The 72,089-nt window shown below is 42.0% G+C and overlaps 2 protein-coding genes across 7 annotated transcripts in view; both read right to left on the reverse strand.

Moving 5' to 3' along the window:
• Positions 1-10,170: 10,170 nt before the first annotated feature.
• On the reverse strand, positions 10,171-54,956 carry LOC120058237 (growth factor receptor-bound protein 14-like). Of its 6 annotated transcripts, none has more exons than XM_039006751.1 (15): positions 54,731-54,956; positions 54,076-54,290; positions 52,584-52,716; positions 34,000-34,156; positions 22,907-23,028; positions 22,683-22,757; positions 22,327-22,464; positions 20,792-20,902; positions 20,533-20,628; positions 20,167-20,229; positions 15,296-15,412; positions 14,996-15,065; positions 13,674-13,761; positions 12,375-12,468; positions 10,171-12,292 (listed from the first exon to the last, which is right to left on the reverse strand). In XM_039006751.1, exons 2-15 carry the CDS (start codon positions 54,261-54,263, stop codon positions 12,146-12,148), a joined length of 1,599 nt encoding a protein of 532 aa, XP_038862679.1. In that variant the 5' UTR covers positions 54,264-54,290; positions 54,731-54,956; the 3' UTR covers positions 10,171-12,145. The 6 variants fall into 6 exon arrangements, 5 of the variants coding, with proteins under 5 accessions (XP_038862679.1, XP_038862682.1, XP_038862683.1 ...); XR_005477992.1 differs by having other exon boundaries at positions 12,175-12,292; positions 13,687-13,761; XM_039006754.1 differs by lacking the exon at positions 54,731-54,956 and having other exon boundaries at positions 52,584-52,712; positions 54,076-54,174.
• A 7,904-nt stretch (positions 54,957-62,860) lies between these two features.
• The window catches only part of LOC120058238 (cordon-bleu protein-like 1), a 23,503-nt gene continuing 14,274 nt past the window's right edge, over positions 62,861-72,089 (reverse strand). The window contains exons 6-13 of the mRNA XM_039006756.1: positions 71,904-71,998; positions 71,447-71,689; positions 71,182-71,296; positions 67,030-67,303; positions 66,611-66,693; positions 64,524-65,959; positions 63,552-63,733; positions 62,861-63,404 (exon numbers count right to left, since the gene is read on the reverse strand). Of these exons, the coding sequence (XP_038862684.1) occupies positions 63,581-63,733; positions 64,524-65,959; positions 66,611-66,693; positions 67,030-67,303; positions 71,182-71,296; positions 71,447-71,689; positions 71,904-71,998 (2,399 nt within the window). The 3' untranslated portion in view covers positions 62,861-63,404; positions 63,552-63,580. The remainder of the gene's footprint in view (positions 63,405-63,551; positions 63,734-64,523; positions 65,960-66,610; positions 66,694-67,029; positions 67,304-71,181; positions 71,297-71,446; positions 71,690-71,903; positions 71,999-72,089) is intronic.

Below are 72,089 nucleotides of genomic sequence, written 5' to 3' on the forward strand. Positions count from 1 at the left end.
GGGACAAACGTTCCTAAATGATTTCACAAAATAATAGATTGGCTCTTATCCAAAGGTGAAGACAGGCAGAAAAGAGCAGAAAAGTTCATAGTTAAGCATGTTGTGTCTGCAACCTAATGTCAGATATGAAAACTTCACTAACAAACCTTTAGATACTCCCCAAAGACATAATAATCATTTATCATTATGTGTCAATAAAACATATATATTTTTATATAGTCTTAAATGTAAGTACAATACTGTATGTAACAACTGTAATTGAGATATTAATATTAAACTCAATATTAAAACACAATAAACCTGGATTCCGGAGTCAGTTCAAATCATTTAGAAAATGATGATAAGATGTCTTGCGAAAGTCATGAATACATGTTTTGTTCTTGACAAAATTCTAGCTAACTGAAACACCAGAAAGAGTATGTGAATATGATTAGGAGAGAATCAGTGTAAATGGTGCTATGATTTCCTCTGCCTCAGAAGCAGGGGAGATGGGGAGAGTGAGCAAGCGGCAAATGCCCAGTGAAAGGTCAGCTCTGTATCGATTTTTTTTAAATATCTCTTAAAATACCTCCTGGCGTTGCAAATATTTTTGACTACCACCTGGTACTTTGTGGAAGGATGACCCCCCCCCCATTTCCCCTCCCCCACCAATGCAGAGCACTGTTCTAACTAATCCGTCCAGAAAAACACTGCTTTGGGTTATTCATCGATTGACTATTCAAATCCCAACATATGCTGCTCTGCTTCCACTCCTCAGCGCTCTGAGAAATGGTTCATTTCCTAGCTCTTCCACCAAGCTTCCTGTCTAGCTCAGGAGTCACTCGCACATCATGTAAATGAGAGAAAAAAGTAGGTAGAATTGTAAATAGATTCAACGTGGTGTGTTGGCCGTGTTGCTGTCTATAAACCCCAAGATTGTGGGTGCATGGGTGTGTGTGTGTGTGTGTGTGTGTGTGTGTGTGTGTGTGTGTGTGTGTGTGTGTGTGTGTGTGTGTGTGTGTGTGTGTGTGTGTGTGTGTGTGTGTGTGTGTGTGTGTGTGTGTGTGTGTGTGTGTGCACGCGCACTACGTACAATATGCCCTGTTTTCAGTGATACTACAACGATGCTTTGGTTAGAGTGCATGCTGCTTCTTGAAGTATTTCAAAGTAATTCTTTTGAAAGTACATGTTGCATAATGTCATATGTGAACTCTTTTTGTTCTTCACACTGAAACATTCCAAATTTGAGTTAGCGGAATATTTAAAGTGTATTATGGATCAAATGTGATTGCTGTACCTGTATAATGTCATGATGCATTATTTTCAGGGCATGTCTCATTTATGATTTTGAATACCAACCAACTGAAAATGTGCAGTTGAATACGAACTATGTGATGTCAATCAGTAGGCCTATGCTGCTGAACAAAATCTCAACTTTGCTTTCAAGTTTTACGCTCTTTTACGATTGTAAAAATCCAAATGTTTTCTCTGCAAGACCCCTTCCTGTTTTTCCCCCTGTCATTTTCCATTTCTTATCCATCCTTTTGATCACCTAAAACATCAGTCCATCTCCTCTATAAGCTGTCAGTTAAATCTCCCTGCTGTCTGTCCACAGCTCTCTCTCTGCCCACCTCCCTGCTTGCCAAACTCACGTGTTACTGTGAGGAGTGAGCAGGTTTTACATGCAGTACTGCCTTAATGTTGCTCAGTCGGTGGTCAGCCAGTCAGCCAGCCAGCCACTGAGCCACACAGCGAGCTCCTGCACTTCTGAAACACTGTTGGTCAACACAGGCCCAAGCTGCTGGAGATGCTGAAGCCTCGCTCAATTTTTTTTTCTCTCTCTCTCTCTTTCTGTCTCTATCTCTCTCCATCTCTGTCTCTCTGTCTCTCTCCATCTCTGTCTCTCTCCATCTCCATCTCTGTCTCTCTCTCTCCCTGTCTCTCTCCATCTCTGTCTCTCTCTCTGTCTCTCTCCATCTCTGTTTCTGTCTCTCTCTCTCTCTCTCTCTCTCTCTGTCTAACCATCTCTGTCTCTGTCTCTCTCTGTCTCTCAGTGCACCTATCCAGCTCAGAAAACAGGCAGGGGTTCGAGGATAGCCAATAACTCTCGAAAATATCCGTTCTGATATTATCGATTCATTGTGGGATCTTACTAAGAACCAAAAGAACAATATTCCCTTCTTTACTGTATACACACAGGCATTATTTACACATGTCAGTTTTTATCACACAAACACTTGGCTTGCTGTGATTTCTCTATCTCCTTTGAGCAATATAAAGGTATGCCTTTCAACCGGGGATTAGGGGGGGGGGGGGGGGGGGAGCTGCCTCTTGCCAGGCTCCCTCATAGCAGAGCACTCTTTCTAAGGTCAGAAATCCCACTGTAATGTTGTTGCTTTGAAGGTGTTTCTGAGAAGACAATAACAACTGTCCTGCTGGTGGGGAAAACAACACCATGGATTGTTATGAGAACGATCCTGCCACTGGTCTGGGAAAGCTATACTGAGCTTAACATCTAATGACATCAGCCTGGACCTAAAGCTCATTTTATTATGAATATTATTTCTAATTTATTGCCTATAACAATACATTTGATGTACAATAATATTAACCAAGAGTGTTTAACTTCTTACTTTATATTAGTCTTTAGCAATTGCTACCTACATGGAGACAGTATTTAACCAGGGGATGTGTCACTGCCTTGTACTGTCGTGTTCAATTTGAACAGTCCAGGTCTAATTGAGCTACTTTACATTGTAATAAGGGAAGGAAATGCATAGAATTGAAGTAGACGAGAACCTGTTCCCTTATGTATTTAAAAATAGGGCTTTAGAAAAAGCTACATTACCTATGTCTTCCCTTTTGAGATTTAATGACTCACTTGTGACTCCACAGAGAATTACTCCCAGTAATTGATTATTAAAACTTGAAATTGCAAACCATATCCATTATTTGACGAGAGAATGTGTTATCCTTGTAATTAACAAAGCTGGATACTTAGCGTTCTCCAGCACCAAGACCTCTGGAAAATATATGTGGGGTTAGCAGGCAGACTAGGAAGCCAACATTGAAAATGTGTAATTAGCTGCGACATGATATATCAGAAAATGACGAGGTGAAAACCAACTTTAGAAAAAGTCTAGGGAAATTAGATAATTTAAACATAAAACACATGCAAATATAGCTGTCCATTATTAATGTTAGAATTACCACCAAACTAGCCTTTCAAATACATGAAGAAATTGATCTTAATTCAGTTGTTCTTCTTACTTTGGAAGTGCAATCAATTATCTAAAAAAGGTAGACATAAACACAAAATCCAACCTTTGCCTCAGTACTGTGTTTGCTCTGGTTGACTCAAGCTGTTTCAAAAATACCACATATTCCCATCATCAATGTGTTTTAACGTTGCATCCTACAAGCCACTGCCTTTTTAGATATTTCTTTGTTGAGCTAATGCTATTTGTGTGCTACACCTGTTGTTCAACTCAATGTATAATAGCGATAAAATCTCTAAATAAATTGACAGATATGATTGGCCTTCGACAGAAGAAATCAGATGCTCAATCAGGATGCTCATTAATAATGTATCTCTCATTATCCATGTCACTCTGTATCCATGTGTATATCACAGGGTGGATGGAAACACTCTGCCAAAAGGTGTTGCACTGAGGAAATGGGCGTGTTTAGTGGGTAGAGGCATTTGAGAAAGAGTAACAGAATTATAAGTACATGTTTTGAGGTATGATTAATAATGAATTAAATTACCCAAACAATATATAGGCATACACCTTACCTCTATCTAGTTTATTTTGAATTAAATATTCTTTCTTACACACGTATATATTATAAAAACACATATGTTTTGATGTTTAGAAAGTAAAAAGACAAAAGGCAAAGCAGAGTGAAAAAAAAGAGGACAGTGATCTTTAGATGTTTGGGGCGGCAGGTAGCCTAGTGGTTAGAGTGTTGCACTTGTAACCGAAAGGTTGCAAGATCGAATCCCCAAGGTAAAAATGTGTTGTTCTGCCCCTGAACAAGGCAGTTAACACACTGTTCCTAGGCTGTCATTGAAAATAAGAATTTGTTCTTAACTGACTTGCCTAGTTAAATAAAGGTTCATCATTTTTTGTTGTTGCCTTTTTCCCTTAGTGACAGTGCTGTTCCTTTGGAGATACAGTTGCATTGGCAGTAGAGCTGCCCTGGCCTCTAGGAACAGCCTGGTGTCATAGACTAAACATAGTAAATGTAAATCCACGACACTCAAATTAGTATAACATTTAAAATTTGGTATGGTTACATAAGACAGATGGTTACTTAAGGCAAAAACAATAGTAGGGTGGGTGGTCTGGGTGGGTGTATAATGCGAACGTCTAGCAACCTAAATGCGGAAGACACATTTCAGTTGAAGGCATTCAGTTGTACAACTGACTAGGTATCCCACTTTCCCTCTCCAAAGGTTGTGAGTTTGAATCTCATCACGGACAACTTTAGAATTTTAGTTAATTAGCAACTTTTCAACTACTTACTACTTCTTAGCTAACCCTAGCCCTAACCTTAACCCTTTTAGCTAACCCTTCCCCTAACCCTAACATTAACCCTTTAACATATCTCCTAAACGTAACCCTAACCCCTAGCCTAGCTAACGTTAGCCACCTAGCTAGAATTCTTAACATGTCATACATTTTGACAATTTGTAACATATAGTACGGATTGTAGTTCATAACATATCATAAGAAATGGGTGATGGACATGCACAAATTAATACATACAAAACGTAACATATTATACTAAATGGAGTATCACAGATTTACGTACAGAATAAAACTAAATGCTCTGAGACCAGGCTGCTGGGAGTGGCCTGACTTGCTTGGGGAGCCAGCCTCCTGCTGACACACTCTCGGGTCATGTACAGTACATCTAACGCACAGAACATCTACTCTGTCCCTGTCTATACCTACCCTCACAGACCATCAGTACCTTCTGCTCCTTCTGGTCGGGTAAAGTAGAGAAGAGAAGTTGTTCTTGTTCTCATGTGGGCCCAGATAGCGAGCCCCAGTCTGCCTGGGAGGAGAAGTTATCCATAGGCTGTTTGGGCTGTTGTCTAGCTGGATGAATTCATTAAGGGAAGCAGAGTCTCTCCCAGCTGCCATCTCTCCCTTATCCCTGGCCCTGCAGCCAGACATGGATCAATGGCAGGAATGAATCCAAGAGGAGCATTTAGCTGCAGACCTCAGAAGCAGGGCTGCGTTTAAGACTTCAGTGTGCACATCTCCCCTGGATTTGAGCACAGTTTCAAAGTGAGACATTGAAATAGCCGTGGCCATGAAGTGATGGGGTGATTCGTTTATCTCACTACAGAGACTGTGTTGTTTTACTCGTGTTATGTGCAAGAAACGCCTCAAGTCAAAACGCTCAGCCGTCTGACTGCAATGTACAGAATACTAATCCATTTATCAAGGTTATTCATAATCTATTCACACATACAACAGTCTGATAAAGGTTCAGGTAACACTGAAAGAGCGGATGTTAAATGAAAACAAGTTTGTCTGGGGCATATTCATTCATTGCTTTCTGTAAAATTGATTTTCAATTCAATAGAGAAATATGGATTGTATTTCTCACTGTTGACAAACATGTACTAACTCCAATGTGAACTGCAAGCATATGGTAAAAGAGACCGCTATGACTCTTTACAAACCAAATCAAATTAGGGTATAATTTTTTAAAATCAAATAAAATCTTACTAGATAAATAGTATTAAGATTGATCTATTAGGGATATACTGTACTGTATGCTCGTCATCACCTCATCTCCCCATTCTAAAGTTACTATCTATGTTTAGTAATGACAGACCAGTGGATTATTAGCAGGTCTAATAGGTCCAGTAAAATGTTGTGAAAGTAAATGACTGATTGCTCTATTCAAACCATTGCAATTATTGGTCTACGCAACAGATGCTGAGATCCATTGACTTATATGGAGATTTCATCACTCCCTCCAGAATAGTACAAGAAGCCATCTATTGCCATCTAGTGGCTACTATATGTACAACCGTAGTGGCTCCAGTGTCTATGCCAGGAAGGGCATCTTAAATTTGACCAAGGATGACAATGAGCGAATGGTGGACACAAACAAAGCTTTACAGAATACGAAGTATATGTACAGTTGTAGGATCTTAATTTGAACACCCTGTTGCAGGATAACCTTTTGCAGGAAATTTAAAACTTGTAGTGTATTCGAGTTTCAAAAAGTCTTCTGAAGTTTGTCATTTCCACTTTGAAATATCAGACTTGATTTTCCCTTACGAAAAATGTATCAACCCCCAAACATTTTTGATTCATTATAATCCACATAATAATTCAAATGTTCCTGTTGCTGCAGGATTATTTTACCTGCTCTTGCAAACTGGCTCAAATTAAGATCCTACATCTGTTGTACATGGTCATTTCAGATACACTAAGGCTATTTAGGTCAGTATGAAATGGAAGCAGAGCTTGTTATGACCTGGTAAACTAAATGCATGCACTAACAACTTCTCATTAATAACATACCTTAAAGGGATACTTCGGGATTGTGGCAATGAAGTCCTTTATCTACTTCCCCAGAGTCAGATGAACTCATGGATACCCTTTTTATGTCTGCATCCAGTATGAAGGAAGTTATAGGTAGTTTCGCGAGCCAATGCTAACTAGCGTTAGCGCAATGACTGGAAGTCTATGGTACCTACTAGCATGTTAGCAGTAACCATAGACTTCGAGCATGGGCGTCTGGCCATCTGGCAATATATTTCTATGTACATATTCTTATTCCATCCCTTTAGATTTGTGTGTATTAGGTAATTGTTGTGGAATTGTTAGATTACTTGTTAGATGTTACTGCACTGCTGGAACTAGAAGCACAAGCATTTCGCTACACTCGCAATAACATCTGCTAACCATGTGTATGTGACCAATAACATTTGATTTGATTTGAGGGTGGGCTGGTTGAAATTGACAACAAAAACAACAACAACAACAACAACAAATATATATAAAATAATGGACACGGCCGGTGGCCCATGAGCCAGATGTTTTTTTAATAACGTTTGCGCGCTTTGTGTCTGTTGTCATAATCGTCTACATTGATCATTTGGCTGACCAGTGGGCAACAGTATTCTGATTGGCTGAGCTGAGGAGCGCATATTCACATTCAAGTCAAACGTGCATCATCATAGTGAGACCCGCTCTGGCTACAGTACCAGTCAAAAGTTTGGACACACCTACTCATTCAAGGATTTTTCCTTACTTTTACTATTTTCAACATTGTAGAATAATACTGAAGGCATCAAAACTATGAAATAACACATATGGAATCATGTATGAGATTCTTAAAAGTAGCCACCCTTTGCCTTGATGACAGCTTTGCAACATCTTGGCATTCTCTCAACCAGCTTCATGAGGAATGCTTAGTCTTAAAGGAGTTCCCACATATGCTGAGCACTTGTTGGCTGCTTTTTCTTTACTCTGTGGTCCAACTCATCCCAAACCATCTCAATTGGGTTGAGGTCGGGTGATTGAGGAGGCCAGGTCATCTGATGCAGCACTCCATCACTCTCCTTCTTGGTCAAATAGACCTTACACAGCCTGGAGGCGTGTTTTGGATCATTGTCCTGTTGAAAAACAAATGAAAGCGCAAACCAGATGAGATGGCGTATCGCTGCAGAATGCTGTGGTAGCCATGCTGGTTAAGTGTGCCTTGAATACTAAATGAATCACTGACAGTGTCACCAGCAAAGTATCCCCACACCATCACACCTCCTCCTCCGTGCTTCATGGTGGGAACCACACACGCGGAGATCATCCGTTCACCTACTCTGCGTCTCACAAAGACACGGTGGTTGGAACCAAAAATCTCAAATTTGGACTCATCAGACCAAGGACAGATTTCCACCATTTTAATGTCCATTGCTCGTGTTTCTTTGCCCAAGCAAGTCTCTCTTCTTATTGGTTTCCTTTAGTAGTGGTTTCTTTGCCGCAATTTGACCATGCAGGCCTGATTTATGTAGTCTCCTCTGAACAGTTGCCGTTGAGAAGTATGTTACTTGAACTCTGTGAAGCATTTATTTGCGCTGCAATTTCTGAGGTGCAGTTACCTCGAATTAACTTATCCTCTGTAGCAGAGGTAACTCTGGATCTTCCTTTCCTGTGGTGGTCCTCATGAGAGCCATTTTCATCATAGCGCTTGATGGTTTTTGCGACTGCACTTGAAGAAACTTTCAAAGTACTTGACATTTTTGAGATTGACTGACTTTCGTGTCTTAAAGTAATGATGGACTGTCGTTTCTCTTTGCTTATTTTAGCTGTTCTTGCCATAAAATGGACTTGGTCTTTTACCAAATAGGGCTATCTTCTGTATACCACCCCTACCTTGTCACAACACAACTGACGCAAACGAATTAAGGAAAGAATTTCCACAAATTAACTTTTAACAAGGTACACCTGTTAAATGAAATGGATTCCAGGTGACTACGTCATGAAGCTGGTTGAGATATGTTATGTGTTTTGATTTCTTCACTATTATTCTACAATGTAGAAAATAGTAAAAATATAGAAAAACCCTGAAATGAGTAGGTGTGTCCAAACTTTTGACTGGTACTGTATGTCAGTCACTCAGTCAAAACAGAAAAAAACGGAAGGGTGGTGACGAAGAAGTTAGAGACCAAAAAGGGCTCTTGAGGTCGACGCTGCTAAATGTTTGAAATTAACCGATTTCTTTGCTAAAACGTCTGGTTCTGCTGGTCTGAGTGCTCTGTCTGTGTCTGTAAGAAATGACAGATCATCAACTGCATTGGTGCAGTCTAGGTAGGAATAAAACAGAGAAAAACACTCACACACACTGACACAGATCATGTAGCCAGTTAGGCCTAATATGTTCCTGTCTATTTCATACCCTACTATAGTAGGCTAATTAGGGGAGGGGGATTCGGGGGACCATTTAAACACTAGGCTACTAGCAATATAGCCTAACAAGTCAGATTGGCTTTTATAACACATAGGTAAGGCAATAGTCATCTACTAAACCTTTACACAATGCTTTTTACTAAACACAAGTCACCATGTATATCAATAAAGGTCCATTTGGGGACTGTCTGGGTATTTTCATTGTTTTAACAATGTTTATTAACTTCTGAATCGCAGTCTCTTCAGTTCAGCAAGTGAGTTTATAAGGTGCTGTTAAGTCCTGTCTATCTCTCGCTTATTTCATTCGATGGATGGCTATCACTTGTTGGCAGAAAGATACGCATACACGCGCGGAACTGTCAAACGAAGCACAACGCTGGAAATCTATCCGCACCTTTGACAAACACAGAAGCTTGTATATTGAATTCAACAGAAGAAAACAAAGGGAGAGAGAGAATATGCCAGTTCCTTAATGTAGCCATGGGCTACAGCCAAAACATTAAGGAACTTGCAGTCTTTCTCTCTCTGTTTTCTTCTGATGAATTATACACCCATATGCTCTTTTGCCTCCAGAACAGACTGAATTATTCGGGGCGTGGAAACATTGCTCAATTGGTATCACGGGACCTAACGTGTACCAGGAAAGCATTCCCCACACCATTACACCACCAGCCTGTACTGTTGACAGCAGGCAGGATTGGGCCATTAACTCATGTTGCTTACGACAAATCCTGACTCTGCCATCAGCGTGACGGACCAGGAATCGGGATTCGTCGGACCAGGTAATGTTTTTCCACTCCTCAATTGTCCAGTGATGGTGATCACGTGCCCACTGGACGAGATGCCGTTCTGCACACCACTGTTGTACTGCACCGTTATTTGCCTGTTTGAGGCCCGCCTGTTCGCTGGAACGATCTCTCATCAACAAGCGGATTTCGCCCACAGGACTGCCGCTGACTGGATGTTTTTTGTTTGTTGCACCATTCTCGGTAAATGAGTGAAAAGCCCAGGAGGCCGGCCATTTCTGAGACACTGGAACTGGCGCGCTTGGCACCGACGATAATACCACGCTCAAAGTCTCTTTAGGTCACTATTATCAGAAATTAGTGTTACCAGTGTTTCAACTACAGTGCAACTAGCATGTCATCTACAACAATATAAATGCAATATTTTCATGAATGTATATACATTTGTGTTTATCTTGTGGCTAATTCTCAATACGTAACAATTATACAACTGAAATCAGACATTTGTTTGCTTCCTTTATTTAGCTTCCTTTATAAAACATGACAGTTCATGACATGCATTACTATTTAAATGCACTGTTCTCCCTCTATGTTAAAAGAAACATTGTATGAAATGCATTGTTAACATGTCTTGGTTATTTAACTTGTTTCAAAGCACAGTACATCTTGTTTCATTATATCGTACTGGTGAAACCGGTCTGTACAAATTGCTGCATGATTACAGTACCATTTCCAAAACGAAGCAACAAACAGTACATGATGTATGTCATAGTTTTGTTGTTTACATCAATATTCAACCATTCCAGGTGCTGCACATGGTTTACCTGAATCTTAAAAAAGACTATAAAACATTAAATGTCAATGTACAACAATTCAGATTTTGATCAATAAAATCACAATATTATACTGTATTTCTATCTTACACTTTGTGGTCTAAATCTAAAATTAGGTCTGGATTCAATCCGTAGTGCCGAAGTTCAGCGCTGCAGTGTGCTTGAAATGTAAAGGTAATTTCCGATTGAGCCGGCATATGCAGCGTTTGCCGTGAATGAAGTCTCCACTAAAACGGGAACATTCCCTTTAAATGTCAATCGGGCAACAAAGTGGAACTTCGGCAATAAGCATTGAATCCGGCCCTTAGTCAAATATTTCTTCTGTGGCTCTTGCTACAACAACAGAGAGCAGTTTTACATGTATTGATTCAAATGCAATCAATACAATTCAAAGTAATGTACAGTGCAGGCTAGTGAAGCACGTTGTTGTGCATGCTCTCTCCTTACAGCGGTCACAGTCCAGCTTAAACAACATGCAACCACTTTGCATTCTCCTCTGCTACTCATACCTCTAAAATATATATTTTTTAATCATAATTTGTTTTAGAAAAATACCTGAATTCCTTGAGATGTGAAAAAAACAACGAGCAACAGCTTAGTTTACCCAGGAGATGACCAAGGCCAGAGGACCACTGTAGCCTACATACTACATTTCCCATCATGCCTTGCCTACAACCTGATAGTAGTGATCCCCTCCTACTGACAAATGACCAGGTTCAGCTTAACTGTGCCAATAATGCACAAATATTATGGCTATACCACACTGGTCATTCTATTCACATGGTGTGAACTGAGTCAAATAGCCACTCTTGCTCTACGGATCCAACAGTTGGCTACGGTAGATGTTCATTCCCATAGAAAGTTGTAATGAGCAAGTAAGCCGATACACATTGCAAACATGATCAGCTCCACATTATATACAGTACATTAACTGAAGTTTGGACTCCACACGAGTCACTGCGGTGTTTGTGATTCGTACCCACACCCGGGCTAACATACAGGGTGAACCAATGGGCTCGCAGTAGAGCCCTCCGGTCACATCAAGTCTACAGTAGATGCACTTTATCCAACACCAGATTTCTCAACACCTGTGGTCACTTCCCACTGAAGTCATTTTAACATCTTGATTTACATTTGGTTGAATTGTCAACTAATGTGAATTCAACAAAAAAACTCACATCAATGGATTAAGGTAAAAAGTTGGGTGACAAAAAAAACGATGAAATTCCTTTACGTTGATGACTTTTTGCAAATCCAATTAGTATTTCACAATGATTCAACGTCATCTCACAGATTTTTGTTGTTGTTGAAATGACATGGAAACCATGTTGATTCAAACTAGTCTGCCCAGTGGGTTGTGACATAGAATCTTCATCTATTTCACATCCTAACACCTCTAATTCATATTTTATTGAAAAACAAAGTCATTACAAAGACCGATTACCACGTTTGTCTCCAAGAGGATGGGTTCTAGTGGGTGATTATAACAGTGGTTTCAGCTGGCTTATGTCTGGCGGTGTTCTCTGTGTCTCCTGTCCAAGGCACGGTAGGGAGGGAGGGATGCATGGGTGGTTGGTTCTCCGGAGGCCCTGGCTGTGATTAAGGTGCCTCTGTATGTATTGGGCCCTGGGAGACCCCTGGCCCCTCAAAGGGTGATCCTGGCACAGTGGTGTTTGAGTTTGCAGGGCAGCACGCCCCGGTTGAGCTGGTAGAACTCCACTAGCTGGATCAGATCAGTGAAGCGTGTGTGACCGTCGTCCAGACTGTAGAACAGATCGCCCTCGTCATCCACCTAACACACACACACACAAGCTTGAGCATGTCATCTAAAAGATAAGAGAAGTGCACATACCAAAACAAGGGGTTATACTCACCGGTAAGATCTGAAAGTGTTTGATTCTCTGTGTGTGGCACAGTGACAGTACAAATGTCTTGGGGTTGCTTTGGCTGTCCCTTAGAAGAAATACTCTGAAAACAAAAGAAAAAATCTCAGTTTCTTCAGGAACACCTTGGGACAATTTTGTAAATGGTATTTCTGTCCGTTTGAAGAAAAAAAAGTGTAGGGAGGAAAATACAAAAGCTACACTGAACAAAAATATAAAACGAAACATGTAAAGTGTTGGTCCCCTGTCTCATGAGCTGAAATATAAAGATCTCCGAAATGTTCCATATGCACAAAAATGTTACGCACACATTTTTGACATTCCAGTTAGTGAGCATTTCTCCTTTGCCAAGACAAGCCATCCGCCTGACAGGTGTGGCATATCGAGAAGCTGATTAAACAGCATGCTCATTACACAGGTGCACCTTGTGCTGGGAACAACAAAAGACCACTCTAAAATGCGCAGTTTTGTCACACAACACAATGCCACAGATGTATCATGTTTTGAGGGAGCGTGCAATTGGCATGCTGACTTCAGGAATGTCCACCAGAGCGCTTGCCAGAAAATGTAATGTACATTTCTCTACCATAAGCAATCCTCAACGTCATTTTAGAGAATTTGGCAGTACGTCCAACTGGTCTCATAACCGCAGACCACATGTATAGTGTTGCGTGGGCAAATGGTTTGCTGATGTCAACGTTGTGACCAGAGATGCGGTGGTGGTTGGGTTAAGGTATGGGCAAGCATAAGCTACGGACAACGAACACAATTACATTTTATCGATGGCAATTTGAATGCACAGAGATACCGTGACGAGATCATGAGGCCCATTGTCGTACACAATTCCTGGAAGCTGAAAATGTCCCAATTCATCCATGACCTGCATACTCACCAGACATGTCACCCATTGAGCATGTTTGGAATGCTCTGGATCGACGCGTACGACAGCGTGTTCCAGTTACAGCCAATACCCAGCAACTTCGCACAGCCACTGAAGAGGACTGGGACAACATTCCACAGGCCACAATCAACAGCCTGATCAATACTATGCGAAGGAGATGAGGCAAATGGTGGTCACATCAGATTCAGATTGTTTTTCTGATCAACGCTGCTCCATTTTTTTTTTTTAAGGTGTCTGTGGCCAACATGTGAAATCCATAGATTAGGGCCTAATTCATTTAAATTTACTGATTTCCTTTGAAATCGTTGCATGTTGCGTTGATATTTTTGTTCAGTATATTTAGAGTTCTTTGCGACAAAACACACAGAAAAGTGTCTGATGCTGCTCACCCATCAATCAGACCTTGTTGAGTGATCAAGCGGTGTGCCTCATCTCTGGACAGTTTGCTGTGGAACCAGGGCTGGGCCATATGGAGGGCTGCAAAACACACAGGGCGACCATGGTGAATTTCATTAGGCACCAAATGGAGGAAAACATACACACTCTTAGAAAAAAAAGGTGCTATCTAAAACCTAAAAGGGTTCTTCAGCTGTCCCCATAAGAGAAACCTTTGAAGACCCCTTTTTAGTTCCAGGTAGAACCCTTTACACAAACGATTCTACATGGAATCAAAAACGGTTCTCCAATGGGGACAGCCGAAGAAACCCTTTTGGAACCTTTTTTTCTAAGTGTGCAGAAACTGGGAGGGGCTGTCCTGAAATTGTCCAATAAGAAATTATTGTTTTTGTTTTCAGTTGTAAAATGGATGAATACCACCCATGAATATGACCCCACCCCATTCTGCACGGTTGGTTAATGACTTGTAAGTAAGCATTTCACGGTATGTTGTATTTGGCGCATGTGACAGATAAAATTTGATTTGACGCCGGAAGGGAGTAGACACTGGTGGCGGAGTCATTAAATTAGCTACTTGTATAATCTTTGCATTGTAATTTCAGAAAATGTCCATAATATATCTGCAGTTATAGTGGAATGATAGTGATTCACAATATTTTTTCACCCCAAAATTATTGTGGGCCAATTCAAAATCGTATTCTAAAATACAGACTTTCTATTTGACAACAAAAGCCAGACCGGCTTCTGGGAAAACTGCACCCTCCCTCTCATTGGCGTCACTAAGAGGCATGGTCATCTCCTCCTCGATCACATTGAACAAAAGCAGACTGGGGAAAGCGGACAATGTAGAAGTCGCGCTATTATTTCGTGGTTGCTAAAATTCTACACTCGTCGCTGAAGTTCAGTTTATGTGAGAAAACAATCCCTGAATGGTGTAGGGAATCATTGTACCATCTAAATGGCTGTGAAATATCTTTTCAATAACAAAAAAATATTGTTTTTACGGCTGTTTGGTCCATGCTATACGTTACCCCATTGAAATTGAAATTTTAAATCATTAGGGTTAAGGTTAGGGTTTAGGATAGGTCCAAGGATTCTGGACTGCACTAACCTCTTCACCATGTTAACAGGAAAATGGGATACGGGGGAGGGGGGTTGTTTGGAATACAGCATAGGTGTTGTTACAATTCACCTAGATTCCACATGGTTGATACATTCTACATGTAGCACCTTTAAGTGTATTTGGTCAGGAGGGATGTGACTGCATTCCTGGGAGTTGCTGCCTGCATGGTAAAAAAAATGGCCTTCTACTAACCTATGTTTGACATGGGACTCTGGGAGGTGGATGGGCTTCCATGGGAGCTCAGACGGTGGCAGCTTTTCCTCTGAAGGGAAGGAGAGGAGGAGTCCAAGTATCACACGCTTGGACTATTTTCACATGGGTGCATCATCATTTCACACCTTATACACATTTTGGGCATTGACAAAGCATCTGTTGTCAGGTATTCAGTCATGGTAAAATAATCCTTTAAGCACTATTGCAGGACCAGTGTGTCACTAGTGTGTCATGCTGAGTAGAGAGACATGATGTCAGAGAGAGAACCAAATGGCCTACCCTCCATGAGAGCCCCTCCTCCACGGCTACGGACAGCGCCTCCGATGGGTTCTCGATCACCCGGCTCTTGTGTCCTGAGAAGTCCATGGCCACCAAGGAGTTCTCGGAGATACTTCTCTGGAAATGTACATCATGTTTGAGGTAGTATATATTATTACGAGTATACAGGGTAACAGTGTTTGAAATTTAGAAAATATGTGTACAGATGGTGAGTGAAAGGTTATAGGAGAAGCACATTCATGCTTTCTGTGTGTGGTATTGTGCTGCCATCTAGTGTCTGAGAAGTGTGACTTGAGTATAATTTCTAGATGATTCCGAGCAGAATGTGCTCAAGTGACTGGAGATTAGAGCGGTTTGGAATAGAATGACACAGAGCATTGACGGTAGTCCCTTAAACTCTCATAGCCACTGGTTCTAAATAATCACACACAAAATAAAATATTTCTTATCAGGATTAGGATTGTTATATTGTTGCTGCCTTGCTATGTTGTTGTCTTAGGTCTCGCTTTATGTAGTGTTGTCTCTCTTGTTGTGATGTGTGTTTTGTCCTATATTTATTTATTTATTTTTAATCCCAGGCCCCCGTCCCCGCAGGAGGCCTTTTGCCTTTTGGTAGGCCGTCATTGTAAATAAGAATTTGTTCTTAACTGACTTACCTAGTTAAATAAAAAAATGAAAACCTAACCTCAGGAAAGGGAGATACCTAGTCAGTTGTACAACTGAATGCATTCAACTGAAATGTGTCTGAATCAGAGAGGTGCGGGGGAGGGGGGGGCTGCCATAATCGACATCCACATTTTCGGCACCCGGAGAACAGTGGGTTAGTTGTAACAAAGTGACTAGTGTTGACTTTAAGGTAGAAACATGTGAATCCTTCTTAGACTTTTCTCCGGTCCATTCAGATGATGTAAATATAATGCTGGCGTTCCCGGACATCAGTGTGCAAACAAACTGATTGCTCCTTTCCTTGACATGTCTCAATTTTCAGTTTGGTTTCGTTAAGATCTAATTCTCTGTCCGGCGGTCTAGTCTAGCGGCGTGCTGTGCTCTAGGCCAGGGGCCAACTACTATAATATACAGTCATTATTGCTCATCAATCATTTTGGACCAGTCTATATGTCAGTGCTGGGGGTTGGTCTAGCGCAGGGGTACTCAACTACTATAATATACAGTCATTATTGCTCATCAATCATTTTGGACCAGTCTATATGTCAGTGCTGGGGGTTGGTCTAGCGCAGGGGTACTCAACTACTATAATATACAGTCATTATTGCTCATCAATCATTTTGGACCAGTCTATATGTCAGTGCTGGGGGTTGGTCTAGCGCAGGGGTACTCAACTACTATAATATACAGTCATTATTGCTCATCAATCATTTTGGACCAGTCTATATGTCAGTGCTGGGGGTTGGTCTAGCGCAGGGGTACTCAACTACTATAATATACAGTCATTATTGCTCATCAATCATTTTGGACCAGTCTATATGTCAGTGCTGGGGGTTGGTCTAGCGCAGGGGTACTCAACTACTATAATATACAGTCATTATTGCTCATCGATCATCTTGGACCAGTCTATATGTCAGTGCTGGGGGTTGGTCTAGCGCAGGGGTACTCAACTACTATAATATACAGTCATTATTGCTCATCAATCATTTTGGACCAGTCTATATGTCAGTGCTGGGGGTTGGTCTAGCGCAGGGGTACTCAACTACTATTTGAGAAGGTTCCTAGGTGGCAAAGGTCAGGATGGATATCGTCCTTTATCGGCGTTGTGGTACAGCCGCAGTAACAAACATAGTCGTCCACGACTTAGGAAACATGTTGTTATATAAAATGTACATTAAATACAGAAAATGAGCTACAACTTATTTTGAATGCAAACATGTGCAACATTGCAGAAGAACACAAGTGGTTGCATTACTGTCTGTGCATAAAGTGCACTGTGAGCTTGAATTATAATAAAATAAAGTACATGTTTTCTGGAGAACAAAGGAGAGTTGAACAAAAACAATAATCTGAATGCACAGAATGTCTCTGTGGGCCGTGCAATATTCATGTAGAAGTCACTCTGGGCCTTGCATCAATGAGAGAAATGACACTTTCTATCTCCTGACAATGTTTTGAACTTTGGCACAAAATGGTGTGAGAGCAACTCTGAGACACTGGTGCCGTTGTTCATTGCTGAACATAGAGCGGTATTTGTTTTAATAAAGTTAATTGTGGAGAAAGCTGATTCACAGCTGTATGCGGAGCCAAACATGGTCAGGATGTATAGTGCCAGTTTCTTGAGAACAGGGACATCAGCTGCAGGCACCATCTTTCCCCAGAAAGTAACAGGGTCACAGTCACCAGTCTGCTCCTTCAAAGACACATTTTCTTGCAGCTCAATCAACTCCATTTGCAGTGAGGCAACATCTACCCATCTGAAGATCTGTTTTGCTTCTTCTGACAACTTTGTCACATTTGTGACCAAGAAGGGGTTCTGGATGAGCAGCAGCAGTTCTCTTCCAACCGTGAAGTCATCAAAGCGAGCCTTTAAGTTTTCCATCAGCTTCTGGATGAAATCAACATGGTTTGGGAACATCTTTGTCTCCCTGCATTTGCACCAGAAGATTGGGGAAGTGGACAAGTTCTCCCTGGAGATCATTCTTGAAAAGCTCCAATTTCTTCTGGAAAGCCCGGACTGCTGTTATCACATCACACACTGTGTTGTGCCATCCCTGCAGCTTAACATTCAGTTGATTAAGGTGTGATGTAATGTCTGTCAAAAATGCAACTGTTCCCATCTTCTCCTCATCTTCCAAAAACTCCAAAAACTGAGTTGCCTTGTCACTCTTTTGCTCTGATAAGAAAGCTTTGATTTCTTCCTGAATGGCCCAAAAGCGTTCCCAAACTCGGCCTTTGCTGAGTCACCCGACATTGTTGTGCAGTAGTAAGTGAGCAGAATTGGCATTGGCCTCTGTCAGAATGCTTCGTAGAAGACGGTATTGTAAGGATGATGTGGCTCTCAAAAAATGGATAAGTTTCATCATCGTTGTCATGACCTCAGAATACTCTTTTCCCAGACTGGCACACAGAACAGATTGATGGATTATGCAGTGGTATGATGTCAGGTCACGGTGGTCCTCTTTTAAACGTGCAACCAGTCCCCTCCCTCTTCCTAACATGGCTGGAGCGCCATCTGTGATGGAGACCACAGACTTCAGATCTAGCCTGCTTTTTGTCAGCATCGCTTTGATGGCCTCATGGGATATCCTCTCCCTGTGTGTGTGCTTCTTGATTTGTTAAGCCCAACAGCTCCCCACAGAATTATAAAATCTGACAAACACCAGAAGCTGGGCACTATCAGTGTCATCTGTTGATTCATCCACAGCTAATGGAATGCGTGGTGCATTCTGAATGGCCTCATCAAGTTGTGAAGTCAAATCTTCAGCTAATATTTCAGTTCTCCTCATTGCTGTGGAATCTGACAGTGGGATCGGTTTGATCTTTTCTCTGAGCTCATCTTTTTGTTGACCTTAAAGCAAGGTGTCAGCAACTTCACACATGCATTATTTTACCATCTCAGCGTCTGAAAAGGTTTTGGTTGTGTTTTCCCAAAACCCAGGCTATCCTCAGTGAACACTCCATTGTACGTTGTTGGGCTGTCAGGGAATCGACAAGGACTTCTGGTGGACCTCTCATATTGGAATTTTAGTTGGTTCATCTGGTTTGTTCTCACCTCCGTGTTCAGAGGATACGTTTGATCTAAATTACTATGCCTGGTGTCATAATGGCGCTTAACATGGGCACTTTTCACGAGGGCTACGGACTCACTGCATATCAACCACATTGGTTTTGTGCAAGTTGCGGGTAGAATAAATACATACTGTTCCGTCCACTTGTCTTTGATTATTTGGTTTTCAGGGCCAGCTTTTCATTTTGTTTTAACAAGCCATATTAACAAAGATACTGGTAACTAAGCTCCCACCTGTGATATTAACAGTTGAACCGCGGTCAAATCTTTCTGCCTGCTTGTCCCAAGGTTCCGCAGAGGATATTTGGATTGATGTTATTGGGTAAGACGCGGCCTCTTGTATTTGCATATAACCACGCGATTGGATTAGACAGGGCACTAGTTGAGGTGGGCGTTGTTTTTGAGAGAAAGAGAGGTTGCTGAGTTAGAGGCCGATGCGCCCGGTAGATTTTTTAAAAAGCTGTCAAAAATAATTGATTAACTTTATATAACAAAATGTGACGTTGTCCGGTCCGTATTGACCCTTCTCTGGGTCCGAACCCGGACTGCGATCCGCCAGTTGAGTTTGGCTGCTCTAGGCTGTAGCGGCTGTACGGCAGGGTAAAGGAGATTAAGCAGCGCCATGACCCCTCTACAGTATATCCTGTACCCTAACCTAATATACTCCCCAAGCATGTTCCCGGAAGCTGGGTTAGTCTAGGTGTGCATCCCAAATGGCACCCTTTCCCCAGTTATAGTACACTACTTTTGACCACAAGTGCACTACTGTACATAGAGAATCGGGTGCCATTTGAGATGCATCCTAGCCCTTCCCTTTGCAGCGCTGAGCTCAGGGTCCCAGACCCATGCCTGGACACTCTGTGCATTCCTCTGACAGCAAAGTAGAAGTGACGAGGTGTTAAGTCTGAGAGCAGCTGATCTCGGGTTATTTTTAGAGGAGCCAGGCTCCTCGAACATGTTCCAGTGCCCAAAATAGAACATGTGTTTACTCATAAAGAATACTGGAATTTGAGGGGGAAACGCTTTCATTTTAGACTATTCTAGAAGATCACTCCGGTATGACTACTAGACTGTGTGTTCTGGGTCATGTGCTTTAAACAGTGTACCGGCACATTGATATTTACACACCACTTACCATAGGTGAAGCTTTCTGTTTCTGGTGTGGTTGAATGAAGTTTTGGTACAGCTGCAACCCATACTGCAACACAAAACAGTAGGTGATAACGTTGTTCAGTAAGCACCGATCAGACATGATGAGGCATGGATGGATGGCATACAGTAGTCAGTTGGGGGTCAGGAAAGACCACACTACTAGAGTTGTGCTGACTTTGGAGATCTGGAGACACTTGACAGAGGTCGCATCCCCAATGGCACCCTGTTCCCTACATAGTGCACCACTATGACCCCTGGTCAAAGGTGGTGCACTATATAGGGAATAGGGTGTACATTTGGGACGCACACAGACAGAGGATGTGATAAGGGGGCAGCATGGTGACTGTACCTTAAAGAGGCGCATGGCAGTGACCCAGCAGGTTCTGGTTTGCTCATCATCTGCACACAACAGCTTGAGGTCTCGGGGAGAGCCACGCTTAGTAGACTGGAGGATCATCATGAAGAGAAAGCATGAGTTTATCAAACAGAACTCGGAAATGACTTTCCTTTCCTTAATTGCGCCTGATGGGATAAATACAGTTCCATTGAATAACTTAACATTGTAAAACACCAAAGTATAGGTTTATGGATAGAAAATGCAAAAGTACCTTGACACAGAAGCCATAGTCCGTCGGCGCTCCGTGTATCTTCTTCGCCGATAGTAACGTGTAGACGTCGCCGTCACTGAACTCGGCAATAAACTGGAGATGCCTTGGTTCCTGTGAATAGAGAACAAGAAACGTCTCAAATCTCCACATGCCTTTCAGTGTTCATTATTGTGTTTATGTCACATCACCCCCCAACACACGATGCTCCATTGCAACCAGGGGTAGCCTCAAGCCTCAAGTTCCATTACAAATCCAACTATGTGAGGGATCGGGGTAGAAATGTGAACAATGCAGGGTTGCCCAGTGTGAGGACAGATGCTAAGCAAGTGCCCTGGTCGATTGTGATCACAGACTAAAAGTGATCGTTGTTTTAGCTGCAGACTCCTTCGAGCTGAGAGGTGGGACAAGGTTGGCACACTTCAACATAGTCAAGCAAATAGTATTGCCCTATCCATTACACTGTAGGTGTGGCTAGTATGTATATTTAGTGTTAAAGATAGGACCAAATATGTGACAAAGTGATAGGAGCTTTATTAATACTATAAGCATACTGTCAGGGAGCCAAAGCAAAGGAGCACAAAGCAAACCATTGTTGAAACTATGTGACTGCGACACAACATTCTCACTTCCCTGTTGCACAGTGTCAAGCACAGGTACAGTCAAGTCCATAATTATTGGCACCCTTGATAAAGATTAGCAAAAAATACTATATCAAATAAATACAAATCTATTTCTCTGAGCAATTGTATTATTATAAAAAAATATAATTTCAACCCCAAATGTTTTTGCATACAATTTAGCTCAGTATTTGAATTATTTATTTTATAGAGTATTTTTTGCCCATCTTTATCAAGGTTAGAATAATTATGGACTTGACTGTAGGTATAGTTGTCTGGGTATGTGTTGACTGACTGGCAATGTGTATGACACCAACCAAAATTGTAGCCAAAACCAATGTACACATGAGCATAAATCACATCATATCAAACAAAAATAATTAAATCAAATCTAACTTCTGTTACTAATTGGATTGCCTATATTGGAGATTGCAAACCCGGGTCATTTTGTGCTCTAGTCTAAAGAACAGCTCTTCTGTAGTTGGGAGAGGGGGAAGTGGTTGGTTTGGCACAGTGCTGTGCAGGTCTAAGATTCACCTGTCATCCATGGGTGTTGAGGGCTCAGTCCTTGGCAGTGGCATGCCATCTGACCTGAGGGAAAGCTAGCTCAACCAGTTCCACAGAGCAGCCAGGGAACAATAGAGCTAGCTACTCCCCTACTGTACACCACACCACTCTGGCAAATTGACACAGGCTTCTCACATGAACCCATAAAGCAGCAGGTAAAACAAGTTCAGTTCTCTCCTTAAACCTACTTGCTTTTTTGCAAAAACGTTTTTTGAAGGAAATCTTTGTAATTCATATTGTAATCCATTAAAGGCCATGTTTCATTGAAATCTGGAAAAACGTGACAACAGTTACTTTAATATTGAAACATTTATAGACTACACACTTATATAACAAATGCTATTGACTGACCTTTGATGTCCCCTTGTTTGAGAAGTAGAGACCTGACCTCCTCAACACAAAGTAGAACTTCTTCCAAGACTTCCTGCCTTGTTCTTTGGCATGGAGGTGCCCATGGATCTCTGGACAAGTGCTTGAGTTGAGAAATGTCTGTCGGACAGAAAAATAGTCCTTAAATACTGTAGCAGCAACACTGAGGGGCGGTTTCCCGGACACAGATTAAGCCTGGTCTTGGAGAACAGAGAATCTGGATCGAGTCTCTTCGAAAGTGCTTTTTTTTACCCTTTGCTTAATCTGTGTCCAGGAAACTGGCCCTAACTCTGTAACTTTAAAGTGAAGCAACATGTAGAATGTTGCTTAATAGATACCTGTATTAGCTGAGAATGGTCCATAATCCCATTGGTTTCACTTGATAAGGACACCATGTCATCTGGGAAAAAATCCTATCAATATGAAAAACAACATCAGTCATAACACACAGGCTCTTTACATCAGCTATCCATTACTGGTCCAGCTCAGTGCATTTAGAAAACAGGCCGTATAATGTACTAATTAGTTCACAATTGTTTTGCTAATCACACCCTGGTCTTACCAGCGGTTTATTGAAGAATTCATATTTGGCATAGTTCTTCCGGAAATATAGGCGACTCTCTGTGTCCATGCCCCACCCGGACAGCACCTCCATCACAGATTCATGGTCTTCTATGGTTCTTTCTGGTCAAAACAAGAGAAAGAAATGTCAACGTAGAGACCACAAAAGACAAAAGAAAGAGAGGGAGAGGAAAGTGAGATGAATAAAGTTAGTAAAATCTACAGTATCCAACCATGTTCCTCATCACAATACCATATAGTCAAACATTAAAGGTTTAGAATAAAGTTCTCAGAAGTTCAAACATATAATCAGGATCATACAGTACACATTACAGTGGTTATAGCTGTTCAGAATCATAATAGTAATATAAACTGGTTTAGTGCCCACGGCCCACATACAGTACAATAAGGCCTGTGTCAGAGCAGGGCATGTGCTTTGCTACCTCTAAAACCGTGCAGATTGATTATTAACCCTTTAATTAGAGATAGATGAATACATAGCTTAAGGTGGGAGTTACAGTACGAGTCCTGGCTCTGTGGGTATTATTATTTAGATGTATTATCTAACATTACTCAAATGAAAGTGAACTGTTACAATGGAAAGCAGTCATTTGGAGGCAGTCGTCTGGACACTGGAACACTGCACAGCCGTTTGAGGCCAAGTCATTCCCATAGTATGACCAAAGTCGAGGCAAGGTGGTGGGGTGCTGGTTATGCTGGTCTGGATGGTTTGTGCTGTTTGTACTGTTTCCAAACTTTGCATCTGCACTGTTCAAGTAAATGTGATTTTGTCAAATAAATGGAGGAAATGGTTAAAAGTCGTCCTTGTGCATAGAGTTGTATGGTTTAACTTTGCAATCATTGTTTTTTGTTTGGCATAATATACGTCTCAGCAGCATTCTGTTACCGTGGAATTGCCCGGCAATGTCTCTCTAGTATCTTTAGTGGCCTATTTTTACAAATGTATTCATTAGGAATCCCATTTCATGTCTGAAAAGCAGCTTTTCATCTCAACACGAGCACCGCATTAAGTGCTGAGAGGCTTTACGCAAAATATTACATCTACAGTACCAGTCAAAAGTTTGGACACACCTTTATTTTTATTTTTTTTACAATTTTCTACATTATAGAATAATAGTGAAGACATCAAAACTATGAAATAACACATATGGAATTATGTAGTAATCAAAAAAAAGTGTTAAATCAAAATATATTTTATATTTGTGATTCATCAAAGTAGGTGTGTCCAAACGTTTGACTGATGTTGTAATTTGAGCAGCACTTCATTACAAACTCAGTGAAAGCAGATGCACTTCAACTAATTGTACAAGAGGAGCACACGCTTTATTTGGCTTGACCAAGATTATGAGTGAATCAGGCCACATATCGTTATAGGAGGTTCTAAGGGCTCTAAAAGGTTAAGAGGAACTGATGTGTGGGTGTCCCATTTCATCAAGGACCTCTCCGTTAATCTTTCCCTCGATCCTGACTAGTCTCCCAGTCCCTGCTGCTGAAAAACATCCACACAGCATGATGCTGCCACCACCATGCTTCACCATAGGGATGGTGCCAGGTTTCATCAGACCAGATAATCTTGTTTATCATGGTCTGAGAGTCCTTTAGGTGACTTTTTGGCAAACTCCAAGCGGGCTGTCATGTGCCTTTTAGTGAGGAGTGACAACCATCTGGCAACTCTACCATTAAGGCCTGATTGGTGGAGTGCTGCAGAGATGGTTGTCCTTCTGGAAGGTTCTCCCATCTCGACAGAGGAACTCTGGAGCTCGGTCAGAGTGACCATTGAATTCTTGGTCACCTCCCTGACCAAGGCCTTTCTCCCCTGATTGCTCAGTTTGGCTGGGCGGCCAGCTCTAGGAAAAGACTTAGTGGTTCCAAACTTCTTCCATTTAAGAATGATGGAGGCCACTGTATTCTTGGGGACCTTCAAATGCTGCAGAATTTTTTTGGTGCCCTTCCCCAGATCTGTGCCTCAACAGAATCCTGTCTCGGAGTTCTATGGACAATTCCTTTGATCTCATGGCTTGGTTGTTGCGCTGACATGCAGTGTCTGTGGGACCTTATATATACAGGTGTGTGCCTTTTCAATTGAATTTACGACAGGTGGACTCCAGTTGTAGAAACATCTCAAGAATGATCCATGGAAACAGGGTGCACCTGAGCTCAGTTGAGTCTCATAGCAAAGGGTCTGAGTACTTATGTAAATACGTTTATTTTTATACATTTGCAAAAAAATTCTAAAACCTGTTTTCGCTTTGTCATTATGGGGTATTGTGTGTAGATTGATGAGGATTTAAATGTAATCCATTTTAGAATAAGGCTGTAATGTAACAAAATGTAGAAAAAGGGAAGGAGTCTGAATACTTTCTGAATGCAATGATTCATCATCAGGAAACAATAGACTCTACAAGAATAGAAGAGAAGCCACGTTTAGCTGACATTTTGACACATTTAATTTCCAAAGTACTACAATAAACTTTGACTGGTTAATTTCGGTTTTCATTCATCTAAAATTACCAAATGTTCCCGTAACAACATATACTGGGGGGTGGAATTATTAATTTCTCAATTAACATTAATCTCAAAAAAAAAAATGTGTATTGAAAATTAGCAGGAGACTCAGAGGAACACAGGAAACTTTGAGACACACTTTACTAAACTGGTTGAATGAGAACAGCACATTTCCAGCTAAATCAATGCTTAAAGACTCCGTTAAATAATGAACAGAACAGATGGGTAAGTTATGCAATCTAAGTGTGAAGAATGCTGCTGAGAAATGGTTAGAAGATAGAAGACAAGAGTCACTTTTGCTGCACAATTCAGTGTTTGCTGACCAACTTGTGGTACCAAAGAGCAGAATCACACTGGTGTGCCACAGAAAGAGTAACTGTTATTTTTTTTGTCAACAATCTACACATGTGTTTCTGCAATATCGAAGTGTTTAAAAAATAAAATAAATATTAGAAATTAAATAACTTAAAAATAGTTGTGGCATAAGTACTCAGCTCCATGAGTCAACAAATGTTAGAAACACATTGGACATCAATTACAGCTGTACGTCTTCTTGGTTAAATCTATAAAGATCTTTGCACACCTGGACTGTGCAATATTTGCCCATTATTATTTTCTGAATTCTTCAAGCTCTGTCAAGATGTTGGGGATTATGGCTAGACAGCCATAGATTTTCCATCAAATTTAAGTCAAAACTGGGTATCACATTATTTTAAGGTATACATATTAGTCACTAATTAGTAGTTTATAAGTGTGTATATAAGCAGCTAAGAAGGTATTTATTCCGTGTTATTAGTCATGTATTAGGCCTTAAGTATTTTCTTATTCAAACATAAGTCATATTACTGGTCAATCATTGATAACTTCATTGTTAGCCATAATAAATACACATTAGTCGTTAATTAAGAGCAAGTTACACAACATTTAAGTCATTTAGCAGACGCTCTTATCCAGAGCGACTTACAAATTGGTGCATTCACCTTATGATATCCAGTGGAACAGCCACTTTACAATAGTGCATCTAAATCTTTTAAGGGGGGGGGGGGGGGGGGGTTAGAAGGATTACTTTATCCTATCCTAGGTATTCCTTAAAGAGGTGGGGTTTCAGGTGTTTCCGGAAGGTGGTGATTGACTCCGCTGTCCTGGCGTCGTGAGGGAGTTTGTTCCACCATTGGGGTGCCAGAGCAGCGAAGAAACAGGCTTTTAGTAAGCGGTCTCAATATGGGACTAATAAAGTCATAGTACTGTACCTTAAAATGTGTTCCCTGCTCTGAATTGTGGCCACATTTTTACTTGAAAAATAATCTTTACAGAAATGACCTCATTGGACAGAAAGGGTCACACAGAAAACATGCCATACAGAAAACATCCCAGTCAACATTTGATGTAAACACCACAAAACATCCATATATTTGAATGTTGGCTGTATGGCGTATATTATGTATTATGAAATGCAAAGGAGCACACCTCCTGTCACGCCCTGGCCTTAGTATTCTTTGTTTTCTTTATTATTTTAGTTAGGTCAGGGTGTGACATGGGGAATGTTTGTGTTTTGTCATTTTTGGGTGGTTATATGGTAAAGGGGGTGTTGGGTGTAGTGTATGAGTTTGTGTTGAGTGAATGTTTCTAGGTATGTCTATGGTTGAGTGAATGTGTCTAGGTATGTCTATGGTTGCCTGAGTGGTTCTCAATCAGAGACAGATGTCTTTCATTTGTCTCTGATTGGGAGCCATATTTAAGGCAGCCATGGGCATCATGCATTTGTGGGTAATTGTCTATGTCAGTGTGTAGTGGTCAGTGTCAGCACCATTTTGTTTATATAGCTTCACGGTCGTCTGTTTTGTTGTTTTGTTTAGTTGTATAGTGTTCGTGTCGTTTTCGTCTTCTTTCTTTAATAAAGAAGATGTACTTTCCACACGCTGCATTTTGGTCCTCACTCTCTTCGCAAGACGATCGTGACAGAATTACCCACCAATGCGGGATCAAGCAGCGTGATAAGCGGCAACAGGAGCAGCGCAAGGAGGAATGGCAATGGGAGCGTAATCTGGACTACACTACGTGGGAGGAGATCGACAGGTGGGCGATCGACCCAGGGCGAGTGCCGGAGCCCGCCTGGGATTCTCTGGCGCAGTGCGAGGAGGGATACCGGCGAATGGAGGCAGCACGACGACGCGGTAGGAAGCCTGTGAGTCAACCCAAAACATTTCTTGGGGGGGGGCTTAGAGGTAGTGGGCCGAGGGCAGGTAGGAGACCTGCGCCCACTTCTCAGGCTAACCGTGGAGAGCGGGAGTACGGGCGAACACCGTGTTACGCAGTAGAGCGCACGGTGTCTCCTGTACGTGTTCATAGCCCGGTGCGGGTTATTCCACCTCCCCGCACTGGTAGGGCTAGATTGGGCATTGAGCCAGGTGCCATGAAGCCGGCTCAACGCGTCTGGTCTCCAGTGCGTCTCCTCGGGCCGGCATACATGGCACCAGCCTTACGCATGGTGTCCCCGGTTCGCCTACATAGCCCGGTGCGGGTTATTCCACCTCCCCGCACTGGTCGGGCGACGGGGAGCATTCAACCAGGTAAGGTTGGGCAGGCTCGGTGCTCAAGGGAACCAGTACGCCTGCACGGTCCGGTATTTCCGGCGCCACCTCCCCGCCCCAGTCCAGTTCCACCAGTGCCTACACCACGCACCAGGCTTCCAGTGTGTCTCCAGAGCCCTGTTCCTCCTCCACGCACTCGTCCTATGGTGCGTGTCTCCAGCCCGGTACCACCAATTCCGGCACCACGCACCAAGCCTCCTGTGCGTCTCCAGAGTCCTGTGCATCCTGTTGCTGCTCCCCGCACTAGCCCTGAGATGCGTGTCCCCAGCCCGGTACCACCAGTTCCGGCACCACGCACTAGGCCTAATGTGCGTCCCCAGGGTCCAGTATGCCCTGTTCCTTCTCCCCGCACTAGCCTGAAGGTGCGTGTCCTTAGCCCGGTGCCTCCAGTTCCGGCACCACGCACCAGGCCTACAGTGCGCCTCATCCGGCCAGAGCCATCCGTCTGCCCAGTGCCATCTGAGCCATCCGTCTGCCCAGCGCCATCTGAGCCATCCGTCTCCCCAGCGCCATCTGAGCCATCCGTCTCCCCAGCGCCATCTGAGCCATCCGTCTCCCCAGCGCCATTAGAGCCATCCGTCTGTCCCGAGCCATTAGAGCCGCCCGTCTGTCCCGAGCCGTCAGAGCCGTTAGTCAGTCAGGAGCCGCTAGAGCCATTCGTCAGTCAGGATCTGCCAGAGCCGCCAACCAGACAGGATCTGCCAGAGCCGCCAACCAGACAGGATCTGCCAGAGCCGCCAACCAGACAGGATCTGCCAGAGCCGCCAACCAGACAGGATCTGCCAGAGCCGCCAACCAGACAGGATCTGCCAGAGCCGTCAGCCAGCCATGAGCGTCCAGAGCCGTCAGCCAGCATGAGCAGCCAGATCCGTCAGCCAGCCATGAGCAGCCAGATCCGTCAGCCAGCCATGAGCAGCCAGATCCGTCAGCCAGCCATGAGCAGCCAGATCCGTCAGCCAGCCATGAGCAGCCAGATCCGTCAGCCAGCCATGAGCAGCCAGATCCGTCAGCCAGCCATGAGCCGTCCAGCCAGGATCCGCCAGAGCCGTCCAGCCAGGATCCGCCAGAGCCGTCATCCAGCCAGGATCCGTCCCTCAGTCCGGAGCTGCCGTCCCTCAGTCCGGAGCTGCCCCTTATCCTGGTGCTGCCCCTTATCCTGGTGCTGCCCCTTATCCTGGTGCTGCCCCTTAGTCCGGTGCTGCCCCTTAGTCCGGTGCTGCCCCTTAGTCCGGTGCTGCCCCTTAGTCCGGTGCTGCCCCTTAGTCCGGTGCTGCCCCTTAATCCAGTGGGGTTAATGTGGAGGGTGGCCATTTGGAGGAGGCTACGAAAGCGGGTAGTGACTATGGTGGGGTGGGGACCACGACCAGTGCCAGAGCCGCCACCGTGGACAGACGCCCACCCAGACCCTCCCCTAGACTTTATGCTGGTGCGCCCGGAGTTCGCACCTTAAGGGGGGGGTTATGTCACGCCCTGGCCTTAGTATTCTTTGTTTTCTTTATTATTTTAGTTAGGTCAGGGTGTGACATGGGGAATGTTTGTGTTTTGACATTTTTGGGTGGTTATATGGTAAAGGGGGTGTTGGGTGTAGTGTATGAGGTTGTGTTGAGTGAATGTTTCTAGGTATGTCTATGGTTGAGTGAATGTGTCTAGGTATGTCTATGGTTGCCTGAGTGGTTCTCAATCAGAGACAGATGTCTTTCATTTGTCTCTGATTGGGAGCCATATTTAAGGCAGCCATGGGCATCATGCATTTGTGGGTAATTGTCTATGTCAGTGTGTAGTGGTCAGTGTCAGCACCATTTTGTTTATATAGCTTCACGGTCATCTGTTTTGTTGTTTTGTTTAGTTGTATAGTGTTCGTGTCGTTTTCGTCTTCTTTCTTTAATAAAGAAGATGTACTTTCCACACGCTGCATTTTGGTCCTCACTCTCTTCGCAAGACGATCGTGACACCTCCCCACACCCATGAGCAACACCATATATTGTTTGCCTGAAACTGAGAATTTGTGTAGTTTCATTAGATAAGACATTGATTCATATTAATGCCACACATTCAAGGTCGGGATTCAATCTGATCGCACAATGTTGACAATGCACCTTTTAAAGGGATAGTTAGAGATTTTGGCAATGAAGCCCTTTATCTACTCCCCCAGAGTCAGATGAACACAGGGGTTGGAACCAAAATAGTTTTCCAATCATTTCGTTCTGAACAGAACCATTTTTTTTGTTCCGTTCCACTGTTTCGACCAGCAAAACAAAGTTCTGAACCGGTTCGAACTCCAAAAAAGTTAAGGTTTATATTGTTTCTTTTTTAACCTGTGAAATCAACTTTAAAACTGTTTTTACATTGAGCTCATTAAATGACTTCACCAATCAGTGCAGATGGAGCAGGCAAGCTAGTTGTTTAAACGCATAATGGGCAGACAAGTGTAGCCTATGGCACAAGATGCGACTGACATTTTGCTGGTGGGGAGAGAGCGAGAGAGGGTTGAGGAGAAGGCTTGAAGCGCTGGGCATCTTGCAATGACATGCATTATTTGAATTAGGTCCACATAATTATACCTAGGAGGAGTGGCTTTTACGGAGGAACTTTGAATGTCCTTTAAGCTAGCTAGATAACAAGCTTGTGTGCAGAGCGGCACCAGAATTGAAAACACCTCTTACCTTTTTGTAGTTAATAAATCCAACGTGAAACTTGATAACTAGGACTATATTATCCTTAACTAGCATTGAAAAAGTGAATCCATTCTTCTCTAGCCAATAGACCCAGTGTGCCTTGCGACGGGTGTACAGAGATGACCAGTTTAAGGGGAGGATAGAGTGCAGTGATGTGTCTATAAGGAACAGTGGTGGCAAATCTGATGGCTGAATGGTAAAGACCATCTAGCCGCTCGAGAGCACCCTTACCTGCCAATCTATAAATTACATCTCCGTAGTCTTTATGTAGGCCGTAATTGTAAATAAGAATTTGTTCTTAACTGACTTGCCTAGTTAAATAAAGGTTAAATCAAATAAATAAAAGTCTAGCATGGGTAGGATGGTCATCTGAATCAGGGTTAGTTTGGCAGCCGGGGATGAAAAAGGAGCGATTATGATAGAGGAAACCAAGTCCAGATTTTACTTTAGCCTGCAGCTTTGGTAAGTGCTGAGAGAAGGACAGTGTACCATCTAGCCATACTCCCAAGTACTTGTAAGCTCTAAACCCTCAGATGTAGTAATCACACTGGTGGGGAGAGGGGCATTCTTCTTACCAAACCACATGACCTTTGTTATGGAGGTGTTCAGAACAAGGTTAAGGGCAGAGAAAGTTTGTTGGACACTAAGAAAGCTTTGTTGTAGAGCGTTTAACACAAAATCCGGGGAGGGGCCAGCTGAGTATAAGACTATCATCTGCATATAAATGGATGAGAGAGCTTCCTACTGCGTGAGCTATGTTGTTGATGTAAATTGAGAAGAGCGTGGGGCCTAGGATCAAGCCTTGGGGTACTCCCTCGGTGACAGGCAATGGCTGAGACAGCAGATGTTCTGACTTTATACACTGCACTCTTTGAGAGAGGTAGTTAGCAAACCAGGCCAAAGACCCCTCAGAGACACCAATACACCTTAGCTGGCCCACAAGAAAGGAATGGTCTACCGTATCAAAGGCTTTGGCCAAGTCAATAAAAATAGCAGCACAACATTGCTTAGAATCAAGGGCAATGGTGACATAATTTAGGACTTTTAAGGTTGCAGTGACACATCCATAACCTGAGCCAAAACCAGATTGCGTACCCAAGAGAATACTATAGACGTCAAGAAAGCCAGTCAGTTGATTATTGACAAGTTATTCCAACACATTTGATAAACAGGGCAAAATAGAAATTGGCCTATTAACAGTTAGGATCAGCTTGATCTCCCCCTTTAAATAAAGGACATACCGTGGCTGCCTTCCAAGCAATGGGAACCTCCCCAGAGAGGAGAGAAAGGTTAAAAAGGTCAGAGATAGGTCAGATGATAGGGGCAGCAACCTTAAAGAAGGGTCTAAACCATCTGACCCCTCAGCAGCCTCCACTGCCCTGTCCAGTATGAAGGAAGTTAGCTTTAGTAACTAGCATTAGCACAATGACTGGAAGTCTACAGGAACAGCTAGCATTAAATTACCTGTAAAAGTCAAGCATGCTGTAACACACGATCAGATTGAATCCCAGCACAAGTCAACATTTTACGTAAATAATTAGCCACCATTTTACGTAAATACTTGCCACGAGTGCTAATATTATGGTAATTCTGATTTAAAAGACACACTATGGAAGTTTAGATGCCAATTGTTTATGTGAAATGTTTTACTTGATTTGTTGGCTATATGACATCATTTATGTGGGGAGGTGTGCCTCTTCTGTCCAATGAGGTAATTTCTGTAAAAACAAAATATGCAACTAAAAATGTGGCCTCACTTCAGAATAGGGAACACATTGTAAGGTACTATGTCCTTATTAGTCTCATATTGAGACAGCTTACTAAGAGTATGTTTCTGGTGTAACGTGCAATTAACAACTAATATGTTTTTATTATGGCTAACAATTAAGTTATTAATGATTGACCAGTAATATGACTTGCTTGAATAAGAAAATACTTAATTAAGGTATAATACATGAGTAATAACAATACCTTATTAGTTGCTTATATACACAATTATAAACTACTAGTGTCACATATGTGTAACTTAAAATAAAGTGTTACCCAAAATGGTAACTTGGCCTCTTAGGAACAGTCACTGTCTTCTTGGTAAGCAACTTCAGTGTTGATTTGGCCTTGTGTTGTAGATTATTGTCCTGCTGAAAGGGGAACTCCTCTTCCAGTCTCTGGTGTAAAGCAGACAAGCAGGTTTTCCTCTAAGATTTTGCATGTGCTTAGCTCCATCCTGTTTCTTTTTATCCTGAAAAACTCCCCAGTATTTGCTGATGTCAAGCATACCCATACCATGATGCAGCCACCACCATGCTTGAAAATCAGGAGGCAGTTACTCAGTGATGTGTTGTGTTGGATTTGCCCCAAACATTCAGCTCTGCATTTAGGCAAAAAGTGTATTCCTTTGCTGTACTTTTCTTCTTCTTCAGTATTACTTAAGTGCCTTTTTGAATACAAAATGCATGTTCTGTATATTTGTATTCTTCTTTTCACTCTGTCATTTAGGTCACTACAATGTTGTTAATCCATCCTCAGTTTTCTACCAGCACAGACATTGAACTCTGTAGCTGTTTTAAAATCACCAATGGCCTCATGGTAACATCCCTGAGCAGTTTCATTCCTGTCCTGCAGCTCAGTTCAGAAGGACGACTGTATCTGTGATGTGCCTGGGTGGTTTAATTTATAAAAATCGACAGCATAATTGTTAACTTGACCATGCTTAAAGAGATATTCAATGTCTGATTTGTTTTTGTTAGCCATGTACCTATCACTGCCCTCCTTTATAAGGATTTCAAAAAGCTCCCTGGTCTTTGTAGTTGAATCTGTGCTTGCAATTCAATACTTGACGGAGGGATCTTACAGATGTTGTATAAATGGGGGACAGAGGAAGGGATGGTCATTAAAAGAAATCACGTCAACCCCTATTATTTCACACAGAGTGAGTCCATGTAATTTATGTGATTTTTTAAGGCCACATTTTCCTCCTGAACTAATGTAGGTTTGCCTAAATACTTATGCAATGACAATATTTTAGTCGTTGCACAAACAAACTTCCACCTTGACATTACAGAGTATTTTGTGTAGATTGTTGACAAAACATGACCATTACATCCATTTTAATCCCACTTTGTAACACAATAAAATGTCAAGAAATCCAAGGGGTCTGAATACTTTTGCAAGGCACTGCAATCACTGTAATCAGCTATTCTGTATTTTTATATGTGAAGGATTTTGTGTCGATTAGATAGTTGGAAAACCGACTTGACTTTCTTAATTGCTTCTGATGGGATAAATAAAATATTTTTTTTTACCTATGCCTAGATGAGAGAGATGCTCAAACAGAGTCCAGCTGTGGTCGTCAATGCAATGATTCTTCATGACAAACAACTGGCAGATGTCCCGGGCTGTGATGTCAGTGGGAACCTCTACTGCTCGACTGGTATTGTCCTCATTATACACTTTGATTACCTGCAGTGGGAAAAAAACACATTGACATGAACTACATCTGTATGATATAAAATATATACATTAAATATATACATACATAACATTTACATATATCAAATGCACATCAAAACATTACAAATAACCAACAAGGCAAGAAATAGGGGTAGGGAGGGAGGCATAATTTCAAATGCATAGGATTTTCTAAATGTTCTCCAAGCCTTATAAGATATGAGGTAGGTCAAATCCCATCATTAACAAAGCCCATGATAATTCTACCCCATAATCATTCAACCCACACACAACAGCACCAAATTCTCCCAAAAGTTGGGGAATGTGTCCATAACAAAGTACTGTACTATTGCTCCAATTATGTTTTTTTTCTCCCATTCACAACAGTTATGTTACAGTTCTGCATTACAAATAGCACAAAGAAACTCAACAAAACAGCAAATAAGTTACTAACAAATCCATCTAGCATCACAACTTACCCCTCTTTTGGGAGACAAGCAAACGTGTGAATTTGAGCCAACTCTGCAGCCTATGTAGGGCTGAGTGCACAGCATTGTAAACCAGGCTTTTAGTGAGGAACATGGAAACATGCACCAGACAGGCAGACAGCGCAGAGCTGAGCAGAACAAAAAAAGCAGAGCAGCGAGTCAGTGTCAGCTGGGAAGCGAAAAGCAGAGCCCCCTCTCTCTCTCTCTCTCTCTCTCTCTCTCTTTACTGCAGTGGAGCTGAACTGAGCTAATTACAAAGAGCTGCCTCTGATCACAGCGTTTTCCTGACTCCACAGATATGTCACCGAGGCTCTGGCCCAATCACCTGCCACCTTTTCCTCAAGTAAAAAGAGACCAGGATCAGCCTGCTCTGCTCCACACACCCCAGGAGGAGGAGGAGGAAGAGGAGGAGAAAAGAGTCACAAGGCTCGCTCCCCCCTCCCTATTCACACAACCATGGCAAGTCGAGTTCTTAGCATAAAGCCCTGCATGAGCTCAAAAGCAATTACAAAAGGTGCTAGTTAAATGTAATGCTAGTTGGGTCAACTCTGTCTAAAGTTGACAGGGGTGGGCGGGGAGAGGGGGAGGGAGAGAGGCACAGTAAAGATCAGCTGGCTGCCTCTGTGTGCTTGGGTCTTGGTTTAAGGCGGATCGGTTGGGCAGGACGCTCCAGCCCTCTTTTGTGGAGAGAAAGGAGGTCACAGTGCTCCAGCAGGGCTGGGGTTAGTGCCCTTAAGGAGCCCGCAGCGAATCACAACCTCCAGCTATGACATCACCCCACAATGAAGTAGACGATCTAGTGATTAAATCAGTCAGTGCCAAGATTTACAAGACAAAAAAAAACAAAAAAAAGGATTTCCCTTTGTAGGTACCTAACAAAAGCAAAAGGGACTGCATTACTGGGATTACTTTAACAGCCAATGTCCCCTTGGTGGGTTGCCTGTACAGTACAGACAGACAAGCTAATGATAATGAGACACTGTAATCATCTTGTACATTGCAGCAACTCTTAGGTCACTCGCATTAGAAAGCGGAGGACAGTAATAATCTAAAAGCCCAGTGCATTTACTGTACTGTATACACCATTACAATGCGTGTAATGCATTTCCAGTGCTAGAAATGACAACAGGAAAAATAGATGAAAAGAGTGTGAAGGAGCCTCTAAAAATCAGGCTGTGGAAATAGCATCTAGGCAGGATTCCAGTTGTGTCCCTCTGTGAAAGTCACTTCCTGAGAATTTGCCAAATCAAATCTCTAAAAAGATCATGTTTCATGACTAACAGGGCAGGGTTTGTCAGGGGGTGATGAAGCTTTAAGTGCATTACTCCTGAAGGTGACAGGTTGACGTTAGTTCGTCAACTAGGGCTGTGACGGTCATGCAATTTTGGATGACGGTTATTGGTCAGCCAAATGCCCGCAGTCACCGATATAAACATTAAAATATAAAAAAATAATAATAACAACATAAATATCCTCTCCTCCACTCCTGACTGCATATGCTGCCATAGAAATAGCCTAGGCAACCAACGGCTCGTTTTCTACACCTTGCTCATTTCAGCGAAGAGCGACAAAGTTTCATCGCGTTGTTAAGAGTCCAGGTTACCGCAGAAACTGACTTAACCGCACAAATGCCGTTATGGAGGTTATTTTACTTTCATGACAGTCTTCATCCATAACTGTCGGTTACACGGTAATTGTGCCAGCCCTATCCTCAACACAAATACACTGGAATGAATGCTCTTACACACTAGGTTTAACATTTTGGTGCCAAGAGGATATTTTAATACATTGAAGCCCTTTATAGATTAACTGTGCTGACAGAACATTTTGTGTTCATCAATATCAATGTCTACCATCCTTTAGAGAGCGTTCGACAAATATTTGATGAGGTACTTAAAAATTCAACACTCCGCAACAAAATCTTCTGGTTCTGTCCTCATTTTGGTGAACTACTCTCTTAATTGGAGATACAAGGTCACAGACAGCAAAAGTTCACAACTCGCTAACAGCAAAAAGAAAGTGCTTAGTTCAATCTAATGAATCCGTCAACAGTCTGAACCCACACTAGTCTAAGACTGCTCCTATCTGGGTTTGATCATCGCATGTTGGATGTTTCAACTAGGGTTGAAGTGACTGGCTACAGTATCCATGATAAATCACTTGTTCCAGGGAGTAAAATGAACGCCGAGGCCAGATAAAATGCTGCTGTGAACGGCTGCTTTCTGTGTCAACGAGCACAAAGAGGTGCATTCATCAGGTAGCCATGCTGCTCCATGTGCAGACCTACACTTGTTTTTATGTCGACAGACCACAACTCCAACTCCCAAACTCACTTCTCTAAAGTGTCATACTACTAATATACAGGTAGTTATTGCGGTTGCTTTACCTTCCCTAGAAAGATTGATAAAGTCCGCTATTTTCTACACCGACTTTATGACGACTTAAGTCCTTCATATGCTCTTCCTTATATCCAAAAGATAACACCTAAATGTTACAACAAAGAGGATTCGACTATATAAGGACTGCTTAATGCCTCAGTTTAAGTGGAAAATAGTGCCGAGTGCAATCACAGTGATTCTGGAACTGTGCAACTAAATACCAAAGTGCATTTCGGTCCAAAGTAAATGTGAAGTGTGCCCATGATTAACTTCAGATAATTACAGTCGTTCTGGAACCGAGGAAACTTAAAACAATGACATACCCTGTGCAGGGGCTGACAGGGAAAGGGCTGAGGGAAATAAGATAGGAGTTGGGCAACAGTGATAACGATAATGGTGATGACAGAGCTAAGCAGTGCTACGAGCTATGAAGCAGTACTATATGCAACCCAAATTCTACTCCCGTCCTTCCACCGTCGACAGCCGCGTTGTTGGACATCCAAAATGTACAGAACTCCGGGAAGAAAGGAACATGATGTGCTGAGTCTCAATGGTCTTCTATTGAGAGAGGAAAGACAGTTGCGCTGGCCTAAATATAGTGTCGTTAAGCAAAGCATAGACAGTTCTATAAGTCCTCTTTATCTCAAGGACAAGATTGCAGACACCGGTTTACCAATTAGTGTGTACTGGTTTTACCTTGAACTCCACTCCCACAGCTCGATTCAGTGTGTATCCACTGCACAGCCACAGTGCCCTTCACTATGGCAAAGCACTGGATAAGCTCAGTTAACCAGGCTACTCCTCCACAAGCTTCAACTCCCTGTCTGTCTGGACACAGCAGGTCAAGCTGCTACTCAATGACCTCTTTGCCCTACTGCTCTTATTTTGAGGCATTTTAGTTCAACATTGTGCAGCTGTATATTCCGTTTCTGCCACGTAATGTCAACCCTTTCATTTCATGGGTCTGATTAATGCTTAACTTATTTGAACAATAAATCCTCCGGTACTCGGGACACCAAACCAAGAATATTTTGAAAGACCATAAATAATGCTAGGGCAAACCTTTTACACATTTAACAGTGGTGCTTCTCAAGAGTGGTTCAACAGGCAACAGGCTCACATAGAACCTTGAAATGGCTCACTCTAGTGTCATTTTTGTCACACAGGTTTATAGACAATTATAGACACATATCTCAAGCTGTCAGATGTTTTGCATTCCAAATCACTTCTTGGTTCATTCATCGTTAGAGTGATATCATCACAATTTGTTAGTCTGAGTTCATTGTGTCTTTTGAAATACGTGGACACACTTGTGTTTTAATGTCAACCATTGTTTTGGAACAAGTGCTCTGACTGCAACATTTCGTCACATTATTTTGCTGCTACTATAAACCCGCTAGATCTATGGAAGCTTCTGGTGCAAAATGTAGGCCAGCTAGTAACACACAAAACCCACAACAGAGGAGGCTACTGTAGCTAACCTCAGAAGACGCTTGGGCCCTCTAGTGACTGCCATATACTGTACTTCAGCAATAAAGGGGAATATGTACTGAAGACAAATACATTAATTGAATGTAAAGAAAATGTGATGACTGATAGGAAAGTGATATAAAAGACTGAAGCGAAACTACCGCATATCTGGATTTGAGGTACGTTTTTTTTCTCCAAGTCAAACTGGTTCAGCAGTGTCGATGAATTAACAGATTTCCCACACACAGTTTTTCACTTCTATGTTTAGTTGAATCCAAATGTTACTATTTAACACTGACACAGTTAGGATAGTTCAAGAAAGCAGAAGTCATGCACACGGCAGCAAAGAGAGGAAGGTACAGGCTCATTTCCTACCCGCTTCTGAAGACAAAGTGGAGTAATGGCAGGCAAGGTGACTCTTCTCGTATTGAAATTCATGTTTCGTTCTTCAGTACACAACAACTAAGGTGAAATATATCCATATATCTTAATTGTAAATACTGGTATTCTATCAATTATTTTAGGAAAACCAAACAAAATCACAATGTTAATATCTAAATATTCAGAAGCCTATACTGAAAGTGATTCTACTGTATGCTATAGAATGCACTTTGCACAGTATATCTCTACAGTGAGATTGTGCACACTGAGTGTGTGAGACAGAGACAGAAGCAATCTCTGAACAATAAACTCCTCCTTTGTCCTTGGAAAACTAAAACGTTTTTTTCCCCCTTCTCTCTCTCTTAAAGAAAGCCACTTTATCAAGCCACAAACAACTCTTGATAAAAATAGTTCCAAGGAGGACTATAGTCACAATGCAGAAGGTCAGAGAAAGCCAGAAAGCAAAAAAATACTTTATATCAAGATTAAAAATGGTACACAAAAGTTAATAGGTGTACTGTATTATCTGTAGCAATGTAGTCGCTCATTTCTAGCAGCTCAGGGAGTGCACTTCCATTGGTACAAATGCAACATGAGGTTTCTTTTTTTGTTGTTGTTGAAAATGAAAACGTTGAGGGTAATCAATGGCCAGTTCTTTAGTAGCATTGACACCTCTTCCTTCTTTACCGTAACAATATATAGATGATCATGTTGGTATGTTCAATGATATCATTGTACTACAAATGGTGTAGAAATGTTGTCAACTTTAGAATAATGTAATTTGCAAATACGTCCACAATATTACCCATCAAATCACATTTGAAATGCATTTCCATATTTCATTTCTCCGAATTTCATATCGTAAAAAAATAGTAAGTTCAGTGCAAATATAGGGAATGGATAATAGCACATGGCTGATTTAATATCTATACACCACTTCAGCAAGGAAAAGATGTGCATGAAACAAATCTCAGCAAGCAAATAGAGAGGATTGGGGGAGAGGAGGTGGTTGGCAGGCTGTGAATTGGGGGGGGGGGGTTCAAAATAGATCTGCACCAAGATGTTCCCACAGCCACAATTGCCACAATTCATTATCCACATCTGTTTTACTGTAAGGATGAACAAAGAAGTCTTTATGAAGTAGGAGCAGGCTGCTACAGTATGCATTAGAGTTAATGATGTAATAATTAAAGTCACTCTCAACGGTCTGATAAAGAGGAGTTACACAGTGCCAGTAATGCTGACAAAGTTTTATAAATGTTTCCACTTAATATTACATGACGCAATCCCAAATGTGATCAACTGTATTTAAGAATGTAACTGTAATCCAAATTACACATTTTTAAAAGAAAAAGTAATCCAGATTGATTACAGTTACTTCATATTTGTAATCGGATTACGTAATCCCCGCTACATGTCATCCATTACTAACCAACCCTGGTTACACATTAAATAAATATGTCTTCAATGAAATCTTCGAAGGGGAAAAGGGAATTTGGCCCTGACAAAACATCAATTTTAATTCCTACATTGCTAAACAATTATACGAGCTCCCTTAACTATTCTCCCAAATGCTAACTGCTGATAAACTTTTTAAAAGTTTGAGGTAAAAGGGGAATTTGATAATGATGATAATAGTTATGGTTTTGTTGGAAAAGTTCAAGCGTTTCTTAAGTCTTATTAAAAGGACAGCAGAAACATGTCCTTGAACACAGGACACTAGAAACATCCAAGAGTGCTAGATCTCTTTTCATAAAACCCAGTAATGCATTTAGCTAGGACCTATAATGGGTCACAGCCGAAAAGTGCCCAGAAATGCATTGTTAGGTACGGACCACACATGCACAGGCCAGTTCGGCTCTGCTACATATTTCTGTCTGCAGGGCAAAGCTCAGCGTTCGAGCCAAAACTTATCTATCAATCTTAAAATGTCAAGCAGAGAAGGCAACTTCAGTGAGAAGATAATACACTGACTATATTATGAGAAACAAAAGAGACTAGAAAAAAAAATGTTTGTATTATTTTAAAGGTCTGATCAATTATTTAATCAACCACATTCTATAGGCAAACGGAAATAATTTCACATTTTAGTCATTTAGCAGACACTCTTACAGTAGTTAGTGCACTTGTCCCCCGTAGGAATCGAACCCACAACCCTGTCAATGCTAGCGCCATGCGCTACCAACTGAGCCACACAGGGCCCCATTGGTATACATTTGAATAAATTCAACAATAAAAAAACTTTAAAAACTTGTGTTTAATTTTCAATACATTATCCGGCTTCATGTACTAATTGAAAGAGCGTGAAATGTACAACACAGTAAACAGGTCAGAATCAGACCATGCACCATAGTTTAGACTAAATCTGGACACATTGTAGAAGTGGGAGGATTCCTTGCACACTCCTTCCTTCCTCCCAGACCAGACAGGGGTGGGGTGTTGGCAGGCAGGCAGGCCGCACAGCAGTGAATTTCATACATTTCCTCTCATGAGAACAGACGAGGAGTCCTTCCCAAGCTCACAGGCTCACTGTTTATCTGGAACCGCAGCACATCGTCTTGAGAGCACAGACAAGCAGACGCTGCTAGTTATCCTAGAGTGCAAAAATGAATCTGAATTAATGGAGCCAGATAGATAACGGCGTCTCCGCAGCTCTCATAACAAAGCCGGCTCCAGACACCCTGTTCTTGACCAGGGCTTGATTCAAACAAGAACCCTCCACAGGCCCTCCCAGAGCTGAGCAGCAGGCCTGAATCTTGCCAGTCTGCAGCGATCTCACACACACACACACACACACACACACACACACACACACACACACACACACACACACACACACACACACACACACACACACACACACACAGCAGGGCTGGATGTGAAGGAGGAACTGTATCTGACCCCACATGACTGCCTGCAAATAAAACCAACTCTCTAGAAAATGCAGGTCAATAATTACGCACGAATACCTTTATTGCGAGGTATCGCAACAGAGACACTGCTATCCTACTTTCTTTCTTTTCAACTGTACATTCAGTCAACTGTTCTTTCAAATTGATATTTTCATCCATATTACAGCATGATTTCTTATGTGCTCTTAATATTATTTTACAACACAAAAACAATGGTCATTCTTATATCGTCCTATCCTGTTTGACTTGACTGTGCCGGACCTGAAATCATAAGAGCATAAATCGTCCACCTAGACATGTGTACACAAGGTATAGGTTCCTTGTGATATGACACAGTGATAGCGCCAGACTGGTAGCAGACATTCTCGTTGAGTCAGAAGGCAGAACTGAACACCAACACTGTCTGGAAGCAGAGGGGGGGGGGGCATGTCTGCCTGTCTGTCTGTCTGGTGAGGGGCCAAGCAGAGTGTCTTTCCACTCTACCAGTTCTGCACACCTAAAAGTCTCTCACCAGAATACATGTGGACATATGCCCTTGTTGTATGACATCTATGACGCCTCTGAGAAGTACTGACATCAATATTATGCACCTTCTACTATGGATGTCTATGAAATGATATGGATGTTATTAAAATCTTTATGCAATTATAATAATGAACAATTGGATTGCAATGTAACCACCAATACCTTACAAATAAAGGTGTTACAAATGACAAAATATGACAGGTACGCAAGTAGCTGTGTGGTGGAACAATTTGCTTTACGTAAAGAGTTTTATTTACCATTAGGACGCTCTTCACAACCACGTTCCCTACCACACAAACATAGGGTCTACCTTGCACACTTTGCCAAGCATGGTATGGATTGAAGGGCTTTGTGCTAGCCTTTTGAGGGCCCTTGGTGCTGCAAAGACATGGTAGGAGCCATGTCCCCCGGCATTGCCAATGGGATCTGACTTGAGGTCACGCTCCAAAGTGCATAAGTATTCTATTTCACAAGGTAGTCACAGAAGTGGCTGTGATATGGCTGAGGGAGCAGGAGTACTATAGGACCGATACTGATCAAACTTACTCCCCTTATCACCACATCTGCCCTCTTAAATCACTGGCTGCCGTTAGCCCATGTACCACTCTCTTTCTTTATAAGTGACAACATTTTGCACATTCCATGCACAGAGCGATTCAACATTAAATATTATATTCCGCGTTAGCCACTACACGGTGTGTAACATACCGAAACATCAAATAGTGTTGAAGATTGTAATGATCAGTGGTGAAAGTGTCTACACCACAATAACACAACTGGATGTAAAATTGCCATTATTTTTAAACAACTTCACATCCCCAAAGACATTCGGTATTTGAATAATATTCTATACAACATGAATGAATTTGCTTGAAGAGCATTTGAATTGTTTAACACTTAAACTGGTTCCGCCCATACAACATATGATCGAGAACTAAAAATGGACAAGGGCAAATGATAAACACAATAGAAACGGATAACAAATTAACTCAACCATGTGTTAGAGATGCACAACAGAGCATGGGGCTTTTCTTGGAGAGTGCTGGTTGAAGTGGATGTGAGAGTCGACTTGTCCATAGCAGTCACGACTTGCCGCTTGGTTATGCAAATGCTCCATGACACTGCAAATGCACGGCGGACAGTAGCTCAGGCAAACTGCTTTCTCACGACTGGAATAGCTTTTAAAACCCATGTTAAAACAATGGCATGTCAAGCAAAGGGCCTCAGTACAATTCCGAATGGGCATTCAGTCCAATCACAGTAAACTAAAACCTGGTCAATCACGTACAAGCACACTGGCTACTCTGATTGTCACGGCAACTAGCACCATTGCACACACCACCGATACTAGTCCAATCCCTATATCTTTAATAATTTAACACACTACTGTCTCCTTTTTGTGGGACAATGTGTTTTGAAAAAAAATAGGGAAGTAAAGCAATCCCATTTGTTATTCATGACTTTATCATTAATCTAATGATATATAGACACTATAATTCACGACAAAGTGTAAATAGGATAATAAAACAGAGATTTGAGAGATAAAATTGTATGTCACGGAATGAAGGGTAGCGTAACGTTTTCCTTGGGATAGGTTTATTTCAGCCCTCAGCTGGCAGCACCCAAGTAATCGTTCATTCGGAGAGCAGCTACACACGCCCCGATCGTAATTCCCATTCCATGGTCAATTTGGTTTGACAATCGATATCTCTATGGGGCTAGATAGGGACAATCAGTTATTTACACAATGTACACGAGACATGTCAATAGTAGAGCCCGACCGATTTATCGGTGGACTTTCTACGGATGTATTTGTATCAGCGTTTAATCCACCAAAAACGACCGATATACACTGCATTCGGGAAAGTATTCAGACCCCTGGACTTTTTCCACATTTTGTTACGTTACAGCCTTATTTTCCTCAATCTACACACAATACCCCATAACGACAAAGCAAAAACAGGTTTTCATAAATGTTAGCAAATGTATAAAAAAAATGATATTCACATAAGTATTCAGACCCTTTACTCAGTACTTTGTTGAAGCACGTTTGGCAGCGATTACAGCCTTGAGACTACTTGGGTATGACACTAAAAGCTAGGCACACCTGTATTTGGGGAGTTTCTCCCATTCTTCTCTGCATGTCCTCTCAAGCTCGGTCAGGTTGGATGGGGAGCGTCGTTGCACAGCTATTTTCAGGTCTCTCCAGAGATGTTTGATCGGGTTCAAGTCCGTGCTCTGGCTTGGCTACTCAAGGATAATGAGAGACTTGTCCCGAAGCCACTCCTGCATTGTCTTGGCTGTGTGCTTAGGGTCGTTGTCCTGTTGGAAGGTGAACCTTCGCCCCAGTCTGAGGTCCTGAGCACTCTGGAGAAGGTTTTCATAAAGGATCTCTCTGCACTTTGCTCCGTTCATCTTTCCCTAGATCTTGATTAGTCTCCTAGTCCCTGCCGCTGAAAAACAACCCCACAGCATGATGCTGCCACCACCATGCTTCACCATAGGGATGGTGCCTGGTTTCCTCCAGACGTGACACTTTGCATTCAGGCCAAAATGTTCAATCTAGGTTTCATCAGTTCAGAGAATCTTGTTTCTCATGGTCTGAGAGTCCTTCAGGTGCCTTTTTGACAAACTCCAAGCGGACTGTCATGTGCCTTTTACTGAGGAGAGGCTTCCGTCTGGCCACTCTACCATAAAGGCCTGATTGGTGTAGTGCTGCAGAGATGGTTGGCCTTCTGGTAGGTTCTCCCATCTCCACAGAGGAACTCTGGAGCTCTGTCAGAGTGACCATCGAGTTCTTGGTCACCTCCCTGACAAAGGCCATTCTCCCCCGATTGCTCTTCTCCCCCGATTGCCCTTCTCCGCCGATTGCCCTTCTCCGCCGATTGCCCTTCTCCGCCGATTGCTCAAGGATGATCAATAGAAACAGGATGCACTGGAGGTCAATTTCAAGTCTCATAGCAAAGGGTCTAAAAACGTATGTAAATAAGGTATTTCTGTTTTTTTTGTACCTGTTTTTCGCTTTGTCATTATGGGGTATTGTGTGTAGATGGATAAAAAAAAAATTGTCCTCATCAATTGTATCCAAAGGCAAACCAACTTTGCCACGGCCGCACACCGGCCAGCTGAAGATAATTAGCGAAAGAAGTTGGCTAGCTTGCTAGCTAGTCTAGGCTACTTCCAGAGCCCTATACTACACTGCTGTTAGAAAGGTATTCATACTCCTTGACTTGTTACACATTTTGTTGTTAGTCTGAATTCAAAATAGATTAAATATTTTCTCTCACCCATTTACATACAATACCCCATAATGACAAAGTGAAAACATGTTTTTAGAAATTGTAGCAAATGTACTGAAAATTACATACAGAAGTATGTAATTTACATAAGTATTCACACCCCTAAGTTAACATGTTAGAATCACCCTTGGCAGCAATTACAGCTGTGAGTCTTTCTTGGTAAATCTCTTAAAGAACTTTGTACAATATTTGCACATTATTATTTTTTTTATTCTTCAAGCTCTGACAAGATGGTTTTCAAGTCTTGCCATAGATTTTCAAGCCAATTTAAGTCAAAACTGGCCACTCAGGAACATTCAAGGTTGTTTTGGTATGCAACTCCTGTGTATATTTAGCCTTGTGTTTTAGGTTATTGTCCTGCTGAATATTGAATTAATCTCCCAGTGTCTGGTGGAAAGCAGACTGAACCAGGTTTTCCATTAGGATTTTGCCTGTGCTTAGCTCCATTCCGTTTCTTTTTTATCCTGAAAAACTCCCCAGTCCTTAACGATTACAAGCACACCCGTAACATGATGCAGCCACATATATGCTTGCAAATATGGAGAGTGGACTCAATAATATGTTGTATTGCCACATTTTCTGCAGTATTACTTTAGTGCCTTGTTGCAAACATGATTCATGTTTTGGAATAGTTGTATTATCTACAGACCTCCTTTTCACCCTGTCATTTAGGTTAGTATTGTGGACTAACTACAATGTTGTGGATCCATCCTCAGTTTTCTCCTATCACAGCCATTAAACTCTAACAGTTGTAGTCACAATTGGCCTCATGTTGAAATCCCTGATTGGTTTCCACCCTCCAGCAACTGAGTTAGGAAAGACGCCTATAACTTTGTAGTGACTAGGTGTAGTAATACGCCATCCAAAGTGTAATTAATAACTTCATCATGCTCAAAGGAATACTCAATGTCAGATTTTTTTTTTTAACCTTATCTACCAATAGGTGCCCTTCTTTGCAAGGCATTGGAAAACCTCCTTTGTCTTTGTGGTTGAATCTGTGTTTGAAATGCACTGCTCGACTAAAGGACCTTACAGATAATTGTATGTGTGAGGTACAGAGATGAGGTAGTCATTCAAAAATAATGTTAAACACTATTATTGCACACAGAGTGAATCCATGCAACTTATTATGTGATTTGTTAAGCAAATGTTTACTCCTGAACTTATTTAGGATAGCCATAACAAAGGGATTGAATACTTATTGACTCAAACTATTTCAGCTTTCATTTTTTATTAATTTCAATAAAATTCTAAAAAAATTATTCCACTTTCACATTATGGAATATTGTGTGTAGGCCAGTGACAAAACAAAATCTAATTTTAAATTCAGGCTGTAACAACAAAATTTGGAAAAAGTCAAAGGGGGTGTGAATACTTTCTGATGGTCAACTCAGTTCAACTCGGGATAACCAGTACTACGATAGCGGCTCAGCTTTTAGCTAGGAAAATCTATATTGCAAAGAACCCTTTAGTACTAATCTGTCAGGCTAACTCAGGGGTGAAGACCAATGAAATCAGGTACCTTACCTTCCCTCTCGCAAAGATTGAGTCATCATCCCTTTCATTTGAGTTAGAAGAATGATTACATATTTTATTAACCTTTTACTGCAGTGGGCTAAATCAGGGTGACACAGAGTGTTTCTTGGTAGTCAAACAAATCTACTTTGAAACAAAAGTATACACGTCACACACATGGTTATTGTTTGTGTGTTAAAAAATTATAATGCTAAAATACCTATCACATGACACATTTAGTAATGACAGAATGCATTAGAAACTTCACGCACAGTAAAACTTGTATATGACTAAATACAACTATTTTATCGATAGGAGTGAGAAAAAAGTTGCTTGTGCATTGATAAGCACACCAAAGACGACATTAACGATAAGTAATAAATGAAAAACGACACTTCAACAAGCCTATTTCACACCATAGCCTGCTGAATTTGCAAGATAACTTTTCTGTCATTTTGATTTCGGCACAAATGAAAATGTGGCACCGACTCGCCCATGGGTCATTCCACCTCATAAAGCACAAGAAACACCCACCATCTCAGATTGTTCTGAAATAGTTTCTGTTAGAAAACGATAGGATTAGCATTGATGCAACATTATTTTGTTGAAATATAATTTGATCTCTGAGAAATTAATCTAGCTGATTGTACCCTAATTGGCCATTTTAATTTATAGGATTAATATAATATTCAATAAATATAAACTCAGCAAAAAAAGAAACGTCCCTTTTTCAGGACCCTGTCTGTAACGGCAGCCTTCCCTCTCTTCACTATAAGAGAGGGTGAAACAGGGATCGGACCAACACGCAGCGTAGCCAGTGCTCAACATGTTTAATTAAACAAAAACAGTGAACACTTACAACGAACAAAATAACAAAATGTGGCAAACCGAAACAGTCCTATCTGGTGCAGAATACAAACACAGAGACAGGAAACAACCACCCACAATCCCCAACACAAAACAAGCCACCTATATATGATTCTCAATCAGGGACAACGATTGACAGCTGTCTCTGATTGATAACCATATTAGGCTGGACACAGAAACAGACTAACTAGACACACAACATAGAATTCCCACCCAGCTCACGTCCTGACCAACACTAAACAAGCAAAACACATAAGAACTCTGGTCAGGACGTTACACTGTCTTTCAAAGATAATTCGTAAAAATCCAAATAACTTCCCAGATCTTCATTGTAAAGGGTTTAAACACTGTCTCCCATGCTTGTTCAATGAACCATAAACAATTAATGAACATGCACCCGTGGAAAGGTAGTTAAGACACTAACAGGTTAAGGAGACGGTAGGCAATTAGGGTCACAGTTATGCAAACTTAGGACACTAAAGAGGCCTTTCTACTGAACCTGAAAAACACCAAAAGAAAGATGCCCAGGTTCCCTGCTCATCTGCGTGAACGTGCATTAGGCATGCTGCAAGGAGGCATGAGGACTGCAGATGTGGCCAGGGCAATACATTGCAATGTCCGTACTGTGAGACGCCTAAGACAGCGCTACAGGGAGACAGGACAGACAGCTGATCGTCCTCGCAGTGGCAGACCACGTGTAACAACACCTGCACAGGATCGGTACATCTGAACATCACATCTGCGGGACAGGTACAGGATGGCAACAACAACTGCCCAAGTTACGCCAGGAACGCACAATCCTTCCATCAGTGCTCAGACTGTCCACAATAGGCTGAGAGAGGCTGGCATAAGGATTTGTAGGCCTATTGTAAGCCAGGTTCTCACCAGACATCACCGGCAACAACGTCGCCTATGGGCACAAACCCACCATCGCTGGACCAGACAGGACTGGCAAAAAGTGCTCTTCACTGACGAGTCGCGGTTTTGTCTCACCAGGGGTGATAGTGGGATTCGCATTTATTGTCGAAGGAATGAACGTTACACCGAGAACCTGTACACTAGGGCGGGATCGATTGGGAGGTGGAGGGTCCGTCATGGTCTGGGGCGGTGTGTCACGGCATCATCGAACTGAGCTTGTTGTCATTGCAGGCAATCTCAATGCTGTGCATTACAGGGAAGACATCCTCCTCCCTCATGTGCTACCCTTCCTGCAGGCTCATCCTGACATGACCCTCCAGCATGACAATGCAACCAGCCATACTGCTCGTTCTGTGCGTGATTTTCTGCAAGACAGGAATGTCAGTGTTCTGCCATGGCCAACGAAGAGCCCGGATAACAATCCCATTGAGCACGTCTGGGACCTGTTGGATCGGAGAGTGAGGGCTAGGGCCATTCCCCCCAGAAATGTCCGGGAACTTGCAGGTGCCTTGGTGGAAGAGTGGGGTAACATCTCACAGCAAGAACTGGCAAATCTGCTGCAGTCCATGAGGAGGAGATGCACTGCAGTACTTAATGCAGCTGGTGGCCACACCAGATCCTGACTGTTACTTTTGACCCCCTTTTGTTCAGGGACACATTATTCCATTTCTGTTAGTCACATGTCTGTGGAACTTGTTCAGTTTATGTCTATTGTTGAATCTTGTTATGTTCATACAAATATTTACACGTTAAGTTTCCTGAAAATAAACGCAGTTGACAGTGAGAGGACGTTTCTTTTTTTGCTGAGTTTAGTACCTAACATCCGATTTGGACCACATTTGTTTCTAACAATGAGTTAGAGATGAAGAATGCAAATACATTTTCAAAATCCACCCACGGACCCCCCCACACCCCACGTCAATCACACCCCAATAACTAATATAAGTCCTCTATGTCAGATGGTGGGTGGCATGGTTTGCTGAAATGACATCGAACGACCCCCATGGATTGATGTTTTCTCAATGAAGAGTTCGGCGTTCGACTAGCAACGTGCGACATGCACGCACAGTTACAAGCCCGTTGGAGTTAGCAGCAAGCGGATGAGCAATATCCACCATCGTAGTACGGATGAAGTCTGTCTGGAATGTGAAGCTAACTGAAGCTGGCTAGCTTTAGAAAACCCTGAATAGATCTAGCTTCAAATCATAGTATACCCCTCTGATTTGACTTTCAAGTTATCTACGAGGTTGACTGTAACTATGTACTGTTTTGGCAGAGTGAGAGTACAAACGCTTCCCCCATTCAAACACACTCCAAAGCTTCCAAGACCCAGATCTCATTCTCAGTCACATTACCTAATGAGGAGAATTGAAACCAAGGCTAAATCAGGAAGTTCAGCCCCACTTTAAAATGTTGAGAGTAAATAATTTTACCTAGAGACCGACTACCCTCAAAGACAGCCTGGGGGATTCAATAGACAGACTTGTCACACCCATTTATGGGGCTAGGGCAGTGATTTCACTGGTTTCTCAAGTGCTGCTGAGGATGGGTCGTGACCCTGCGACTGGGGGATTGTGACACATAAACAGCTGGTCAGTCTGACATATTCCCTTTGTCTCGACAATGGAACAGCTCAAAAGGCTGAGTGAAAGCCTGTCAGCCTAATCAGGTGAGAATGCAGCTCTCATCATTGTGTTACATAAGGAGCACATTGAGACAGGCTAACAAGGAGCCACACTGTTCCAGCCCGAGGTCACCAAGGTGTCATTCTGCATACTTCTTCAATGCTGAGAAATCCAAGTATTTCACTCTTGACAATCAAAAGAGAAAGCCAAATCCATGCTAATCCTTTGGACTTTTTTTTTTTTAAACAATAGAGCGAGGGGATCACTAGAGAAATGCAACCACTCTAATTTTTCAATGTGAATCCTGGGTCAAGTGGAAAGGGGATCGGGTATAAAGGGCTCATTTGAGACTGCTGTATCAAGTGAAGACTGACACTTTAGTTTCTTTGGGAAGATAATCGAGCTCTACAATCATCTTATCAGACTGTATACAGAAGAACAAACAACAATCTGATCACCTCCCTTGAGCAAATCACAAAGTATTCTAAATCGCATGGGCGCCGGAGACAACTGGAGAATGACAAATATATTCTGAAAGCAACTCATTATTAAAAGCTGAGGAGCGAGGTCTAATGCTGCTGATTTTCTTTGGTTAGCACTGAGCTCTGTAATTTCAGGCTTTACCATGACTCAGAGGCCTGAGTTGGGCCTCATCCCCTCCCCTCCCTCAGCCAGAGATACCCAGTGAGTGTAATTAACACCTGCAGGGAACCAATCGCCTCCAGGGAATGGGTGGTGTGGTCATCGAACGAGCCACAGCCAGCCTGACTTGACAGTCTTGGGGATAATATATAGCAGGCTTTCCGTTTTGACGTTCAGTCATTTCTTAAAGCATAACCATAATTGTTAGCTTGGAACATAATGAATGTGCTCCCAGTTTAGTAAATGGCACCGAGCATGGGTTCTGTAAAAGCACATACATCATACAGTACAGATTCAACATTGGCACAAATCGAATCAAATCCATGCAGTATAAAAAAAAAAACATTGCTCCTGACCTACAATGAGAAAATGCTAATGTTTTCACACAAATTAAAATTAGATTCTTTTTTTTTTTTTTACTTCACTAATTACATAATTTAAAATGATTTTCTGTAGACCAGGAACAGCAAGAGCAGTTGTGTGACCATGTTGTATGGTTTTCCGTAGCGCAGGCTGAATCGAATCCCCTATCAAAAAAGTATAAAACATTTTTTAAATCTTACTTTAAGTTAAAGTAATGTACAATAACTAGTGTATACCATGCATCTGCTGTAAGGTGAATTAATAAACCTAACCCTCAAAACCTAAACGTTAATTCTCTCTTCTCCGTTCTAGGCGGGAGACAGCCGCGTGTACACAAATAACCTATACCGATAAACTCTCCCCGCGTAATTGCGTCGCAGTTTCTATATACGTAACTACAATGTTGTCACTACAGTTATTACATAGGTATAGGGACAAGTTAAGGTACTGAAGAGTTATCCATTTAAGCACAGGAATTCCATGTGATGAGATCAAGCAGAACCAAAACAGAGCCAGGGATCTAGTAAGGAGTGAACGCTGACCTAGTGCCAGGTCTCCTCTCCCCCCACATTCACCTCCTTCAGTCACCACTCTCTCCAACTTTCTATGGCTTCGTCCCAAATGTCACCCTAATCCGGATGTACTGCATTCATTTTGACATTAGCCATTAGACCAGGTGTGCTGTTCATTGTAACACTAGTGCTGATACAGAACCTAGGTAAAGACCGGATCTCACAATCACACGTAGTGTGGATTCCCTGTAGAGTGTGCTGACACGGCATTCTCAACCCCTCATTTTCATACTTGCACAACTGGTTCTGCGTCCTCACGCCCTGCAGTATCAGATGCTTAGCGCAAGCCAAACATGACCGAGCTATGGGTGAATTTAAATTGACACGTGTCTTGCGGCTAGTTTTTTGTTTTCTGTCAGTACCATGCTATTTAGAATCACATGTAATGCCTGAGGTTTTCAACTGGAAAACATAAGAGGGGGAATTGGTGTTTTCTATAATATAATATACAGAGAACGCAGACTGGAATAAAATGTCTGCTCACTTGAGTTGCGCCGCTTTTGGTCCAGGGTAATAAACAATCAGAGACAAGGGATGAGACGGTTGAGGGAATACGTTCTGGGAAAGGGTTTGGAAATGGGTCAGTCAGCACAGTCTCCTCTCCCTCTTCACTCTTCCTGGAGAAAGGGAAAGAAGAAGTATATTAAACAGAGGCAGCCATGGTAATGTCATTGGGACTGTATATCAGATTGCTGGAGGACTGCCGGTCTGGAGCCTACAGAGAGTCATAGGGATCTCCTTAGCTTCTATCTGAGACATCAGATTTTACAGTCCATACCCAAACTAAAGCTTGCGTATGGCCAGCTTGTGTTCTATACCTCCTCTCTATTGTCGGGGCCTTTGATGAGGACAATGTGTCTTCTGTACATTCGAAGGGATTCAGTATGACTGAACAGGTGATCCTCCCAGACAGACATGGCTGACGGCCAGTCACTGTGTCTGCAACTGTGTTGCCCCCCCCACACACTCTCAGCCAGTCAGACGACACACCCAGCAGAGGGACAAACCGATATTTGATAAAACAATAGATAACAATGTACCCTCCACCTCAGAGGCCGCTTAGAAATAGCACTTTGGAGCCTAGTTCTCTCCAAGTTAGCATTAATCCCATTAAATGCGACATTAATCAAGATAGAGTTTGGTGATACACCCTCTCTATACATTCTGTATAGGCTACAATCTGTATACCCATGTCGCCCCATTCATGCATAGTGAATCCACAACTGAAATACAGTGTATAATCCTTCTGTTTATCTGATATGGATTTCTGATAGTGTCATGTACGAGGGTGCGGCCTTGACGGCCGTTCTGTTGTTTACTTCTCAAAGCGTGTCCGTTTAATCCGTTCACATCTAAATCGATGTCCGTGTGGGAATGACCAGGCTGACAAAAGCGTCACCACATTCTCCGGTAGTAGCATGAGAAGATAGGATACAGAGTTTATATGTGAAGGCCTTGAATGGTAAAAAAGGTGGCTCACGTTGACATTTCCTTACTGCTCTGTAAACACACAGCAGTTACTAAGTTACTAATTACAAGCAGAAAAGTAACAGGTGCTTGATTCGAGTCCAGTTCTTGCAGTGTACTATTCAAATTGGCTAAAACTCTCCTCTCGTTGACAGTTGTGTGTTCACCACAAGTGTTTACAGGTACAAAGTCTACAGCTATTTTTCAACTGGGACTTCTGTGCCCTACCGCTGCAAACGCAAAGGGTGTACTATTCCTCTGTAGGAGAGCATATTGTATGAGCTCACTAATCACATATGTTAAAGATTAACTTCAAGTAGTGAGTTACAGTATAAAGTAAGATAGATATGCTGAGGCTCTTGGAGGAAATGCTGGGATTTATATTACTAACACATTTATGAGGTTTGTGTTTTAGACAGTTCATTGAAAACAGACGAAAAATAAGTTTAAAAAATACAGTAAATCACACTCATTCACAGCAGCCATTCCAAAGGAGAAATAAACCATACCTATTTCCTTTGCAGACAGCAGTCTTGGAGGGCTGGGCATTTGGTGGTTGTAAAGAAGCATGCAAAGGGATGAGGGACGGGCTGGAAGAGCCACTCACATTACCCTTCCCACTCCCAAAAATCTCTGCTTTCTCTCCGAGGCAGCCAGAGGTGTGTATGTCTTCCAGTGTGTTATTCATATCACTCATGGGGGCCGGCTATTTCCAAGGCATCATCTGGAGCAGAGAAAAGAGACGAGCTGTTGGATTGGCGTGTAGAGTGTGCAGGGCAGTAGCAGAGCAGAGCAAAGTGAGAGCGGGAGCGAGAGCTGGCTGGGCTCCTCTGTCTGATCACAGCACACAGTAGACACAAGCTTCTCCGCAAGGCTCATCTGCTGCCCATGAGGCTGGCCCAGTGGGGCAAAATGAACCCTCCTACCAAAACATGATCCACCACAATAAAGTTATTTTTAACGCAATGACTCCCAAATGAGCCTTCTTCGCTTTGACACAGTGACATATTAAAATCCACAAATGTGTCTCTCTCCCTGTCTGGCTTTTCCCCCTGGTTTTAGTTGTTAATTTACCCTCTTTTTTTTAACTTCTTGTATTTCTTTAATTAAACTATTTACTTTTTTACTACCTGGAAAGCAGACCTGCACACAAAGCACACTTACACAAAGGGTTGTTCGTTGTTGGTATGCAACTTATCTCTGTAATGAGTCCTGGAGGTTTGCCAGACTGTAAGACCAACTGTTCCTTTGTCACAGACTTCACACTGAGGTCCCGACTCCACTTTAAACTGAGCCCTGTGCTGGACTAGATGCATGTGGAGAATATCCCAGACAGAGTGACTCAGCTGTGCTGTGGTGTGGTGGGCTGTGGCGTGGTAGTCTATGTCATTCTGTGATAGCCAGCCAGGCATTATGTGTGGGGGGATGGTTGATGCGATAACATCTATCTGAAAGGTAATGTGTAACAGAGACTGGGCTGGGGTTGAGAGGCTACTGTAGATAATGACTGCCTGCATGTGATTAAGGTAACATCTGGTCGCAGTACCAGTTTACTTAGCTTGCTGAAATCTAGATGACTTCGGTCAATACAAAACGTAGCAAATGTTTTTAACTGGGTATTTCCATGTAAAAAGCCCCATTAGCACCAAAGTCAAGTCAAGTTTTGGGGAAATTAAAGCACGTGTACATTTTTCTACCATTTTACATCCTAAAAATTTGGAATAACCAAAGGCTTTGATTGCTGGTCAAACAAAAAATGTATTAAAAAAGGTATTATACAGTGCATTCAGAAAGTATTCAGACCCCTTGACTTTGTTCAAATTTTGTTACATTACAGCCTTATTGATGAAATAGTTTTTTCGCCCCCTCAATCTACACACAATAGTCAATAATGACAAAGCAAAAACTGCTTTGTATGTGCAAATTTATAAAAATAAAAACTCAGTACATTGTTGAAGAATCTTTGGCAGCGATTACAGCCTTCTTGGGTATGATCTAAAAGATTGGCACATATGTATTTGGAGAGTTTCTCCCATTCTTTTCTGTAGATCCTCTCAAGCTCTGTAAGGTTGGATGGGGAGCATCGCTGCACAGCTATTTTCAGGTCTCTCCAGAGATGTTCGATCGGGTTCACGTCCGGGCTCTGGCTGGACCACTCAAGGACATTCAAAGACTTGTCCCGAAGACACTTCTGCATTGTCTTGGCCTTTGTGCTTAGGGTCGTTTTCCTGTTGGAAGGTGAACCTTCGCCCCAATCTGAGGTCCTGAGCACTCTGGAGCAGGTTTTCATGAAGGATCTCTGCACTTTGCTCCGTTCAGCTTTCCCTCGATCTTGACTAGTCTCCCAGTCCCTGCTGCTGAAAAACATCACCACAGCCAGCATGATGCTGTCAACACCATGCTTCACCGCAGGGATGGTGCCAGGTTTCCTCCAGACGTGACACTTGGCATTCAGGCCAAAGAGTTCAATCTTGGTTTCATCAGACCAGAGAATCTTGTTTTTCAAGCCTGATTGGTAGAGTGCTGCATAGATGGTTGTCCATCTGTAAGGTTCTCTCATCTCCACAGAGGAACTCTGGAGCTCTGTCAGAGTGACCATCGGGTTTTTGTCACCTCCCTGAACAAGGCCCTTCTCCCCTGATTGCTCAGTTTGGCCGGGCGGCCAGCTCTAGGAAGAGTCTTGGTGGTTCCAAACCTGTTCTATTGAAAAATGATGGAGGCCATTGTGTTCTAGGGGACCTTCAATGCTGCAGACATTGTTTTGTACCCTTCCCCAAATCTGTGCCTTGACACAATCCTGTCTCGGAGCTCTATTGACAATTCCTTTGATCTTATGGCTTGGTTTTTGCTCTGACATGCACTGTCAACTGTGGGACCTTATATAGACAGGTGTGTGACTTTCCAAATCATATCCAATCAATTGAATTTATCACAGGTGGACTCCATGAAGTTGTAGAAACATCAAGGATGATCAATGGAAACAGGATGCACCTAAGCTCAATTTCTTGTCTCATAGCAAAGGGTCTGAATACTTATGTAAATAAGGTATCCTTAAAAAAAAAAATATATACATTTGCAAAAATTTTGAAAAACTTTGTTTCGCTTTGTCATTACGGGGGTATTGTGTGTAGATTGATGAGGGGGGAAAATTATTGAATCAATTTTAGAATAAGGTTGTAACGCAATAAAATGTGGAAAGGTCAAGGGGTCTGAATACCTTCCGAATGCACTGTAAATACTTCAAAACACAATAATGTTTAAGTAAAGACCCCTGCCAACTAATATCAACATTTAGTTTCACAGAAATGATTTTCCTTCTGTAAGTTTAAGAAATATTGCCTAGTGTCTTGTCATTCTGTTACCAAAACCCCACATATCTTTAAGATATTTTCACATTTCTCTCCCTCATGAGGGAGGATAATGAAAGTCCACAAAGTAACAAGTAAAGTTACACCTACCAATTAGTTTGTGTTTTTACTGATAACAATTTGGTGTATAATTTATTAAAACGCATCATTCTGTTACCAAATCGATAACAGAATGTCTGCAATAGAATTGAATTCATACAAGTCCCCCCCCCCCAAATTCAATGTGTAATATCATTCAATGTGTAATATCATAGCTTGATACCCCATTCTTTCTCCAGACATCCTTGAATCTTAATTCGGAGTAGGTATTTAACTTAATAAGGAATAAGTGGTCACATAAAAAACGGAGGGAGATTTTACTGTCATTCTGTTACCAAACTTTACATCTGCGCTGTTCTTCAAGTACATGTGTTTCTGTAAAAATGTATGTGGAAATTGTTCAAAAGTAGTCCTTGTGCATAGATTGTATGGTTTAACTTTCCAATCAATGGTTTTTGTTTTGCATACTTCTAAAGAGTATCAGCATCATTCTGCTTCCGTGGAATTGCCCTACTCCAATGATGACTACTTCCACTTTATTAGTAAGTAGACATTGAACATTAATTTGCTCTTGGCTGTTTGCGTGTGATAATTATTGCTATGTGCTTCAAATCTGAAAAGTGGCCAATATCTGTACAGGAGCAACTTTTCAAAGTGCTACTTAAATTGCAAAAACAAAATCTATGGCAAATGCCATTAAAAGTCCCACTCTACCTGAATATCACTTGTTCTGAGTAAAGTTCTTATTACTCAATTATTGGATTCTTAAGTCAACGCGAGAGCCATCAGATAAATCTCTGAAAAGAGTAAAAATGGTACAATCTATGTTTAGTCACATGTCCATCATCATTGTGTCTTTTCACGGTTTACAACAAAACAGGCTCTAAAGGGTTTACTTGACAAGGACACTGAGCATCTATTCCCAGAACAGTCTCACTGAAGAGGCTTCTGTGTCTCTCAGAGTCAGTCCCAAACGGCACCCTATCCCCTACATAGTGCACTACTTTCGACCAGAGCCCTATGGCCCCTGGTCAAAAGTAGTGCACTATAAAAGAACTTGGGTGCCATTTGGGACGCACCCTCAGTTGTTTAAGCAGCAGCTAGCAATTAAATGGAAATCAGACAGATCTGTATGACTTGGAGCTGTGAGCCTCCAGTAATGCACTCCCAGTGTAAAGGAGCCTGAGCTAACAGCACTGTCACAATAACACAGCTCCACCTGGCTTAGGTTACCTTTTCACTTAGACACACCATCATATGAAAAGGCCCCCCTCTCTGGAGAGCACCACTGACAAAGCATGACACCAACAAAACAGGAAACCATCAAATAAAAAGGACAGAAGTGACATGCAACTGCTTAAGTCTTTGTAAAGGTGAATGTGAATAGTCCCATGCTTATTCAACAGATGCATTAAGCAGCGCAATAGTGATTTAGTGTAGTGCATGTGTGCGCCTGTGTGCGTGTGAGAGAGATGACACATACAGAGAGAAAAAGAAAGAGAACGACAGCGTAAGAGAGAGAGACTACTCAAACAATCGAACTGGGGGTCCTCCAGTGGCAAAGTCCGAGACAAGGACACTTAGGCCGAGCAGCATGAGCTGTCCAAAAATAACCCTGGACTGATACACATTCTTCCGCTATCAGTCAATGCAAATGCTTTCTAATTACATTAGTAGAAGATGAGAGCCAAAGCTATTTTAGTAGTCAGTGCCACTACTCCCAGTCTTGCCACCATGACAGTCCCAAAATAAGACAATAGCTGGTGAAAGCTGAGGTAAATTCTCTGTGTGTGCATTATGGATGAGGAGTAATGGTTGAGTAAGAGATGTTGAGCACTTATGAGTTCATGTAAAGAGAACGGCCAATCATGCAGTAGCTTCGGCACCCGTTTTGCGTTCCTTAACTGTGACCTAGGTCGTTCCTCTCATTGCACATACATGCACTGAAACAAAGCCATATTAGTGCTCTTTCTCCGAGGTCATATTGCATTCTCATGCCTTCAGCAGCCCCACTGAAAGTGATCCCCTCTCAGTTCTCGATCCGACACGAAGACAGTCCACAGCACTAGACTGACCTTGTCGGAAAACAGTCTGCCTTGTCAAGCCTACATCCAGGGTAAGAAGTACAGTTACGTGTCATCAGTATGTATTTGGAGCTAAGGAGTTTAGAGTAGCTAGATCAACATTGCCATGTACTGTCGTCACAAACCTGTTGTATGCGCTTCTCGTTCCCCAGTTCATTGTTCTTACTGAATATCCTAGTCCCACTCACCTCACGTTCATGAGTGACGTGGGGAGTACAGGTGAGCTCCAACCAATGTTCCAGTAGGTTAGCTGCTCCTACAGAGAGGAGTTCGGCAGGTACAGTAACATAGTGTTTACGGTGGCACAGCTGGATTCGTAAGGAAAAGAGAATTTATGACAGAAGCTCGTAAAGACAAAACAAAGCGTAGGTGTCTTTCGTCAAGGTTGTGTGGTTATCGTTGTAGCTGAAAAACCAGGAACAGGTGTGGGCTCGTACAGTGTGACTGACATCAATATATGATCTAGCCCCCTAGACTATGTTCTAGCTAGAATAGGAAGTAATTGAGCAAACACTATCCTCATCATCATCATAAATTATTTTGTCTTCGGAGCAGCATACACCCCACATCTATTTCCAGCCACACATGCAAGGGGCACTGCACTTATGGAAAGTGCAGAAACAGTTATTCTTAGATGGTCACGTAGAAACATAATTGAGCATTACAAACACAGCACACATCACACACCAACTCACTCATTTGACCTTTACAGCACAACTTACAACATCAGCTGCTCTAATGGGGGACATCACAGAATGGAAATAGCAAACTGGCTTTCTTTTCTAATCCTTCATCCTCTGTTGACGCAGAAAAGAGGACAGCTATAACACCGCAATCTATCATTCCTTGGAGTCCCGGTTTGAACAAAATTCTCTGATTCACAAAAACCAAGACAATTTAGTTGATTGGAGAGAAATGTTGTATGAGCCATTACGTGCATGACTGAGCAGCCAAAACACCTCATGCTGCTGGATTAACAATAGACAAAACCCTGTGACAAAACAGTTTTATGTAATTTGGTTGTTTTGCCCCAACTCAAGAAGTGCCGAAGCTAAACGCAGAAGAATCCAATGCTAGGTGCAACAGGCAGATTACAGTTAGGTCTAATTTAATGTGAAATATAATATTAATGTGATATAATGTAACCTACCTCCAAATCAGTCATATCTAAGTAGGCTGCATTAAAGTAAAGTAACTACGGGGGTGGAAGGGTAGGATTGGGGACACAAAGAGAGAGAGGGGGGGGGTAGCGAGATCATTAGAATCTGTACACATTGTCTGCAATTTACATATCACGTTCCACCATTCACTGTAGCACTTTGAGACTGTTTTTAAACGAAAGGCGCCTCACAAATCCAAATGTATTATTATTCATTACCAAGACTTTTGATGGATTTTCCACCGCTTGTGTCTACCTCCGTTGAATTCTGTCCCGAGTCATGTCAGATGAAGAATGGAAAAAAAATACATCTGGCACCAGACATTCAGTACCAATGATGTCATGAGTATTGTCATGCCTCTAAATACAGGACCACTGTGATCTGTTAGATCTCACTAATGATTTGGCAAGTTGACCATTACTACTGAACAAGTCAGTTATATGTTATAGTTTCGCAAGAAGTTCTGAAAATACATCCCAATTAGTAGATGAAAGGCCTGAAAGTATTTTCTTAGTATATGATTATTATTACCTTGAAAAGTGAAACTTAAAAGTGAAGAATACACAATAATAACTGATAATGAATTCCTAAGTCTAGCAGCAATGTGTATAAGCAACTTAATTGCTTTACAAATCACTTCTAAAAGCAGGGAAAAGGCTGCTAGCTTCAGTGATCCCAGATTTACTGACCTGCATGGATAACAGAATTGCCAAATGAGGCAAAAAAAATCTAACCAATGTAAACTATTCTTTCTTTAAATACTGTAGTAATCTTACTTTTCTAATCCATGTAGAACTTACTTGAATAGCAAAAAAAGTACAAATACTGTGTTTTAAAGGAATAATACCTAAACAGTATATTTAGCGATACAGTCGCTGTTAAATTAGCATTCTTTTATTTTACAAAATCTATCAGTTAGGCAAACTAGCATCTGTAAAGTTCTCAGTTAATACCAGGTTCACATGCCCTTGTATTAAACTGCATGAACTCGGGCGTACAAAAGATAGAGATATCGCATAATGTAACATTAACATGCACCCGTCGAGCAAACACACTTCGTAACTCTAGGAGAAAATACTTAAAACGTGTAGACAAAAGGAGCTATATCTGTACAGCATAGCCTGCTCCCAGAGTATGTACTAAAGCTCTAGGAATGAAGAGGTTTTAGCCTCTGAGTGTAGTGCAGGAGATAAGTGGATATTTTAGAGGTCTCCTTATCAACTACAAAAAATACACATCCTTTCTTGCTGAATATTACATGAGGCAATAACCAGCAATGAATTTCTAACCTACCCTAGGTTTGGAAGCAGAAGTGTTTTTTTCCCTCTCCAAATTATTTCATTCCTACTGGCTATGCACCAAGTGTATCATGCTTCTTTCAAACATTCAAAATTGGCTATATTGTAAAAATGTATGAAAACTAATTGTAGATTTGGGGTTTAGGCATTAGGGTTAGCAATGTGGTTAAGGTTAAAAAAAAAAAAAAATGACTTTGTGTCTTTGCCAGCTGGACCACTTTGCATAGCTGCCTCCAGAACAAGATTCATGACGAAAAACGCTGACCTGCTGTAGCTAATATGGATTTCAATGTCAAGCCACGACTCAGTCACTTCCTTCGACTGACGCCAGACGGCAGTAGCGTAAGTGTAGAAGTGACGTTTTTTTCTATGCATTTTACGGAAGAGTAGACCTACTGACATTTTACAGAAGTGTGAAATAAAGCGCTATAGTAGCCTATGTGTAATGTCCATACTGCCACAAAGTAAACAAAACAAAATTAGATGAAAAGGATTACAAAGGGAAATAGTTTGAATTATGAATGTATAATGGGGGGTTACAGCCCTACAGGCTTTAGTTATCATTTTCCATAACTTTCAAATTTGAAGATGCAACAGGGTAGGTTACATCACTTCAATGACATAGACAAGACATGTAGACTACACGTGTCTTACCTTTGCTGGCATATTGCACAGGAACATGCGCCACTGTCCACAGATATTGACAGTCTGAAAATAAGATCCAGTCAACATAAGAAATCTCATGACTAAAACGCAATGTATGTCGAGGACAAAAAGTAATCATCTAGACAGTAGGCTAGCTAGCTATCTGTCCAAATCCTACATCAGTGTTTCCTAAAAACGGTTTATTGTAACATAGCCTACCTGCTACTCGCTGAAATAACGTTACTGCATATTGATTCCTCGCTCGTCTTCATCGCTGTCTTGGAGGTCGGTGTGGCGGGCTCATCTAGTCCACGCGATGTCCCTAGACAGGTGTTGATATTTACTCCCGCGTTGCGTCATGCACAACCCTCACGTTTTACCTGAAAGAGGACTCGCTGAGATCCTGGCTGAAAAAGTTTCAAGTACGCAGAGAAGTATCAAGTTACTTCTTTTTTTTGTGCAACCTGGCCTGCAAGGCAATTCGTATAATCCGGGACGTTTCTTTGTGTCACTATTTAATATATGTTACATTATGTTGTTTTGTCCTGTTTAATTGTGATGGGATTGTGAGTTGTATGCTATGAACTGCACTTCAATTACTGAACATTTTTACTGCTAATAACATTGTTTTCTGTATCGGATTTCTTTGCAATTCAGTGTTTAACTTACATTCAAAAATGTTCAGTGGGAAACACTCATGGATTGTCAATATAATACTTTAATATACACGACAGTAACCTTTATTCATAACATAATTATATGTTCAGAGAAATACTCTACATACCAGTGTATGTCTGGGCACAGCTTTATCAAAATCAAATGAGTAACACAAAATACAAAATGGACTGAGGGATTTATAAGTACCACTTTCAGGTCCATCAAATTGACCTCTTCAAAATGAAAGACAGTATTAAAATAGGCTCCTGTATTTTCTCGATGATAATTACAACTGAGTATGGAAACTAATAATATACTTTTTTGGACAAAATAACACACGTGAAAAGTAGAATATGCATCAAATTTGAAATAGAAATCGTGAATAGTAATACAAACAATTATTTCATAACTATAATAATAATCTACTTTGTTATTTTTGTCATAACAGAACAGAAAAGTAGTCTTTTCTAGAGTTTGTAGGTTGTTAAGACTAGCAACAGAGGTCGTAAAAAACGAATCAAACAAAGTTTATATTCCTCTTTCCTCAGCTCATGTTCGAACAGACTCCAGGGCAGGACATCAGGCTCCTAAAAAGACAAAAGAGGGAACTTGAAACCTAACAACGCAATTATACATACATTATATAGGCACTCGGACTACATGAATGTAACACTGTCGCAGCCCCACTTGACATTGTACTGTACCACCATGTTATTGTACAGTCTAGTGCTTACTGTAGATGTCTCCGTTGATCCATTACTTCTCAGCTCCTCTCCACACACACACCGAGCCACTGCTCAGGGTCACTCTGGCCTGCCATCTGAACAGTCATGTCACTGGCTGGGCCACCGCTCAGGTCCCCCCTTCCCTGGAGCTCCAAGCTTTTGTTCTCCTCCCCCTCTCCATTGTCACTTCTCTATGCTCAGCAGAGAAGACACAATGCACACCATCATTCAAGACTCAGGACTGAGAGGGCCAGTCAACACTGAGGAAACTGGAAAGACACCTGTACAACACGAGTATAGGCCTAGTACAGAGAGTCCTTCAGGAATAAATATGGTAAAAGACATGTGCTCAGACTATTAACAAGGAGATAAAAAGTGTTCCCCACTGGATCACAGGGACCAGCACATCAATGACACGCAGGCACACTGGCCCAGTCTCTTAGGGAGGGGACTGTGTCACAGGTCAATGTACAGTACTAAGAGGTAGGATACACAGCTAGGATTGTTTACCAGGCCACAAACTCGGAACAAACACTTATTGTAGACTGTTCCAATTTCATTGCGAGAAAATTGTATATACATTCTCAGAGAGGAGTACATCTCCCATTTCCTGTGTTATTCAACAGTCTCAAAGCTGACCCTAAAGGACATGGGAAAACAGCAGACTGGAGACTTCATCTGAGGGTAGTCTAATGGTTAAAGAGATAGCACTGACAATGAAACATCGATTACTTTTAAGTAAGAAACAGATTCTACTTTTTTAAAGTAGGCATATGCTTTGAACTTTAAAACAAGTATCAAAGAAATTAACATTTAAGCCTAACATTTTGTGGGAAAAGCAACTCTTTGGGTTTTATGTCATTTCAGAGTGTAGAGAACTGTGAATATAAATATCCAGATTCCTACTGTATGTTCTAATATTGAAAATACAGAGTCTCATATGGAGAAAGCACATAACACAAAACATCCGCAACAACTCACCATAGCCCTACATGGTCCTTTAGGATCATTGACTAAAAAGCGGCTTGTGATTGGGTAGAATGGTGGCAAGCGAGGAGAGGGTGAGGTGGAGTCAGTGGATAAGGACTGGGACCTTTTGACCGCCGAGGAGACAGCCTGGGCAAAACGGGACGGGGTTGTAGGAGAGTAGGGTTTGGGAGCAGCAAAACTCCTCAGCTTCTCCAGGCTCAGCCCTGGGGATGGGGGCGCCCTGGCAAAACTGGGCCGTGGAGATGGCACACTCGGCTCCATGTCAACTACATCAGCGCCCTCTGATGTCTCCTCGTCCCACTGCACCGGAGGAGGGAATCTGTCCTCCTCCACTAGCTGCAGGGCCTGGGCTGCTGCTGCTGCCACTAGACAGCCTGGAGCCTCCCTCTGGCCAGCGCCAGGACTGGCATTCAAACTTTTCACTGCCGCCGAGGTTACATAATACCCAGGTGTTCTTTTGTGCTGTAGCAAGCGGAAAGAGCCAGGCTTGGGTTTAGTTGCGGGTGGAATTTTCATCTCCGTGACCTCTGTTATTAAGCCTGCTTGGTCTCCCCCACTAGAGGGGGATGGAATCTTGTCATCTCCTGCAGGAAGTATTCTTGTTGGTGTTGAGGGGGAGTGAATAGGCTGAACCACATTGCTATTTACAGTGCTCTTACTACTACTAGTAGTAGTAGTAGTGGTTCTGTTGACTTGCTGAGATTGGGAGTCTTCCCTAGGTACAATAGGCTGCAGCTCGGTCTGTTCTGCTGTGACCTGTAACTGCTCAGCCTGTATAGTGCGGTCTTTGAGTTCAAGTGAACCTACTTCCTTCTCGAGAGCCACGTTGGGGGATTCCATCATCAGCTCCAGCTCAAAGTTTCTCAGTTTCTCCAAAGTCTTGTGAGGCACGATAGTGTACGTAGTCATCCCCACCTTGGGAATGTAGTCCCTGGTCAGCTCATTGGATGGCTTCGGAGGGGCCGGGCCACTTTGAGTGGACGTTTGGTACTGAGGGGCTGCTGAGGCAGGAGATAAGGCAGGTGTGATGGGGTCAGCAGGGATCAGCAGCTCCTCTGTAGATGTGGCCATGTCCTTCTTCAGCCCCACCGTTCCAGAGGTAGAGGCTTTAGAAGGGGGAGGCACTTCCTGTTGTCGGGGTGGTGACACAATCATTGGCGGTGTGAGATCGGTCTGGACCTGGGCATCCTCAGCAGGGGGACAGGGGGTGCTTGTGGCCACTGGCCGTTCACGATAGGAGGGGTCAGTGTCCAGCTGATCTGAGGCCTGTGTTCCTGTACTCTGTGTCATAGGCTGGGCTGCTGGTGGGCTGATAGTAAGAGAGCTCTCAGTACTACATTCACTTTTGACCCCAGCTTGTGCTGTGTAATCTTTACATGGCAAGTCTGTCTGACCACCTATTTCCTCAGCTTGGCAAGGAGGGCTTTCTGGAGAACATAAAAAACATGATTTAGTACAAAGTAGACAATGATCTTGCCAACATTTCTACTAAAGCTTTAGCATTTCATCCATAGTTAACACATTAATGTACACTGAACAAAAATATAAACACAATGTAAAGTGTTGGTCCCATGTTTCATGAGCTAAAATTAAAGAATCCGAGACATGTTCCATAATGCACAGAAAGCTTATTGCTCTCAAATGTTGTGCACAAATTTGTTTACATCCCGATTGGCGAGCATTTCTCATTTTCCAAGATAATCCATCCACATGACAGGTGTGGCATATCAAGAAGCTGATTAAACAGCATGATCATTACACAGGTGCACCTTGTGCTGGGGACAACAAAAGGCCACTCCAAAAATGTGCAGTTTGTCACACAACACAATGCTACAGATGCTTCAGGTTTTGAGGTAGCATGCAATTGGCATGCTGACTGCAGGAATGTCCACCAGAGCTGTTGCCAGAGAATTGAAAGTTCATTTCTACACCATAAGCTGCCTCCAATGTGGTTTTAGAGAATTTGGCAGTACGTCCAACCGGCCTCACAACCGCAGACCACGTGTAACCACGCCAGCCCAGGACCTCTTTATATTTTTGTTCAGTATATTTTAATTCATCGCTACTTGCAAACATACCATCTGCAGCTTCAGATGTGTCCATCTCAGCAATCAGCATGGGATCCGTGTGCTCAGTGTTGTTCACCATGCTGTGCACTAGTCTGTCAAAAACAGAAGTTATGAAAAGCAATGCAAAAACCCAAGTCAAAGAGAAACTACTTAATTCATACTGCACACTCTTAGAAAAAAAGGTGCTATCTAGAACCTAAAAGGGTTCTTTGGCTGTCCCCATAGGATAACCCTTTGAAGAACCCTTTTTGATTCCAGGTAGAATTCTACCTGAAACCCAAAAAGGTTCTACAGTACGTGGAACCCAAAAAGGTTCTGCAGTACCTGGAACCCAAAAAGGGTTCTACCTGGAACCAAAAAGGGTTCTCCTATGAGGACAGCAGAAGAGCCCTTTTGGAAAGCGTAGGACTCTCTGCTAGAGTTCGTACTTGCCATCTGAGAACAGATCACAAGCCTGATCTTCCCCTGCTGGGCCCTCGCTCTCGGGTGGTGAAGAGGTCTCCATCTCAGCATATGGTGTGTCTGGGGCCTCCAGTGGTGGAGAGGGGGCCTCTGTTTTCTCAGCGTCCACGGAGATGTCTGCTGTTGACAGGTTGAGGCTTCTGTCGTCCTCCTGGACATCACTCATAGAGTCTAAGACCACGGAGGCAGTTGTCTCCTCCTGCTCCATGATCTCTTCCAGTGTATTAGGAAGTTGGCCACCTGCAGCACAACAGGATGGAGAAGATTGCAGAGGACATTTTCAATTATAAAGAAAAATTGAGATAAAATCTGCAATGTCTCATCTAAGTTGGGATGAAGAACTGCAGTGTGATGAGTAATGGTGTTGTGATGGGGATGAGAATGTCAGACGTTCAATTTAAACGAGACTCATTTAGAGAATAAGTTAATTCGGCTAATAAGAAAATAAGTACTCCTTTACTTCAGAATGAAGCAGCATATTATAAAAACTGATAGAAAGATGATTTAGTATTACTAACATCACTTTCACAGTCACACAACTGCAGATATAACATTTGTGTCTTAGGGAAATTTCAGACAAGTTAACTGGGCTTAATGAAGACATGTAGCATTTCATATTCCCCTCTAGTTCTTCACTCTGCATTTCAAGGCCGTCACAGAGGAATAGAGAGCAGAAGGAATATTCAGCAGGCTGGTTATACAAAACTGGGACTCCTCACTGTGCAGTCTGTGATGTCTAACTGAAGTGAACAGCAGTGGGACGTCAGGGAGGGACACGGAGAGAGACATCCAGGTCTGATCTTTCTCTGTGAAGTTGATTATGTGAAGCCAGCGAGGGAGGGAGGGCAGATAGAAAATGGAGCAATACAAGCATGGAGAAGTCAAATCTTTATGAGGACACTTTTATTCATACAATCTGGGATGAATGGCTAGTGTGGTATTCAAATACTGAATTTACAAATGACGTTTCTATGAAATACACTCACTTAGGCCGTCATTGTAAATAAAAATGTGTTCTTAACTGACTTGCCAGGTTAAATTTAAAAAATTAAGTCTGACAACATGAAAGATATTACAAAAGACAGGAACAGAACACAAACAAGTAGCAAAGAGGCAGAAAAAAAAGATGCCTAGATGGATAGATCCTACACTAAGTCTCTCTGGGCTGTGTGTATAGAACCAACACTACTGTTCAAAAGTTTGGGGTCACCTAGATCTGTCCTTGTTTTTGAAAGAAAAGCACATTTTTTTGTCCATTAAAATAACATCAAATTGATCAGAAGTACAGTGTAGACATTCTTAATGTTGTAAATGACTATTGTAGCTGGAAACAGCTGATGTTTTATGGAATATCTACATAGGCGTACAGAGGCCCATTATCAGCAACCATCACTCCTGTGTTCCAATGGCACATTGTGTTAGCTAATCCAAGTTTATCATTTTAAAAAGGCTAATTATTCATTGGAAAACCCTTTTGCAATTATGTTAGCACAGCTGAAAACTGTTGTTCTAAAGAAGCACTGAAACTGGCCTTCTTTAGACTAGTTGAGTATCTGGAGCATCAGCATTTGTGGGTTCGATTACAGGCTCAAAATGGCCAGAAACAAAGCCCTTCCTTCTGAAACTCATCAGTCTATTCTTGTTCTGAGAAATGAATGCTATCGCCAAGAAACTGAAGATCTCGTACTACGCTGTGTACTACTCCCTTCACAGAACAACGCAAGCTGGCTCTAACCAGAATAGAAAGAGGAGTGGGGCCCCGGTGCACAACTGAGCAAGAGGACAAGTACATTAGAGTGTCTAGTTTGAGAAACAGACACCTCACAAGTCCTCAACTGGCAGCTTCATTAAATAGTACCCGCAAAACACCAGTCTCAACGTCATCAGTGAAGAGGCGATTCCAGGATGCTGGCCTTCTAGGCAGAGTTGCAAAGAAAAAGCCATATCTCAGACTGGCCAATAAAAATAAAAGATTAAGATGGGAAAAAGAACAGACACTGGACAGAGGAACCCTGCCTAGAAGGTTTTTGTTGCCTCTGATTAATGCACTCCTTGCCTGGTCCGTGAGTTTTGGTGGGCGGCCCGCTCTTGGCAGGTTTGTTGTGGTGCAATATTCTTTCCATTTATTTAAATAATGGATTTAATGGTACTCCCTGGATGTTTAAAGTTTTGGATATTTTTTATTACCCAACCCTGATCTGTACTTCTCCACAACTTTGTCCCTGACCTGTTTGGAGAGCTCCTTGGTCTTCATAGTGGTGTTGCAGATTCTGGGGCCTTACAGAACAGGTGTGTATATATATATACTGAGATCATGTGACAGATCATGTGACACTTAAATAAAGTCCACCTGTGTGCAATCTAACTAATTATGTGACTTCTGAAGGTAATTGGTTGCACCAGATCTTATTCATGGACTTCATAGCAAAGGGAGTGAATACATATGCACACACCACTTTTCCATTTTTATTTTGTGTAATTTTTTTATTTCACTTCACCAATTTGGACTATTTTGTGTATGTCCATTACATTAAATCCAAATAAAAATACATTTAAATTACAGGTTGTAATGCAACAAAATAGGAAAAACGCCAAGGGGATGAATACTTTTGCAAGGCACTGTACTACTGTAGGTGAACAACTGGGAGTGTATGTCTGTAGATTTAATTATCAGGTTAGATTAGAATGTACTTACTGTCATGATAGCTCATTAAAGATCACCCCTCTCTCACAGAAAACATACAATCCAATCTAAGCTAGTCAGTAACAAATATAACCAAAGGCCGGTATTCAATCAATAGCAGATAGTCTTTATTTGATTATATTGAAGTACACTGAAAGATAAGCCAATGAAAACTCATGTAGGAAGGTGTAAACATGCAGCAAGAAAAACAGAATAGAACATGTTAATCTAACAGACAGAAAACATGAGGAAAAGCAACAGGTCAGCGTAGAGAGAAGTGGACATGCTTGAGGAGGAGCTGAAAGAGGCAGCAGAGGGCAGAGCGGGTAGTGACAGGAGGAAGATGCAGCAGAGGGCAGAGCGGGTAGTGACAGGAGGAAGAGGCAGCAGCACAGACTCTGTCAGACACCCTCCTCTGGTGACCTGCAGGCTGCAAGTTTAGAGAGAGGAAGTACTTATAGAGCATGGTCTTTACTCTTAATATGAAGAAACATAAGAATGCAATGACTATATCACAGTACATGTCCCATTGGATCACAACAGTGTTGACCTTATCCCTCAAACTTGTAGCTACCAAGCATACAATTAAACTTCAGAATAAGCAAACAAAGATATGGCACTAAAAACACAACTATGTTTACCATCATATTTATTATTAAGATCTATTAAAATTGTACTGTAGTCACAACTGTAGCTAGGTGTTCATTGTGAATGAAATTCAATCACGAGAACAGAAGCAGTAACTAACTCAATGTGTCTCGACCACTAGGAGGCATCAGAGCCAAATAAAATGAGTGCAACTTCCACTGACCAACCATTGGTCTTACTTACTACTATCAATGGTTGACTTTAGAGACCAAAGTGCAATTGTCCAAATCTCTGCCAAATTGTCCAGAAATGCAATAATAGCAATGTCTCACGAACCAGGAGAAGAATGTGTACTAAATTACAGTTGAAAGAGCCTATAGACCAGGGTTCTCCATCTGGCCCCCCATGTTTTCTGAGCCAATAAAAAAAATTAAAAAAAATAATGCATTGTTGGATATAAAAGACTGTAAGAACACCAGCAAATGAGTGATTTTAAAGTGATTTTAATTTCCAAAGTATTCCCATGCATAATAGATAGATGTATGTGATTGTATCCAAATGCAAGCAAGTTTTGAAATTATATGTTTTAGTCAAATATTATATCTGTTTGGGCTTCTTGCAGTCAATTTGCATTCCACAAATGATTTGTAATTATGTTCCGGGCCCCTGACCATCCACTCAAGATTTTTTCTTGAGGGGATGAATCTAGTTGATGATCCCTGCTATAGACTCAAGTGACCCCCTCATGTAAAAAATTGTATCTGAAAATGTTGAAACCTATATACAGGAGGTTGAGCACAAGCCAATTCAATACTGCAGGATTAAATCCATTTAAAAACTTTCATACCTCCATCTAGTGAAGCTGCATCATGGACAACCACACTGGGAGATGCAGGGGGTAGAGGAGCCTTGCGCTTCGTCCTCTTCAGGGAAGACTCCGTGCTGCGACTCAGACCAGCCATCTCCACAACAGAAGGGACAAAATAATCATTCAAATTCATCAAGAGCTCTGGACATAAAGTCCTAATTTTGAGGAAATTCAGACTCAGTATTTTACCGACAGACCTGGCATTAACAAAGAACACAGATCTAGTCAGGTTAGAACCACTCACCTGGTCACTGTCCTTTTGGGCTTCGGGCTCTGAGTCGGAGATGGACCTCTGTCGATGGCTGAGGTTAGAGGGGCATCTCTGGGACACCAACATGGGGGGCAGGGGAGCCCGTCTCTTCTTTGGCATGTCAGAAGCCATGGAGTTGCAGTTGAATGTGGAGGAGTGGGCACTGAGCGAACTCATGCTAAGAGGTCGAGGCTTGCTGGGAAAGACTGGGGACGCCGGGGCACTGGCAGTCATTCCCTTTAAAAGAGCAAACAAACATCCAATCAGATCCTGATCAGGGGCCTGTTCTCTGCAGTAAGCAAAGAGAAAACTAGCCAATCACATGACTGTGACAATATTCCCCCCTCCCCAACACATACCCTTTCAAATCCTCCTAATCAGCCAAAATTGACTTGCAAATGACTGAGCTGAGAAATGTTGGTGATTGCATGTGAACAGATAAAGAACACACCTGCTCAGGTTTCTTCTTACTCCTCCTGAATAAACTGAACAATCCCTTGTTTTCTTTCTCCTTCTGCATTTTATCTTTACTGGGTGGAATGGTATCTGTCAGGAATATATAGATCTTATTGAAGACAATTCTGAAATTCCTGACAAAGATTTGATGAACTTGACTTCAAATGCATAATGTCAGTAG

This window comes from Salvelinus namaycush, chromosome 13, assembly GCF_016432855.1.
Source record: "Salvelinus namaycush isolate Seneca chromosome 13, SaNama_1.0, whole genome shotgun sequence".
NCBI lineage: Eukaryota > Metazoa > Chordata > Actinopteri > Salmoniformes > Salmonidae > Salvelinus > Salvelinus namaycush.

Coding starts and splice junctions, on each gene's coding strand:
- LOC120058237 (XM_039006751.1), bottom strand. CDS start 54,263: ATGAGTGATATGAATAACACACTGGAAGACATACACACCTCTGGCTGC. Junction 22,758..22,906: donor AATTCTTCAATAAACCGCTG/GTAAGACCAGGG, acceptor TCATATTGATAG/GATTTTTTCCCAGATGACAT. Junction 20,903..22,326: donor CAAACAAGGGGACATCAAAG/GTCAGTCAATAG, acceptor CTCTATTCACAG/GAACCAAGGCATCTCCAGTT.